Raw genomic sequence first — 68827 nt, forward strand, 5'->3', positions numbered from 1 at the left:
GGAATGACAAACAAAACACCTGGGTGAAAATTACAATTACTGCTTGAAATAAAATTGCATGTTTTTGTCTAGGTACCAAGTAACTCTTTCACTTTTTCACTTTGCTGGTCCGACCTACTTTGTTTATTAAACAAAGACTGGAGCTTTGTTAATGCTGAATCAGATGCTAGCTTGAAAGCAGGAGTTTCTAAAGCCTTTTCTGCGTCTTTGCGAGCAAGCAAGTTCAAAAAATGGGCAACACATTTACAATGCCACGTTAATTTGTACCGATCGTCGGCATCATCGTAATCAAGTAACAAAAATTCGAGATCAGTTCCAACCTTGAAAATTAGAAAACATTAAAATTGATGCTCTTATTATATTTTCAAATAAAATACCACAGCGTCATCGTCCTCTTCTTCGTCCGTTTCCAATTGTTTCTCAGTCCCATGAGCACCAAAAAGTCTGAATGCCTTTAAAAAATTCGATCCAGAATCCGTGAGAGTTAGCACATCAGTAACATCGTCTATTCCAAACTCCATATTGATGGACTCTAAAGTTTTCCCCAGCAGAGCATATGTGTGCCGACCAAAGATTCTACGAATGGCTAAACAAACACTGATTCTCTTGAGCTTTTTGGGATCAATCCAATGGCATGTCACACCAACATAAGACTTCCCTCTTGCTGAAAGCAATCAGCTGTAGTGCAGACTGCCTTCAGTGTCATAAAAATGGCAAACAAGTTTTTCTTTAGCTTCAAGATTTGTCTTTATTATTTGCTACTCGTTCTGAACGAGTAGCATATATGCTTCAGAAGCATATTTCAACAAATTAAGACGCAATTCCGTTTCGGGATCAGAGATGTGATCGATCGATATCGTAATATCCTCAGTTATATCCCAATCTCCCTGACTAATGAGATGACTATCGCAAGGGCTGATTGAAATGAAGGATTCTGCAAAGGATGCATTTAAAAATTCATCCACCTCCGAAGCTATCAGCAAATCATCACTTGCAACAATTTCAGGATCATCCTCGAGACTGATCCACCGTTTAACTAGATGGGCCTCATTGCCGTCAATAAGATCGGAAAAACCAGCTGAAATATGGACATTTGAAATTGCTTCGGTCAATTCACGCACAATCGATTCAACCTGCTTATCTCCTGCGGCTGGTCAAGGTTCCGGTGTCGAAGACTGGGGCAAATGCGAAAGGCATTTAGAATGATGCCAACAATTTAAAATGGTAGATGCGGAAAGATTGTCCCATGATTGGCGAATAATCTGGCCTGCGTCTAAAATATTCGCTGGATAACTTAGATTGAGACCTTTTCTTCTTTTTTTGCTTGATTGGCTAACTGTTGCATGCGTTCAATGTCTTCATACGCATCGATGAACTTCGAAAGCATCAAATTTGTATAATTGATCTTAACAGCGGAGATGATTCCCTGATCTAGAGGCTGATGAACGGATGTCGAATTGGGTGGAAAGAAAAAGATGGAAACCTGAAAGAAGGGAAAATGTTTTAGAAATCAAAGAACAAAATGCAAAAAGAGAGAAAAATGTAACTTTACCTGCCCCGTAGAATCTACACAATTCACATCATGACCCGAGAAGTTATCCATAACAAGAGCAACGGGTTCGTCTGTCCAGGCACGAACGGCGGCCAAAAAAATATTTTACCACCAGTGTCGGTAGATAGCCGAATCAACCCAAGCATTTTTTTGTGAATGTAAGGGACTGGGCAAGGAGAATCCCGGAAACAGTGAGGTTTCGCTGCCTTACCGACAATCAGAGGTTCAATTTTGCAGCTCCCTTAAACATTTAAAGTTGAATGGTAACAATGTACATCCATCGAAATAGAATGCAATTTAACTTACCATCAACATTTCCGCACAACACTAGCGTAAAACGATATTTGGCCTTCAACGATTTGGTCCCCCTAACTGTTTTACGGCTCTCGTTGTAGGCCAGATAAGTTCGCGCAGGCATTGCACGTTAAAAAAGTCCTGTCTTGTCCGTGTTAAAAATGTTTTTCAAATGATAATTGACCAACTCAACACGCAAGTCACGCATAGCCGGTTCAATAGCACCAACGTTGTCATCGCCAGCCTCTCCGTAAAGGCAGATGCTCGCACTAATTTCATAGCGCCTTCTCCAGTTTCGGAACCAACCATCAGATGTGGAAAAACCGGAAATCCCAGGAATTTCAGCTTCACGTAACGCACGAGCTTGAATATGTGCACGTGAAATTGACAAAGGTTTTCACCGAAACTTTGGATTGCGCATCTCTAAAAACCAATCATAAACTGCATCGTCAAGTTCCTTATTTTCTGACATATTCTTCGTAACCTTGGCTGACAATTTTAAATCACCAATATCAACGCCTTTCAAAATTTCTTCTTGGTTCTTTTAAATATGTTGCACCTGGGACTTTGAAATGCCAAACTCGATCGCAATCTTACGTTGGGAATTACTAGGCTACTCTTTAACATAACAATCACCTTTAGTTTCTCCTTTAAAGTTAGCGGAGCTCTAACTCTTTTAATTTTAAACGCGTCAGTTGGTTTCACACTAAGAGTATTGTTTTTGGATCTACATTTTCTTGTGTTTTTCCCATTTTTGCGATCAAGAGATCTCTGGTGTTCAGCTTGAGACATCAGAAAAACGACTGAGGTAATTCATCTTTGTTCGAAAAAGTCCAGCCCTATTCCCATAATGAAGGTCAATGGTGGTTAAAAAAAGAAAAGACCTAAAAAATGGATTAAAATAATCCAAGTGGTGGCATTTTTAGCGGCAGAACAGTTTGAACTAGGGGAATCTCACGCCAGAAAGTGTTGCAAGCAAAAGGGAGGTCGTATAACTGGATTGGTCGTATGAGTAGGCGGTCTGATAAGTGGACCGGCACTGTATGTACTATAAAACAATAAAGTCTATATATACTATAAAGATACTTACTCCTTTCCACTAAACGCCATGATAACAAGCAACTCAAGCATATTAGAAATTCTAAGAAGAATCTTGTTAGACAGCGTTCTCTCTTTATTTCTTTCCATAAAAGATTGCCTAAGACTCCACTGATCATCGAGTTCGAACATTTTTCTGTTCAGATAAAAAGTTTACAATTTTTTTACTTTAAAATACCCGAGATTTGGGAAAGCATTGAATTCGGTGAGATTTTGAAAACATGGTCTGTTAAGCAAAGAAAATTACTGAGGGTTTTAAACATTAGAACATGGGACGATAAAAGAACATTAAATTATCGGGACAGTAACAGGAATCCAAGTTCAGAGTTGCATGGTTTTTTGGTATTTTTTGGAGGGGTGGGGTATTCTCAAACCTCTCGACCTCTTGAATTTCTTCCACGTAAACCCTAGTTTTCATTTAGCAACTCGATAGCTTTTCATTTTTAAATTACGCGTTGGATATCTGTTCCTTATACTATACTATCATCAATTTGTAACTCCCTGTAAATATATCAAACACATAAATTAGTTTTTTTTTACATATTAGAAAGCATTAAGTGAGTTCTGCTAAATGAGGTTTTCACTGTAGCTCACAATAAGAGGCAAAGACAATGACAAGGCAAGACAAGACAAAAGACATAAAGTTTTGCTCGGTAACAAACGATGTCCAAACTTTCAAATGGGTTAATTTTTGAAGATATTGATCGAGAATCATTTATGATGTTCGCAAATCTTCTAATGCCAAAGATTTGAGAAGCTGTAATGGAAACAAGAAAATAAAAAATCTAATGCAGTTTGATTCTGTGAAAATTCCAAAGTAGAACTGTTAACGATTCAGAAGACCAGGAACTGAATGATCATCATAAATAATAAAGTCTAATGAAGACTGGGGGTTTATAAGTAATTTCAAAATTTTCATTTAAATTTGTTTGATTTTTGTCTGGTATTTTTAATTAAAGATAATTTTATAGATCATGTTCACTGATAAATTGGTAAGATTTCCATGTTAGCTTTATGATAATGTTACAAATGTAAAAAATATTTACTAGTTTATAATTTTTAGTATTATTATTACAATATCTAAACTTGAACTTGAACGAATAGTGAGTGTGTCATCGTGTTGGGAAAGGATTATACCATTTATTCATTAGAAGTAGACAGTAAACAGTTAATAGCAAGAATCATACGTCAATTGTATTCCACAGGTGTTGAGATCAATGTCAATATCATATTTTGACCCTTCCATCTTTGAATTTCTCGTGATAAGGCAGGTGTTTCTAATTTCTGTATATTGTGATTAATTTTCCAAATGGGTATATCATTTAATGTTTTAAGAAATTTTTATTAATAATTTGTTGTGTATTTATTTAGATTATGCTTTACGTGTTCTCACATTGGGGCATTTCATTTGTATTCCACTGTTGTCGAAGTACTGGACTGTAACTCATCATGACAATGAAGATAACGATACCTTGGTTGATATAGATTTAGAAAGCGAAATGTGTGAGGTTACTAGTTAATGTCAACCAATTGTGATATATGAAATTGATCAGGAAATCCCGACGCCACTATCAATAAGTTTTGTGTATCCTTGTTTCTGTAATGGTGCAACGTATAATAGTGAATAAAAGATTACAGTTCTGCTGATATTATTAAAGTATTCTATATGTCTTGTGGAAAAGTTCCATTTCAAAAACAGAACTTGTGTAATGTGAAAGTTGCTTGAAAAGTGCTAAATGAAAACCAATTTCAATAAAGAATACCTAGCTCGATTTTGACATTTTTTGTATGGTCTGTTTTTTGTACACAATTGGGCACAAATTTTTTTAAACACAAACACAAACAATTTTATTGTACATATTGACAAATTGTAGTCATAGATCAACGTAAATCTCATAAAAATTGGACCATTCATTATCTTAAATCAAGAAAAACTTCATTTGCATGAACATTGTATACTGTGTTACCACATCCAACGCCGCACATGTCAGATTCGTCAACAATTTTTATTCCAGAACCAAAACAAATTTATTAAACTACTTATTTTAAAGAAATATGAATCCTTTCCCAGTCATTTTATTTTGTTGAATTTGTACAGCTGTCTTCTTAAAGATAGGAAAGATATCGATATTAATCGTGCTTTTAAAATAGCAGTCTACAATACTGAGCTCTTCAACGTATCTGCAGTCAATTATGAAGACTTTTTCAGCGATATAATTGAGTCTTGCCTTCGATGTCGTTCCGTTCCACAGCATGCGAGATTTACTCCAGTACCCCAGGCTCATTAAAAGTCTATCAACCTCAAGTGACAATGAAATCCAATTTAACCATCTGATATGATGTTTTTGTCGTTTTGTTTCAGTTACCAAATTATTAAGATCCACACCAGCTGCCCAAATTCGTCGACAAAATTAAAATGTCTTTTTACATCCCAGTCACCATTCTTATAATTTTGGAAATCATGATCTTCACTCCAACATCAATGAGAAGACTAACATCAAAGCCATGACTAAAGAGCCATTTTGCATGGTAAATTCGAACCTCGAACTGAAGAGAAAGAAAAACAATTCAAGTCTGTGGACAATAAGGGTATCCACAAATTACATTGGGACCAAAAAAAGACTTCAATATACGTCGACTATTGCTTAAAGCGGGATAGGATCCAAGCACCGAACGCTACTCTGGATACAACCTTCTAGAACCTGCTGCTGGCACAGGGCATGATGCGCTTGCATTGGAATGGGAACAAGGAGTACTTATTTATACCCCATGTACCGTCCTTTAATGCGATCGTCAGATTAGTAAAAAATGGCAGATATTATTACGAACTATTTTACAGCAGTGGAAAATTAGTAGCCTATCGGAGAGTTTCCTTAGCTAAGATTCAAGACGGCTCTTTCTCTTTCCAAAATGTCAGGAACCACTCCAAAAAGAAAGCCAACAATCGCTGAAAGAGCAATGATTTGTACAAAAAAAAACATAGCTCGTATTTTGCGAAAGAGAAAGGAAGCAGCGTTGGTGTGTGATTCTTGTGGTGGGTTAAAAGTTCAAGTAAGAAGTGAAGTTGCAATGGCCAGTTCATCTGTTATGGTAAGTTTCTAAGAAGTCAGTTGCCCCAAATTTTAAATTTGTTTAATATGAAATTTTTCTTTAGAATAAATTACCAACCAAGAAAATGCCAAATCCAATTCAGGAAGTACGCTTTGGGTTGTACAGTATCCTCCAAAAAAATCCGAATGCGATTTATTGTCAAAAAGCCCCCTATCCATATTGCAGGGAACTGTGATGGACTTTTAGCCCAAATTTGGGGGGCTAGAAAGAAAGCGAAAGGTGGGAAGAAAGGAAAAGAATGAATTAGCCACTGGCCATGTCTTCCCCCTCCCTTCACCCCTAAATATGAATGAAATCAGACAGACTGTCTGGAATTTTCATGGCGCGAAAAACTGATTGAACCGACTTAAGGCGGTTCCTTTGAGTTTTTCCAGTTTTCCCCGGTTTGTGATGGAAGATTTGGAAGCTTTTGGGGTTTCTCGTCACTTGTTCAAAAAATGGACAGTGGGCCTAAGGCTATTCCCTATTGGGGGAAAGGGTTCTTTCTTCCCACCTTTCGCTTTGTTCCTTACCCCCTCAATTTGGATTAAAAGCCCAACGCAGTTCCCCGCAATATGGATAGGGGGCTTTTTGAAAGAAAATCCATTCGGATTTTTTTGGAGGATACTGTACCTCATACAGTTCGCCCCAGATGACATTGCAATTGGCCAGTACACCTTTTACCTACGGAACAACGATTACTTGCCTTACACGTTGGTGTTCCAGCCGTGCCCCGAAGCCAACCAGGGCACTCCATTGCTGCTTTCGTTAATCAAGACCCAGTCAAAAAAATTGAAAACCTTGCCGGTAGGCAGCGATAATCTTGATTTTGCCGAAGCCAATAACCAGCAAGAGATAAACCAACCGCAGGACGATCAGCCCCGGTTTGTCTGGATCGTGCCAAACGGGGAGAAGCAGGAAAAGAGAAAGATAACCCATTTAAATCTCCACGATTCCAGCGAGGACCTGATGATGAGCCAAATGAAAAGAATCTGGGGGCCGGCCATTTGTCCACGTGACAATCTTTTCGACCTGTGGATCGATTTCGGGACGGAGACACTGGGAGAGAACAAGGTCCTGAACCAGTGGGCCAGCCAACTCATCAAGCAGGAAAACACTGACGTCGAATTCAACGTTCAGGGTGAGCTGATGGGCGCTCACAGTCCGATCGTCATGTCTGGCAGCCCTGTTTTCGCCTCGATGATCCAGCAGAGTCATCACCGAATTCCCGAAAAGTGATTCTGGTAGCCAAGAAGGTCTACGTTCCGATGTACGCGTCTGACGACACAGCCTCAGCAGTTGCCAACCGACTTCTGCCCATCTCTCCCGCTCTGACACCTTCTGATGGAACTGTGACGGATGGACGCCAACAGCCAATGGCCGTCGACTATTCCGCCATGTACCTTCAACCTCCTCCAGCTGCATCATGCACCATGTACGCCCCCGCTTCAGCTAACGTGGCTGCCGCTTTATACGCAGCTCCTGTTCAGGTCCCTGCTGTTGTTGCTTCGGTCGATCTACATCAATATTTCTACAATTGGATAGCTGTTTCTCGTTACGACTAGTTGTAACTTGTCATAGGCATTCATTGCGTGTAATCCGACTCGGGAGGGAGAAAGTTGAATGATCTAAACTGCATCCATTGCTGAGGAACCTATACTCCCCAGGACATTCTTAGCCGATTTATTATTAACTGTGCGCTTCGAGATGATGGCTGTGACGTCACTCCGCGTGCCAAGAATCGCTCGGAATATGTAAGATGGCGCTAATAATTAATGCATTAACCCCTCCGAGACGGACGGCGAATGGCTCGAATTTCCGGAACAAATCCGCCGCATCGCTTCTCTCATCAAAATGGGAATCTTATTTTTTATTATTATTCTTTTGTGTCATTGTTAACTGATGCGCTGCGCTGCTTATCGTTTTGAAATGAAATAAATGAAATCTTGGAGAAGAATCGAGCGGGATCCCGTACGAAAATGGTGGGTAGTCAATAGCTAGAAGCTAGCTAGTTAAGTTGAACCTACTAGCTAAAAATAACTAGGCTGAAAGCTAGGTTCTTTTGTCCATATTCAACCTAGAAAAATTCACCTAAATAGGGCGTTTATATTCAGCTAGTAGCCAGTTCGAATTACGCTAAATTTTTCTTATTGGTTTTACGTTGCTAATGGAAAGCTTACATTATATAGCTGTTTTGTAGTTAGAAAAAAGCTTTGAGCTCACTGTTTTCATGCTTATCATTAACACCTTAAATAAAGTTACCATTAATATTAGCCTATAATATAAATTTGAAGCTGCTGACGATTAAATGTCTGGGTTCAATCAATCTTTGTATTTTACATACACAAAACAGTTATGTTTCATTAACAACAATATGTTCAAATAATGGTAATGTTATTACTACATGACTGTTAGAATAATTTTCCAATATAATGACAGCATCGTCCCAAATTTACATGAACAAATGAAGTTGAAAAAAGAATGTTAAAATTGCATGAGCCTACTGTTTTTTTCCAAAAATCAGCTGCTTTTTCTGTTTCACTTGTTTCTCGGGTGTTGGTTTGGTGGATTTGTAGTTGGTTATCCAAACTTTTCCTCTCCTTCTGCGTCTCGCTCTGTTCTGTTCCCATCAATACTTTCTAGAAAATAAACAGAATATGTTAACAAAATGTGAAAGAGATTAGCTATAAACAAGCTATATGTAGTATAGCGTACCTGAATCACAATACCAGACTTAAAAAGCACTGATGCTAACCCTTGGCCTTCTCATTTCAATCTTGTGCTTCATAGTCGCACAAATTCCATCAAGCGTTATTGTAAATTCCATCTCCAGCCACCTGTATGTGAAGATACAGAGGACATGAAAACATTAACGTATGAACTATATGCTTCAACAGATAAAAACTTACCTTTCCAATACAGCTTTCTTTGAATCTATCAAGATTTTAGTTTCCAATTAGTGACAATAATGTGTTACCAAGTCCTCATTGACTGATTTTGGTGGCAAGTGCCGGCTATGCCAAGTAGCAACTTTGATGTTAAGAATGATTAGCCTGTCTAAATGTCAAAGGTACCACCGTTATGTTACGATAATATGCACGATAAGATCCAAATTGTTACCATTATAAGAGGTTTTGTCTATTCAAGTTTTCACACATTTAACTTTATAAGAATGATACTTCATCAGCAAAACGCAACTGACTGCGTAAAGGCGATGAGCGTCATGTGGAACTGACATGGAATGAGCGGGAAAAAAAACAGGGAACAATATAAACGTTGCCAATTCGGCGATTTTGCATTTTGTTGCCAATTTGGATGAATAACGTTTCAGTGATATTGAAAATAAAATAATAATGAATAATAACCATAATAATAAGCCATTTAATATATCTTTACGATTTATTCAAAAAAATTTATTTCGAATTTTTAAGTCCAGTTTTTAAAAGTAGAATGATGTACTGAGAAATGGGAGATAAACTATAACTGGTGCAACTGATGCATCTAATAAAAAAAAAATAAACAAGAAATGAGATAATGCTGTGTTGGTGAATAAATGTTATTAAAACTTACACCATCATTAACATGTAAGAGATTCAGCATCTGAATCAGCATCAGCAGCGTTATCCCACCACCACTCACACTCATTAGCTGTGGGAGCTGGAAATGATTCTAGATTTTGACGTAAGAGAAGAACTTTAGAAAATGATTCTTTTGAGCATGATTATGACTTATCGTTAACTAACCTCAGTGTTATTTGTTGACTCATGCTGGTCTGCATGTACAACAACTTCCGAAGGTGTAGTTTGACTACAACTTTTGAAGGTGTAGCTTGACTACAACTTCCATTAACTCATGTTGCAGAGTGAGTCCTTAGCTGAAAGCAACTAAAGTATAAAATTATTAATTTACTATGTAAAATGAAGCTGTAGGATTTGATTGAATACCTCATGAGGATGTATAACACTGAGGCCCAAATGTTCTGGACTTGTTTCTTCCACTGCATTGATGTCATCACTTTCTATAACTTTTCTTAAATTATTCAGTTTGAAATCTACATCAATAGCAATGGCCCTCGTTAGACGCCATTTAGTATAAAATGTTTAAGGGGAACTTCAACTCTTATTACAGAGATAACAAAATATAGCAGACGAGAGATAAATAAACTTGACGCGAGCTGTCAAACGCTATATATTTATTTATCGATTGACGCGAGATAATATTGCACTTTTATCGATAATTAAGTCTTTATGTATTTTAACTTTTAAGCAATAAAAATATAGCTACTGATGAGAAGCTAGTACTAGGAAAATAATCTAAGCTGATTACCACCTAAAATTAGGTAACACAAAACCAACTGAAATATCTCCGCTTAAATCTTGTTGAGAATGAGCAAGAATTTTTAACAAAAATATTTCTTGCTGAAAAATAACTTGCAAGTGGCTAGTTACGAACCCGCAAAGCTTAACTACGATATCTTAGCTTAACTCTAGGTAAAAATTAACTAGAATTTGTAACTTGAATATTTCTTGCTGGAATTTAGCTTGTGATTCGCTAGTAGCAAAACCGACTAGCTAAAACTTTCGTACGGGCGAGTCTAAATCTGTTCAGTTGAGACGATTATGAACGGACGTGAGGAAGGTCGAAAAAAACTTCTAAAAAAGGCCGTTGGTATTTGTTTGAGGACTATAAATAAACAAACAAGCAGCCAGCTCTATAATCTGATGTGCGTAATCTAACCTAACCTTTTTCCTACATATTACATTGAATATTGGACTTCAAAGTGACACATTGTCAAACCCTCGTAGCCTTGTGGGTAAAGCGTCTGAATGTTTGAGGGACTGGTACAGTGAGTGCAGATGTGTGTCCTGCCGCACAGCAGTTGATGGTATGTGTTCTACAGGCACGTGCTTGATACTGTGTAACGAGTGAAAGCTCGTTCGTGTGTTGGCTATCATGTTAAGTTATCGAAAGTAGCTATGAAAATTGCAGTTAAATACAATTTATTTGCAATGCAGGATATGGGACATACTGGATCTGAACTTGAACGACTTGGGATGGGGACGAATCAGAGATGTTCGTCCGGGTCAGTGGTTCAAAACCTTAGACAGGCAAAACTGTATAAAACTCGATTTAATCTCAGGTTTAATTTTTTATTGTTTAATAATAATAATAATTTAATATTAATAATAATTTTTTTTTTGTGCAATTCGTATTTTCCATAATGGTTTTACTCGCTTGTTTATTTGAAAAAAATATATTTTATTATTTGTTAAGGATTAACATAATTAGAGCGCGACATTGCTGGACCCCAATAGCATGCGCATAAAAATTATGAAAATCTTTCACGGCGAATTCATGGTGCCAAAATAAAAAGAGACATCTTAAACGCAAGAGAGATATTCACCTGATTAAAAAAAATGGGATCCCAACTTGAAATTTCTAAGTTCAGAGCTAAAAACGATCAGACAAAGCTGGATTATTCCCAACTCTAGATCCAAATTTAATATGGCCGAATTAAACCCCGGCTAACAACAGAATTTCGGTCACATAGAGCGAGGCTATAAATGCCGGTTTACAGATTAGTTTTAGAATATATATCTGTAACTGGCGGCGTTTATTAGTTTATTGCCATAATAAATTGTAAAGGCCCACCATTAGGTGATTATTTAAGCCAATGGAACTAAGCTACTGGACGTTTATGAAAACTAATGATAACGATCTGATATAAATTTGCCGTCAATATCAGCCAACGCACTACAGCAAGCGTGAAGCAAGCAACGTTTAGAAGGTCCGCGCTACTCATTGTTTTAAAGATGAGGTTTCTACTAATTTTCACAATTTTATCAGCTGGCTCTATTGCTTCAGGACAAGTAAATAACAAATTCGTTCTCACTTTTCTTTCTCTTGATAATGCCATAATGTACCGAAATTTTCTAATCGACAACAGGATATACCGACTTTGTTACCGGTTGATCCATTCGATCCAAATAATGACGCCGCTAGACTATTTGATGCTATAGACGGATTGGGAACGAAAGAAGATAAAATCATCAGTGTTCTTTGTTATCGAACTGCCTTCCAACGAGATATTATCACGACAACATACAACAATCAACACGGGGTAAAGATCCAGAGCGCTTTTCGAAACAAAATTTAAGAATCAGCATGTGTTAAAATGTACAATTATTTTTTGGTTAGAGCTTGGTCGCAGATTTAGAGGACGACTTGTCTGGAAACTTTTTAATTCTCTCCACTATGCTAACACACAGCATGACAAAATTCCTATCCATTGAACTCCATGAAACAATGGCTCGACCAGGGACAGAAGAAGATTCATTAACTGAAATATTAATGAGTAGAACCAATCAAGAACTGTCAGAAATTGACACCTTCTTCTCTGCTTGTAAGTATAACTTAATGTAGTTTTTTTTTGTCAAAAATGATTCGACGTAATACTTCATCCTATCCATTATCGATTTTAGATTATGGACACACACTAATATCTGAGATTGAGTCAGACACTGTTGCTCCTTACCAGACATTTTTGCTTGAGATGGCATTGGTATTTAATTTAACCCCTTCAACATCAACCAAATCTAACCTATAACATTGATAGGGACACAGAGACGAAAGCAATGTGGTCGATCAAACTTTAGTCCAAAGCGATGTTATCAGTTTGTACGAAGGAGGTAATGGCGATTCATAATTTTTTTTTTATGTGGACTCACTTTAAACTATTAATAAACAGGCCCAGCTATGGAAGGAACACTTGAGAGCACTTACATCATCATCTTTTCCAATCGCAATTTCGTTCACTTGAATGAAGTTGCAAACCTTTACGAGGCTACGTACGGAACACCGCTCAGTGATGTAGTCACCACAGAGTTTGCGAACGAAATGGGAAGTGCCCTTGCATCCATTCGTAAGAACTTTGTTTTAAAATATTTTAAATTTCATGATAGACGACGACTTACCTACGATTCACGTTGAACTAGTGCAATATAGTCGCGATAAAGCGGTTTACTTTTCTTCACGTTTTTACACGACTATCGCTGGAGCTGGCACTGCTGATCGCGACTTGATGCGCTTAACTATTAGTCGTTGCGAGACTGATCTTGGGAACATTAAGATTGCATATCAGTCACTCTACGGAATGTCACTGAGTACTGCTGTCACGGTATGTTGTTTGGCGCAAATACTCTGAGTTTACTGGAGAATCACAGCATAAAGAAATTCTAACGATAATTTTTTTTTTCAAGGACGATACTTCCGGATCCTATCAATTGGCTTTACTGGCCCTCATTGATTGAATATCATGAACTACCCGTTTCTGATCATTAGCCGTTGAGTAGAATTTGCATTGGATAATCCTATATTCTGGCTAGAAATATGTATAAACATACAAAATCAATAAATACTTCTGAAAAAAAATTTAAGCAATAAATTTCAATTGTGAAACCACCAATTTTATTACTAACGGAGATCGTTATGTGATCTACTATTAGTCTACTTTAATTCATTTTCAGGATCATGGCCCATGGGTTGGTTTTTCCTTTTTACATGTAGGTACCTAAAAGCAATAAGGAATACAATTAATAACAAAAAAATTAAAAGAAAAGTTATAAAGAAAAATTTATACTTTGGCTCTGTCTGCACTGCCGAAGTGCCTCATTAAATCCTTCACACAAAGTCAAATCACTCTGGTTTTGTGAGCATGCAAGAAACTGTTTAATTTCCCATGCACAAGGTCCAGTGGGCTCTTGAGGCTGAGCAGCTCCATATTGTTGAGGAGCAGCTGCTTGTTGCTGTACAGGCTGGGCAGCTTCAGAAGATGATCCTCCGCTGAACATGCCAGTGAGAGCATGTCCTGCAACATGTCCAATAGCTGAACCAACAGCAACACCTCCAGCGGTGGCTGCCATCTGGGCAAACATTGATGGTTGTTGGGGCATTTGCTGCATAGGTGCAGGGGGGTGGGCTTGGGGCGCATGAGCTGGAACACTCGGAGGAGGAGCAGCCCTGATTTAAACAAATTATGTAATTGCAACAATAATTTCTCTAAACCATTTGTGATTACCTGGCAGCAGGAGGAGGAGAAGCTCTAGCAGGTGCTGCCCTGGCAGGAGCAGCACGTGATCTTCCTTGACGAGGCATTGTTTAGGCAGTAGAATTTAAAACTATTTAATGGAAAGAAAATTAAGAAAACTAATTATTTCAATTCAATAAAAACGTCCTTGAAAATGTGAAGGGTTGACGATAAGAATGACGCAATGGCTAACAGAGAGTTATTACTATCGAGACTCGTCACTTTATATCAGAATTGTAATGGTTTAAAAGTTCTCAATCTTTGTTGAATTTACCAGATGCACATGCACTGAAGAACACTGGACGCTTAGCAAAAATCGAATGATCTAATTCGCAGTTTCTGGCGTGAGTAAATATTAGAAAGAGAATTACGCAACCTACCAACGTGATCAGGGATGTGCAATCTGCTGAAATTTCCGAAACTTCTAGAGAATTCCCGTTCTGCTATCGGCCAGCCTGGGTTGCCAAACAATTATTGATAAATTTAATTGAAACTGAAATCAAAATATATATGCGTTTTAATCATTAAATCTAATAAAAAAAATAACAGAATTTATAACAATCATCAAATAATATCAATAATATTTACTGAATTTGTGATTTGGGCGCCATCTATGAATAATTTGAACACAAAGCCCGAGGGCAATCAAAACAGCGCCTGCGCGCTCACGATATCGATCGACGAATAAAGCTTACTTACTTAAATGTTTTTTTTTCTCTCCCCTGCCCTCGCGGCTATGCGTGCGTGGATTTAAAGGGGGATAGACATTCGGTTTCGAATGAAAATCGAGAAAAAAAAGGGTAGTGCTTTCATACGGTAGTCAATGCAGTAGCTGAGACTCGCTAGATTATTTCTATACATGTTGATTTTCCGTCGGACGTTTTCTTTAGGGGCGTCATCTGTCAAACTCGTTAGCTCAGTTGAAAAGTGCTGGTAATCGGAAACTCAACGCTAGATATCAAGTTCGTTTGAATTTTTTGTCTGTGTTTTTTCACCCATATTCATGGGGGCAGCATTCGGTTCCCGCGAACACTGCACCATCTCCGATCCCGCCCATCTCTAACTGCATAGGCACCGCCTCCGTCCACTCGGGTTCTCAACTCACGATTCAGCACGGTGAAAAACGAAAAAAAAAAAAAAAAACGAGAATGTGTAACCGTGTCGATTGTTTGGTTTTCCTGTAGAAGAGCTCAGTAGACCATACGGCACTTGTTCACACAACCGCATGCAGACTTGGGAGAAGGCTGCTTGATCGACGACCCTCTCCAGCACTTCTCATAATCTCATCAGGTATGTAGAATTCACTTTAAAGCGATCTATTGTGTGTCAAAGACACTTTTCGAGTACGAAAAAGTTTAAATCGTCATACTTTGTCGCTTCTCCGTTGTTTTCCACAGCCCTTGTGAAACGAACGTGAATGTTTCAGCCAACAATTTTCAAAACCCGTCGTCAATTGTCTTATTGTCGTAGTGTATATAACGTCATTGTTTTGTTTACACTCGGCAACATTCGTTTCCTGTGGGTAAAAAAGAAGAGAAACATAAGGAAGAAAAACGAGAACCCAAAATAGTACAATCGGAATTTTTGGACTTTACAACAAAATCACTTAGTGGAACGGTGTGCCTCGTTTTTTTTTTCGTTTTTTTTCCCACAGCTGCCGAACGCGCATATTTTCTACGCCTGCAGTAGTTCTCGGACGAGTACGAGACCAAGACACTTGAAAACTTTTATCTCTTCGTTTTATATTTAAAGGGCTGATGTGAAGAAGAGAAAAAGCAAAAATGGACCGCGAGTACATTGGATTCGCCAGTTTGCCGGATCAGATTCACCGGAAAACGATTAAAAAAGGTTTTGAATTCACGCTGATGGTGGCTGGAGAATCGGGACTGGGAAAATCTACTCTCGTCAACACACTTTTCCTGGCAGACCTCTACCAAGATCGTGTGATTCCTCCTGTTGAAGGTACGTACCGTGTGTCATTTTCCCCGTCAGCCAGACGTGACCAACGTGAAATAACTGCAATCATAAAGATGATGATGATTATCGTGATGGTTTCAGAACGACTGACAAAGACGACTGCCATTCAAGTGCGGACGGCTGACATTGAGGAAATGGGAATTAAATTGAGGCTCACAATTGTCGACACTCCTGGTAATACTTGCTTCTTCCTGATATGTTTTTCCTTTATTTCTTTCTTGGTAGTTAAACAAGATGAATGACGTTTCCTATTGGCTTCGAAATAATTGACTCTAGGTTTCGGAGATGCCCTTAACTCTGAAGAAACTTGCCAGGCGCTTTCCGACTACATCGACGTCCAATTCAAGAAATATTTTCAAGACGAAAGCGGACTCCACCGCAAATCAATTGTCGACAACCGTGTTCATTGTTGCCTCTACTTTATTCCTCCGTACGGTCGTGGGTAATAACAATCATGATCGGTTTAAAGTTCAAACCAAACAAGTCTTTGCAACCTGTTTTTTCTTATGTTTCCATGGCCTTAATAATCTCTGCTGCCAGATTACGAATGTTGGATGTCGCAGCCATGAGAAAGCTACACAAAAAGGTCAACTTAGTCCCCGTAATAGGAAAAGCAGATAGTCTCACGACAGCAGAACTCGGTCGCTTCAAATCACAAGTTCTCCAGGAACTGAAACAATACGAAATTCAGGTTTGTCTGTTTTCTCAATTAAAAACAAAAAAGAACTGAAAAATGAGGTCTTCTTTTTTTGTTTGTTTTTGTTTTTTTTTAGATTTACCAGTTCCCCGAGTGCGATCCCGACGAGGACGAAGCTTTCAAGAAGCAGGACAAGGAATTAAAGGACGCTGTCCCTTTTGCTGTCTCGGGCTCGTGTCAAATTCTAGAGGTCAACGGTCGCAGGTTCCGGGGAAGGATATACCCGTGGGGCGTCGTCGAAGGTATTCATATTATGTACACCTAGCTTGTTTCAGTGTGTGCGTGTGTACATAAAACAGGATTATAATTTATAACGAATGCCAGCCACGTGAATGTCTAATCATTTTGAATTGGAAATGTTGTTGAACAGTGGAGAGCCCCTTGCACAGCGACCTACAAAAACTTCGATCCATGCTGATAGAAACTCATTTAGCGTAAGTTTAAATTAGTAAATATATGCCGAGACGAAACTAATAATCCAATTTTTTAATAGCGATCTCCGGGATCAAACCCACGAAATCCATTATGAAGCCTTCCGTTCGGCATGCATAACCAGACTCACTCATAATCTGACCATTCAACAACCTCACAGAGAACGAAGGTATGTAATATACCTTCGTTTTCCTTTGCTTATTTCAACCAAATTGAACTTGGAACCTGAAATATTTTTTTCTCTTTTATTTCTTCAGTAAGCTCAAACGGGATTCAATGTTGGTCGAATTGCCGGACGACGACAACGCTGCGGATTTGATCCTGCAACAAAAAGAGGACGAAATTCGAAAGATGCAGGATTTGTTGTCGAAAATGCAGCATCAACTGCAAGTCCAACAACGATCCAGATCATTGGGAGAAGCTCAGTTAAAACACGAATTTAGTTTGATGAACATAGACAAATCCCAGGAAGTTCGTTTGTAAATGAATTGAAATTCTGAATAATGTGTTGTTGGTATAAAATGCAAAAGTTCACAGCTCATCCAAAGAAAAATGCGTAAGCCCTACATGTGTGTGTGTGTACTTCTTCTCTGGCCAGCTAATATTGATTTATACATTATGCACGCGTTTATTCTGCCCGTCTTTACTTCCGTTGTCCGTTTTCCAAACAAAATATGAAGATGCACGCACACAGTATTGTTTCAATTATCTCCACGTCGGTCGTGTTCAACTCTGGAATATTTCTCACTACGTACGTCAGAACAGATTTACTTGTCTTTTGATCTTCGTCGTCATCAACTCGTGAAATATTATTATACATGTTTGATTGTTTGTATAACATGAAACGAATAGCTACATTTCTTTCAAACATCTTAGACCAGCAATAAAAATTTAAACTATTTCATTATGGAGATGGATTTAGGGCACTGCCAATTAAGAAAAAAAACGAAGAATCAGGGCTGTTACACCCCACACTAACCCCAATGGGAAAGGAAACAGGCAACTTAAATTTTGTTGGTGTAATAAGAAGCAATTTATAAAACGCGCTAGAGACATTCGTTCTATGCCTCTGGCACGTTTGGTTTTTCTCTCTAGAAAAACGGTTAAGCGGTCAATTGACACGACGATTTTCTACTTCCTTTAGAACCTAGCGCTCAAGAATTAATATTGCATGTGTTTTTCCCATGGCACGTTGTAATAAACGGTTTATGTTGGCTAGAGGATTGCAGCAGTCTGAAAATAGATATTCCAATCGTGCTCGAAATTTATTTTTTTATCATAGGCGATATCAATCCTAAATGCAATAACAGTTTTAAAAGTCAAAGCAGAGTCATAGAACCCTATAACCACTGAGGATTGAGGAGGCATTGACTTTTTTTTAGATATGGCAGGATATGGAAGCCTTGTAAAATTTCAATTCATGGTGTTAGAGCAGCCACCGAGTCGTAGTGAAATTATTGCCGATAGAGGGCAGAGTGGACTACCATTTTGCATGGTGATTTTTTGGCCGGCTTTTATAATCTATCAGTATCTCCTTCACATGTGTGGGATTTTTTGTATCATTTTAGAAAGCTATTTATTAGAAAATTATACTTCCATCAAGGTTATCTCTTCTTTCGTCTGTTGGATCGTAAACAAGCAATGACGAAATCAGCCAAGTCGCGTAACGGACAGACGAAAACAGTCTCCTCGAATGCTCCAACTTCTACCAAGAAAAAAGCCGATAAAAAGGGCAAAGGTGATAGTACCAGCAACGACAGATCATTGAGCAACACTTCAAACGGAAAAGTCAAACACAGGACTAGTGCTTCAGTTCAGAGTGGAGGAGAGAACGAGGTAAGCCATCCTCTTCATAAGCAGCACCTTAGCTAGTTCGCTTGCTAACCCAAGTGAACACCAACTTAGTCAAGTAGTGTACATTTTCATCCTATATCTAATGCAGGCCCAAGGAGGACTTCGTAAAATTCCCAAATCTGGTAACGAAAGAAATGGTGTGGCATCCCTCAGTCCTGAGTTGATGCAGTTAAAGAAAATGAGAGATGAAGAGCGCCAAGAGAGGGAAGGAATCGTGGTTTGGAAGAAACCACTCACAACTCTTCACTATTTTTCTGTGGAGCTGTGCCTGAATATTCAAGAATATGCCCAAAAGTAAATGAAGACCTTTTGTGATATGTTCCATTTGAATTAAAATGTTAATCCTCTGTTCTAATAGGTTGTGGGGTTATAAAATCACAGTATTATTCAGCATAGTCTTTTTGATGCTGAGTATTGTAGCATATCATACTCCTGGACCTCATCAAGAACTTATTGTCTCGGTTGAGAAGCAAGTCATATGGTGCCTTTATTGGCTGGGACTTGGTGTTCTCAGCTCTGTTGGCCTTGGTACAGGGTTACACACATTCTTGTTGTATTTAGGTCCTCATATTGCGGCAGTTACGCTTGCCGCGTATGAGTGTGGTACATTAAACTTTCCCTCTCCGCCGTATCCAGACAGGTAACCGCATACATTTCTTGCGTTAAAATTCCTCTATCTTAATTACGAATCAATTTGTTTGCAGCATTGTTTGTCCGGAAGATGATGCACTGAGTTCATCACAGCTACCTGTGACCCTTTGGTCCATAATGGCGAAAGTCCGACTAGAAGCAATGATGTGGGGTGCTGGAACAGCTCTGGGCGAGCTTCCACCTTATTTCATGGCCAGGGCTGCGCGGCTGTCCACATTGGGCACTAAAGGTAAACGCGGCCGGAGGAGATCCAGTCTCGAATTGGGTGACGACATCGAAAAATTAATCGAGTTTGAAGCCCTGCAACTCAAACAACAACATCCAGAACAGATGGTATAGTTTCACTTTCTCTATTTGTTGATAATTAACTAATTTGTATGGTTTGTTTTTCTTACAGACTTTTCTTGATCGCCTTAAATTAGGCGTGGAGCGCCTGGTAGAAAAAGTTGGCTTTTTTGGGATTTTGGCTTGTGCATCGGTGAGAAAGCAAATAATTGACCAACTGGTTGCGTACTAAATTTTGGTTTTCTCAATTTGTCTTACCAGATTCCCAATCCTCTCTTTGATCTTGCTGGAATTACTTGTGGTCACTTTTTAGTGCCGTTTTGGACATTTTTTGGAGCCACGCTTATCGGCAAGGCCATCGTCAAAACGCATTTGCAACAACTGACTGTAATCGTAGCATTCAACGAGAGCCTGGTGAACAAACTGCTCACTTCTTTGGCAAATGTGAGTACTAACTTTTAATTCTTTGACAATACAAATTTTTTAAAAGATGAATTTCGGGTATTTTGTTTAGGTTCCTTTAATAGGATCGCGCTTACAGGAGCCCTTGGAGCAATTGTTCAAGAGCCAAAAAGCCAAATTACATGTTAAGGAAGGTGTGGTACCTTCTGAAGGAGGAAGCCTGCTGGCTTCACTTTTCGAAAAGCTCGTGATGGTTATGGTGATATATTTCGTCATTTCAATCGTCAATTCACTAGCTCAAAGTTATCATCAACGATTGCAATCACGCAAGCAACATTTGGCTTCTGCGACTCCTCGCCAAGCCATCAAGAACCGCATTAAAAGTCAGGCGACAATTGCAAAACAAGCTTAAATTGACGTTTTGCCAACCATTTTGCTATCTTTTAAAGTGTATTGATTTAAGTAGATAATAGTGTTTCTGACAATGATTTACTCAGATGACCGACCTTCATGCGAGGGGTGGAAAACTCGAAGAATCTCGGTACACTTGCCCAAGAATCATAAACTTGAATAAAATCCCAAGAATCCCCCGTCTATTAAATTAAATTTTCTAGAATCGAGTGATTCATCATCCCGCTAGATTCTCGTACTCTTGTTCCAAGAGTTTGCTACCCCTGGCCTTCCTGTTTCTAATCTTATGAAAAAGGGAAGATTTAGTGAGTATTTTTTTCCCCTCAGCATTTTTGGGCCTAGTTAGAAAAACAAACAAACGTCTTTTGTTCTCCCGCCAATTTTTGTTTGCTTCCTTTACATTCCCCTCGTCAACAAGGTGCCCGGCATGTGTGCTGTTTTGTTTTTTTCTGATTTAGTCTAATTTAAGGTTCCAGGAGCCGTATATTCCCTTTTATACATAGTGTATCAACACCGTGCCAGCCCCTGTGTCCCTCCCACTATTCACTTTTTCTTGTGTGTGTGTGAGTGTGCGTATCATTGTAATCAGACTTGATCGTGTGTATCAGAATGGGTGGCAATACAAGTGGAGTTGTGTCAATTTAACAGACGATCAAAGTTCAGTCCGACTCTTAACGTCAACGGGGCTACGCTTCCGTCGAGATAATATAATCTCGGTTATTCTTGATAGCGCGCGCTCACATTAATCAAACGACGTTCCACCATGGCGGTGGATTCGAGTCTGCTCCGAATACTGAATTCTCTGCCGATAGAGGACAAAGAAGCCATGAGAATTGGCAGTGCTTCGACAGTAACATCTACAAATGAATTCGATGTGATTGGATCTCTTTCGACGAATGGCACAACAGTTATTCGCCGTCTCCCATTCAATTCCGATTTGAATAAGTTGGACGACTGGAAGGAAACAGCCGGTGTTGTTTTTCATCGATTCCTTCAGGACAAACCGTTCTTCTTTTCCTTTGCCGGTATAATTCTCACTTATTTCCAATTTACGATGCACACTAAAAAACTTTCTTTTTAAACTTTATGAACGATAGATGTTGAAGGGAGCTCATCAATCTTAGATTCAGACGAAAAAATTGAAACTGTTTTAAAATTACACAAACAGAAATGTTCAATTGAACCGGTAAGTTCGTTGCCTTTACAACTGAAACTTGAGATCATAGAGAATTCTTCGTCTTCTTCGCTACCGGAAGCCACGGAACCGTTTGTAAAAGAGGAATGCGCAACTAATAAAGATCTAGTCACTTGTGAATGTGATGGTTGCGGACAGATGGTGACGATGGGACTTGGCTACAAGTGTCTTGATTGTAACAATGTTCATATTTGCGAGAATTGCGAAACAATGAATGAAAAGCATAATACGCATCTATTAATCCCGTGCCTAGTTTTAATACTCGGCGCTGAGCATAACTACATCGTCAAACAGGCTGATGGTCTCATCCAACTTGTAAGTGGAAATGAAAACGAAGACCAAATTGACGGTATATAGAAAAAATCACCCAGTTGTTTGCTTAACGTTACATAGATTTATAATATGGGCGTATGTAGAACTATAGTAACTTCATGTGTCGCCAGTCAGACTTATATCAATTATAATCAAAGATAAAAGTAAGCAGGCTAATTGAAACAAATTTGTCTTCCAAAATCATGAAATAACTGTGTTTTCCCCAAATAATCTGGAATTAATTGAACTTATGTAATTTTGTAAACCTACACTATCTTGTTATGTATCTCTATGTTATTAAAATTACACCGTTTACATCCACCAATAACACTGTTCCCTTACTTCCCTATTACTTTTTTTTTTTAAAGTAGGCCATAAAATTTTAATAGAAGACCATCAGGTTGAATGTTTTAATGGGAAGAAATCACTTACTTATAATAAGGATTATATAGGTAGGACTTACATATATAAGTCCTACATCATATACAAGTTGTAGGATTTACATTTATCCATACATAATTTTTACTGCTGATGCCTCATGGGATATTTCCATAAAATTCCTAGACAGTAGACACATAGTTAGGGACAGGATAATTCTCATGTTGTTTAGATCCCTACTAATATAAGATGTAAAAGGACAAAGAACTGAATTACTTCCACTATACAATTTATTTCTTCAAATTCCTCTAAGACATCATACTGATAATTCAAGAGTGATTTGTCTAATCAGGGATAGATTCCAAACCCTAGGATATAAATATTTTAGATATATTTTTGTAAAACATGTAAATGTTGTTTGCAATGTTACCTTCAAGACATATGGGTTACCAGTCAATCGAGTGTCTCTTCTGTAAAGAAATCTTTGATGTGTCGAGTTTTGCAGCCTCGAGAAAGCCTTTAAAAGAGAAAATTCTTTAATATCTAAAATTGTGTATTCCATTTATGAATAACTAGATTTGCAAATTACATTCCCGTTGTTCGCCAGCTTATGAACTAACGGAATAATTCCGTACGGAAGGCCAACAAAAACTGTCGTCAACAGCAAACTAGTCATTGCTTCGTACCACATTCTTCACCCTAATATTGAATACATACAATTAATCAAACAATTTTAAAAATTAATGGAAAATATTGTTTTACACCTGAACCTGAAAAGAAACAGTCGAAATAATAAACAGCTGTGATTACTGATTATCCCTTCCCTCAACAATCTTAACGCAATGTTGCAGAGGTGCCGGATGAAATAGCGGATACTTATTTAAAACAATGATTTTGTCCTTTTGTTATTGGAAAATATATTTCAAGTTTTTTTATATATTTTTTTTCCAAATGAAGAATAATAATAATGAGTTAAATATCGGTTTACGCAATAAACAGTAAATAAGATTTTTGAATCGATGAAATGAACGTTGCCATTTTCCACGCTTGTTATGATTTTTTTCAGCTTTTCTAGCTAGGGACCTAATTGTTTAGTTTCAGATTGATGATTGGAAGTTTTATCAGGTATTAAGATTTGAGTTAGCTTTTAGGTTGCAACAATAATATAAGAGAACCACAGTTAACCCACGCACACACACTCCTAGCGATATATATCCAGTTTGTTTTGAACTCTTGATGTCTTCATCTAGCAAGAAAAATCGTGATGGTGGTAAAAAGCCCAGTGTTTTCGAAAGATTGGGATCAAAACCGTCATCGGTGACGGAGGACTATTGTAAGCAATGGGCTCACAAAGGTACTTGCTCCTATTCAAATAAGTGTAAATTTCTCGATACACACAATAGTAAGAACTTTAAACCAGTAACCTCATCTGGGAAAGAAGGCAGGAAGAAAAGTCGAAGCCGGAGCCCACCTAACCGGAAAGATTTGGCCAGCAATAAATTCAAAGCTGGCACAAAACCGAGCTCTAAATCAGCTGACAGTGGAGAGTGGGAGAAATCACTTGAGCATGAAGATGAGATGGCCTTAGAACGAAAACTACAAATGCTGCAGAGAGAACTGGCAAAGCAGGAAGAACAGGAACATAAAGGAAAAGCAAAGAAACCAGTAGCTAAGAAAAGAGAAAGAAGCTCAAGTTCTTCATCAACTTCTAGTAGCTCCTCTTCAGAAACTTCTTCAGAATCATCAGATTCATCATCAACATCTAGTGTCACTTCCTCAAGCAGTTCTTCCTCCTCTTCAGATTCTGATGGCGAAGTAATTTTAAGTATATTCACAAATGAACTTGAATCTGAACTAGAATTGTTTATTTTTTAGGTGAAGGAGAAGAAAACCAAAAAGAAAGTGAATCAGGTTACCAAAAGAAGTCAAAGTTCTTCTAGCAGGAATCAGGGAGCCAAAGAAAAGGCCAAAGCCAAGGCCAGGAAAATTGCTAAACTCTCCCCTGTTGGTCAAGTCACCAGAAAGAAGGATCCTTCTTCTGCCAATAAGAAACAAATCAGAAATAATGTCTCGCCCAAACGTCAGCATGGTAATTCATTAAACTAATTTTTTTCTGGTAAAGTTTTAATTTTTCTCCTCGTTTTCTCTATAGTTCCGAGCACCAGCGCAAAACATTCACGAGATTCTCCCACATATTCAACAATGATCCGCAGCCGTTCTCCGCGTGTCAAAGATCCAGAACCTCCTAGCAGGGATCGCAGGCAGCGACGATCTCCCGAGTCTTCTCCTACCGAAGCAAAACGAAAATTAACTACCCCAGTAGTTCGACGCAGAACTGATGATCATTCGCCTCTGCGAGGTAGATCACGTGAACGCAAGCCCGCAACAAGTAGCAGCACTTACGACGTGCGAGGGAAAGGCGATAAGCCTCGCGACAGATTGTTGGAACCCGGATATCTTGTCCGTCCCCGATCACCAGTTCCGGTCTATCGTGAACCTTATCCAGTTCGTGATCTCTCTCCAACCGGCTCGTCCTACAGGGAACGAGCACGAGCTGAGCCATACGAGCCTCCAAGACGTGTTTATAGTCCCCAACCTATCTTGTCCAAACTTGAAAGAAAAGAGGATTTGTATGATAGTAGGCTTCGGCGACCGGCTTCTCCGGAACCAGTTAGACGGCCAATTAGTGGCCGTGCAAAAGATTACCCTGATTACGAACATGATTGGCCAGCCTCTGATCAAACCAAAATCCCCGACTGGGATCATCCTGAATTTCGACGACGCAATCGACCTATTGACGGTTTGTTTACTTTAATCATTTTTATGCTTGAAGCTTTTATGTAAAAGTTCCTTTATTCTGTTATAAAATGTAGATATCAGTTGGAACAGAACCTTGAGCTCTACAGAAATGTCATGGAAGAAGTCATACTCACCACCGCCTCTAGGCAACCATTCTTATCCTGAGCAGATCCATTCAAACCGAAATACGACGTGGGATCCTTTATCAAAATCATCTTCTAGAACGGATGATAACAAAAGAGATCGGGAAAGGCGTATCGGCGGAGATGGCCGACGTTCGCGTGACTCAAACCGCCGAGTTGCTGATCCCGTTGTCAAGCCTCCAACACCGGCAACTCGCACGGAGGAATTGCGTTCACCGGTTGCGAGTGAACCACCTACTGCTATTGTCGCACCGAAGGTAGAAGAAATAGAAGAAACTCGGCCGTCTTCGTCTGCTGTAGAAGTAGAAGCCGAAGAAAATTTCAGCGATTTCAGTGATGATGTTGACGAAATTCTCAATCGTGATCTTCAGGTTAGTGAAATTTGACCGTTTATTTAAAAAAACTTTAGCTTAGTCAATATATTTAATATTTGCATGGTTGAATAAAATTGACAGGATACTGAAAGTGTGAAAACGGAAGAAGCCGTGCCGGTGGAGCCGGAGTCCGAACCAGTAAAAACCCCAACCGAAATAGAATTGAATGTAAACGTAGAACCAGTTGTTCAAGTACTCGACATTCAGCCTTCGCCAAAAATGGTGTCTCCTGTTGTCTCGGCCATTGAGAGTCGTAGTACGGACGAAGATTTGCTAGGCGGGATGGATATCGAACAAATCTCTGACGAAGAACTCGAGGATGAGGCTAGAAGCGGTATTTGATTTTAGTTGACCATTTTGACAAATAAGTTTATAATTTGTGTCGAATCGATTTACAGCCCCTATAGATGCCCTTGAAGTCGACTGGACAAGTTTGGCGTGCAAACGGGAGAAGAAAGTAGAATCTGGAGCTGCCAGAGCACGCCAGCGTTGGGAGGGTAAAGCTGTCTTAGCTCGTCTAGGAATTACTTCTAGAGAGGCTCAGTCGCCGACGTCGACAAATGTTGTGGTAGACAGGAAACCCTTGTTCGACTGCTCAACACTTTTTCGACGTGCCCTTTCTGCTCGAATGGATCTCTCTTTCAGGTTAGATATATACCCAATCAATGATTACTCAGAATACTGGTTAACTTTTTTGTTATTTCTTCAGGAGGAGTCTGTGCAATTTACCTGTCCGCGAGTTAGTGATCGAATATTGCGATGACGATTTGAGCTTATACAAATCATCTGTTGATTTGTTGTTGAAGGATCGCGTATTAGCTAATTAGGATCGTCTAAAAATACAAGCCAAATGTTGGAACCTGCTCCCTTATTAGATAACGATTGACCTTTTTTTCTGCCATAGGCCTAAGAACGCGGACTTGTAAATATCCATTCTTTTTTTTTCAATCATCTTTTCACGTTTGTGATGTTTAAATGTCCTGTCTTTAAGAAAAAATAAATGTGACGGATAATGTGGTCAGTCTCCATCTTAATCTTATTGATCATGGGCAATTGAATTACTAAGAAATGTATTAACACGTAATAGAAGTTGTTTAATTTAGTCTATGTATATGGGTGGGCAGCAATTGTGTTCATTTTGTTTTATGATATGACGCAAACGCTGCTTCTGTGTTCTTTTTGTTGATTCGTTACGCTCCAGTCCACCCATTCGTCACCATCTGGGGACCAAATAAAACTAAAATAATTAACTAAATTCCGGCAATAAAAGAAAATGTATGAATTAAGATGTGGTACCTTCTCCGGTTTCTAGTTGTTGAACGATGCGTCGAGCCTGTTCCGATCCGTTGGCGTTAAGCATCGCATCCAGCAACGCCGTTGGAATGCTTTCCTGCCCGGTGAGAAGACAACGGTCGGTCATCTGGCGGATGAAATCCAATCGCTGTTGAAGTCTCACGTGTGTGCGTTTCACTAGTTGCAGTTCGGCTAGCAATTCCTGTTTTCTTCCGTCCACTGATTTGAATGCACTTAATTCGAAATTGTTTATGGAGGGCTTCTGTGCCATTATTTCGCCCGTCCTGAGTAGCGTTCAATAATTAGTTAGTCGAAATGACATTTAACAAATACTGCATCGTAATAATGATACTATCACCTTGACAAGACTCCTTGATCTTCTTCGTGGAGGAATTCTCTACTATCCACGAGGTGAGGTGTAGGATAGGAATTATTAAAAGAATGATTCTGCTCAATGATGTGTCTCCCAAGGACTTCTACTACTACCGACCCGTGATTCAGGTAATCTACGAACTAGGAAAATTAGCAATTAATATAGGCGATAAGCAGGTGCCATCGTTAGAATAATGACAGATATCAATATTAAACAGTTACTGGTGACAATTTAATGGGAAACTAACCTCTCTCGTTACTGGTTCGTAGCTCAAGATCCGACTGTGGTTGAATTGTAAATTAGACGAGTAAGGATACATCTTTGTCTTACTGTCATCTTTGTCGCCGTAAAATCTGTACTTGCAGTGAAGATCCTGTTGTTTTTTTTAATAAACCATTCGAAGATTAACACATATCTTAATGAGCCTCAGTAATTTCAAATACAACTCTAAATTTAGGAGGTAGGTTGCGACAACCAATAATGTGGAATTTAAAGAAAAGATTTTTTCCGATCAATTGGTCTGATGAATCGACCAAATCGTCCTCTTGAAGTTGATGACCCAAACTATCGGCGCAAGGAACCAGCGCAATTTTCATTACTCCGATCTTAATGCCGCGTAAATCAGTGATGGGAACGTGATCCTGCATCTCCACCTTATCCCAGGAAGAACATAAACTCGAATTTAAAATATGTTTCTCAATGTAGCCTATGTTACATGGAATTATTTTTGAAATTTTTAATGAATAATAAAAAAAAAAACTGGTCTCTAGTAATTCTTTTTATTACCAAATAGGCAAGCGATCGCAGAACTATTCTTGTCATCCCTATTATTACGACAGCATCAGATGATTCAGAAAATGGATCACGATCCTACACGAATGAAAAGTTTAAATTGATTTATTTTTAATGAGGATTTTTTTGTTACGTCTGTTATCCTGATTTCTCTGCCGTCTTCTTCTTCTCCATTGATTTCCATTTGGTGATGCCTGTAGAGTTCTCGCATGAAATCAAAACGCGTGAAAAATTTCTCTTTGGACCAAATGTATTCAGTTCCGTGGTCCAAGTTCTTCATCTTGACGTACACCTGAGTGAATAAAAATCGCAAATTTATTTTATGCGTTTGAAATGCCTGATTGAAAACGACTTACTTGACTAGGAACCATTTTTTCGGCTGGATTATTGTAGATTTGTGGTGCGACAAGAACAATCTCAAACTTGACTGGCTTGTTCAGTTCAGCGCTGATCTCATTAGCCTCTTCAACCGACGGCAATACGGCCACGAGCTCTTCCTGTAGTGAGTCTGAAACCCAAGAAAATTAGGTGCTATAACATTTGTTTTTTATTATTATTTAGTATGGAAAAACGAAAGCTCACCTTTACCGTCCGAGGAACTGGAAAGGATATCCAGCCCTGATTTGGTTGCCATTTCATGTAAAATGAAATCATAATTTATCATTGGACTGTCAGAGACACCCGCTTGGTCCACCAGTGCTGGATTCCGGAATAGCCACATTTGCGTGGCACCGAAAACCAGCCGATCGTTGGGCTGCAGAACCGTTTCGACCCGCGGTTTGATTGGTACACCGTTAACCAAAACTCGTCCATTTTCCGTCAACGAGCGAAGAGTCACGTCATTGTTCTCGTGGAATGATATTTCTGCGTGATTCTGCTGCATCCTAAGTGCGTGCATAGTTCCATGGGAAAATCACGCATTGTTGGCTATTAAACACTAATGAATCGATTGAAAAATAATTAATACCCCGGGCCGATCATTTCGATACCCGATATGCTGGGCTGCGCTTTTCCGATTAAAGTAGTGCCTCGTTTGAGATAATGTATCCATCGTCCGTCCAATAAAGGATCCATGTTGACATTTTGTAAATATGGTCCGCCACCTTCGTGATTTCGTTTACTTTCGAACAACTAAAAATATTGAATTAACACGTCATGAATCTATATAAATAAACATTTATAAATATATAAAAAAAAATAGCATCATGCAGCAGTATACCATATCAGTCACGACTTCATCTGCTTTTGGTAATTCCTTTGGTTTCGGTGATCGAATACGTTGTATTTCACGTTCATTCTCCGTTACTTGAGCTCGAAGTTCGTCTTCCCACTTCTTTTTCGTATCTTTCAGAGCTATATTGAAAATAATTCAAACATTTATTTTTTGTTTATTAATGGAAATGTAAACATAAATGGAGATGTGTGCAGATGATTTCACATACTTTTGGGATTGCTCTGTCGACCATTTACCACAGTTTTTACCCACTGAGGATCAATATTACCGCGTGTCAATGCAGCTTTTATGCGCTGGTTTTCTCCTTTCAGCTCACGAACTATTTTTTCGATTGGTTTCTCATTGACAGTAGCCCGCGTTCGAATTTGCTTGGCTCGATCAGCTTATATCGTTGAATTAAAAAAAAAAAGTATACAATAAATAATAAATAGAAATTATAAATCAATAAACATCGTACCGTAGCGTAACGTTGACAACGTCTCCTCATAATGAATATCAGCGGGACTAATCGATGCCACCTAAATAATAATTAATAATGAAATAGTTTTTTCAAATAATTATTTTGAGATAAATATTTTTTAAAAATACAATTTTAGAATTTAATTTTATTACCATGATAGTTTTGCTGTTACCTCCCAAAGCGTTCATCAGCAACTTTGTGAGCACAGAATCGCGAAAAGGGATTCGTTGGTTCTTGCTGTGGCTATTCATTGGAAAATTAGATGATGACGCCGACGACGATTCCGCTAGAGCGTGAATGCAATGGCCAAGACATTGAAGTGACTGGTTAATGGCCACACCCTCTCTGAAACGTTCCCCGCTCGTGTTTCCAGTCCCAGCTTTGCTAACCCTCTCGCTACAAATAACAACCATTATTTTTGTTAACATAATTTTACATTATCAAGTCAACTTTTCTCAAAACATTTTACTGATGGCGTTTAAATACTGTCTTTTTCAATACATGCTGTTCCAGTGAATCCTCCGTTTTTTTAACGAGCGAGTAACTATAAAATTAGACTCGGTATAAAAATGTAATATTTGTACTAAACATTAGGTATCATTATTACTTAAAATTAATGAAGCCAAAAATTCTCCGCATTGGTTATCTGTTGCTAAGTGCGGGGAAAAAGACAATCTATTTTCCGCTATTCCAAACACGTCACACCCAGACATAACCACGCAATAGCACACAAGCTAGGTGTTATAAATGTTCCCCGTTAGATAAGGTAATAATAGTTGTGCAACACACTACAGTTGAGAATGGTTGAGAAGAATAGACTGTTTGTAAATAGCTGGTACAAAATAGATCCTATTTGCATAAGAAAGCATAAAAACGAAAATAAGCTTGGTGTGAATAAAGCTTTAAATGATAAGGGAACAATATATCTTAAATTAAAGGAGGCGCATACGTTCCAGTTTCAAGCAGAACTATCCTACCACATCATTTGTGCATGCTTATTTTACCGGTTAGTTACTACTAGTTATCACTAAGTTGGTTACAAGTAAACTAATATTCGATTTTGTCATTTGATTTTCAGAACGTGGAAGTGAGTTTTTGGAATAGTGACGTACCTTCCGGCTAAATCAACAATGTTGACGACGGATGTAATAGTAACCTCGCCAATTTGAGTCGTTCTTTTCTGGTCGAGGCCAATGGAAACGATGGTGTGCGATCGGCTGCTGGTAGCATTCATGTTTGTCGCTACCACAGTACTATTTAACAGAAAATTTAATTTTTCAAATTCACTTTTATCAGATTTTCTACAGCAATAGTTTCCAAAAGCTCACAATATTTTCTTAACCGTAAATTAGACTTCATTCGGTTTACAGTTATATCCTTAAACATAAATTTACGCAATTTTGGACTAACCGGTTGAGCGTGCCGTGTTTTATTAGCCGTTCTATGTCTGCATAACTGGTCACCACGAAATTCGAGAGCCCATCAGCTTGACATAAAAATTTAAGAATTCTAAGGAACATACATAAAAAAAAAAAAAATAAATACGAAAAGATAAATACCATAAAATCCTTTTTTGGGATGTTCACGCACTTTCAGTCCCCTATCGGTTTTCGATGGTGTGAGTAAGTCGTACACATTTTCATTGTAAATTTCCTTAAGAGATGGAAAATTCGCGTCAAACGAAGAGAAATAAAATATTAAAAGTGTTTTCCTACCAGCATAGAGAGATGGACTTCAAATTGAATAGGATCAACAGGCGAAGTATACGAGTTTTCATCGATGGCACGGAAAATCTCGTGGCAGAACTGTGGAATAATACCTAAATTTGTGTTTCACAGTAGGTACCCCCATAAAATACTAGTATATTCCGGAACTATCAAACTTGAAAAAGAAATGGGGAATTTTTTAAAGACATTAAATCACCTTCATTGGAGCCGTACCCAATAACCGAGTAGGATTTCCCAGATCCCGTCTGCCCATACGAAAACAAAGTGGTGTTGTAACCTTCAAAAGTGTCGGCCAGCATTACCCGTCCCAAATCGCCAAACAAACGCTCCTTTATCAGAAAGTAAATACCCGACAACAAAAGAAATATCCTTCACTGCGTTCACGTGGATAATCTTTGCATAAACAAAAACACATATGTATAAAGCCTAGCAAACAAAAGAAATAAACTAGCCTACGTATATCTAAAATTAGAGTATATATTATTTACCTGGTCGCAGTACTGATGGCCTCTAGGATGACTAGGATCGGCAACGTTCCTGCCGCTAGTCCGGTCTTCACTGAATCCGTCGAACGACCAATAGGAATGATCGAATGAGAAATTCTTACGGTCGGCCAGGTCTGTCGGATGAGTCAGAGACGTTGTCACGCCATCCATGTCGACGATTCTCTTACATCCCCTAGCAACTTCTCGTTGACTGTGCACAGAAATTAAGTTAAGGCCAAAAACTATTTAATTCAATACATGCAAACAATTAGAATTAGTTTAGAAAAGGATATGAAAGGTCGGACGCGAACAGCGACCCGGAGACGATCCTTTGACTCGGACATGTTTCCCGCTACTGCAGTCAGTGCCTGTAACAGAATAACCAAATACAAATTATACGAATAGTAATTTTGTAAAAATATCCGCAACGTCCCACGCATACGAACTTCCGGCTTTTGCTGAACAACGTCGTGTCATTTCTTTTCAGCAGAGTTCTCATTTGTCTAAGTGTGTCTTGTTTTCTTTTCGTAGCTATGGCAATCGACTGACGGAAGCTTCTCACTAAAAAAAAACCATTTCCGAATAACAAAAGAATGCAAAGGTGTTGACCATTATACGATCGATCGGCTGATTGCGACACCCTTTCTTTGTCGGAATGCGGTAAATTATTCAGCCCTACATGGCTACATGGTCGAGCATCATAATAAAGGATGTTGACACGTGCCGTCCCTCGGTCTAAGTTCAATCGGCTTAAATGCATAGGGTCCAATAAATATCGAAATAAAAGAAATAAACGGAGAAGCAACAAGGCGGCTGAATCTCTCTATTGTGTCGACCGTTGTTCTAGCTAATAAAAAGTTTGTTTATGGACACTAGACTATTGTGACATGAGAATTCCATGTTTCAACCATGACAATTGCACATAGTTTAATTATTACGAGCCCAAAAGTAAGTTATAGCTGCCATTAATCAACAGATTTCCCACACAGTTTCACCGAGTTTTACGACATCTGCGATAACGTCTACCTCTGTATCATTGTGCCATTAATTCTGTCTGTATTCTCGAGGAGAAAGGTCACTAGACAAAGAACCTAATTAAAGGAGCTTATGAGCCGAGCGTTGATTGGCCTCTTCATAAAATAAATTCTCGTTTCGGCGCCTGAACAAAGTGAATATCCGACTGTGGATTAGAGTATATGGTGTATACAATAGATATACTATTGCACATTTACCACACACAAGCGAAAAAAAAAAGAATAAATTATATAAAAGCCAAGACCATGGTGCGGACACGGTTCACTTGTTACCAAGTGTGTTTCACCAAACCACTGTTGCCTTGACTGTTGCTAACAGAAGTTGGCGAGTCCCATTTTTTTAAATTCTGAACCGAGACCTGAACTACACTAACCGAAAACACAATGCCACACAATTGCTCGTATTTTATGCAGAGCAATATCGATGGGCCAGTCTCGGTGTCAGATCATCTCGCAGGTATCCTTCACATATGTTCTGACTACCAAATTAGCAAATTGTTTAACTGATCGAAATTTATTCGCAGCGTTGGGAGCATTCGGTACCGCTTTTAGTGTTTTTGGAATCGTCTCAACGCTAATGGTATCGGCCATTTTCGTGTTAAGCATCTTTCATGTGGTTAAAAAAAGTACACCGCAGTGGAGGTAACGTTCAGATGATTATTTAGCTAGCTCTCTTATTAGCGTTGTAACTAAAAACCGGTACAAATAATTATTAGGCGACTCCTTACCTGGATTGTTTCGATGCCCATGATTGTCTCCATCTTGTCTTTGATAACATTCATTGTACCTGGAGCAGCTATATTGTGTGAAACAGTCAAACAATCGTAAGATTTTTATGCGCTCTGTATTGCTAATTTTTTCTATGAGGCTTTTTAAGCTAATTTCTATTTATTTTTCGAATTACATTTGTATTTTTTTTTTATTTTCAAAAGATATTTGCCATTTGTGTTGATGCATTTCATCGACCTGTCACTGCTAATGGAAGGAGGACACAGGGATACCATTCAGGATTTAACCAATAAAGATATTCCAATAAATTTTTGTAGACCACCATGGTGCTGCATAGGCCTGTGCTATAAGAACATTACCTATAACAAGTATAAACATGTCGTTTTCTTTATTAAAAAAAAATAACCCTTTAAATTTTTTTAAAGAAAAAATCTGCGCATTATGAAGGGCTTGGTGTACCAGACACCACTATTTCAATTGGTTATTAATTTGATTATGGCTATTCTAGAGTCAGCTGGTGTTCTCGAGAGAGTAGTGAGTATTTTATAATAGATTTAGCCTAGGCCTATTTGGATTACTTTTAAGGTTTTAATTATTTGTAAGATTTATAAGAATGGCTTTTGAAATTTTCTCAATTAGATTCGAAATGTAGCTTTTGCCGTCCTCGGAGTAACCAATATTATTTTTTTTACTATCGGAATGTATGGCTACAATGTTCTGACTACTGGTTAGTTTTATTTTTAACAGATTCAACAAGAAATGAAATATTTTTATTTGAAAAAAATGTAGGCTTTGCTCAGCTGTCGGAATGGAAAAACTATCCGGTAAATGAGTGTTAGAATGTTTACTGAAACAAATTAATAGAGTTGGCTAACGTCCGAAGTTGCCAGTTCAGTGGACGTTAACGATTGGACGGTTGACGTCCAATTTTTGGATTTTGGACGTCAACCGTCCAATCGTCAACGTCCATTCGTCCAAGTCGAACTGGCAACTTCGGACGTTAGCCAATTCTATAGTCTTAACATTAATGTTATAAAATTTTTTATTCGTCAGTTGAAAGCCAGAGTGTTGTTCCTTTGTGTGGTCCTCTTGAAGGTGCAAACACTTATTTTGCTGCTCCTGGGAGTCGGTGGATCTATTCCCTGTATTGAACCTTATATTTCTCCGGTCGTCATGAGAAAATGTATGCACTCTCTTAAAAAAAACCAAACAAAAAAAAAAACAAAAAAAAACATTAAGTTAGACGTTATAAGCTGATGTTAATGGTTATTTTTTTTACAGCTATTGAGGCAGCACTTTGTTTGGTCGAGGCTCTAATATTTGCTGTCATTTTCTTTCCTGTATTCCGTGTCGTGGATAACGGCGTCGACAGACTAAATGTACCAACAGCACCGACTACACCAATTTCTGCAGTTTCTTCGGAAAATCTACAAGTTTAATTTTTTTTGAAATATATTATATAGTTGCGTTGCGTATGGATGTATAAAAGCGTTTTAAAGTAAATGTTCGTTATGTTTGTACATAATAAAACTCTACTTATCGATAGTGGACGGTGCTGTCTTCGCTGGGAGCGAGGGCAAATTTATTATTTTAAATTTAAAGCTACCTAATTTTAATTAGCTTGCAAAATATTGAAAGGAAACCAATTAAGACAGTAAATCAAACCTATAAAGACTAAGTAGTAAAGCAATAGTTTCCCAAAACGTATCAGCGTTGTTAGAACTTAGAAATTTCAAATGGTAGTTCAAATGGTTGCAGTGGCACCTGGCACGTAGTGTTTGTGTAAGACACCCACCAGGTGGCAGTGATTGTCGTCAGAAATTTTATGGAAGCCTTTAACGTTGAGTCGGGTAACCATAGTTAATGGCTCTGCATATAGGGCTCTTCGGGGTCTGTTTTATCTAGCCGTTTTATCTGGCAACGCAGCGTGGCGAAGCAGATGCGGCATGTGTTAGCCGTTAGGCCTTAGCCGTTAGGCCAAGGGCATATAAGGGATATAAGGGAGCAAGAGTACTCCTTTCTTTATGGAATAAAGAAGCAAGAGAACTTCTTTATTTATACTTCATGCCCTTGGTATCCCTAACACATGCCGTATCTGCTTCGCTAAATAAAACACACCACGAAGAGCCCTTATGCCTTTTCTTTTGCGAATACTTGGCAACGCGGTAGCCAATGTCACAACGCGAGACAAAGAGAGAAGTGCGCGAAGTCACTTGAAGCTTAACCTAACACTTCCTCCCTAACGGGTGGATTTTGCCACCATAGCTGACCCCCCTTTCGCGCTCTTTTCATTGGCTAGCAGCTTTCGCGCTGTGACATTGGCAGCTGCGTTGCCAAGTACTCGGTAAGTGAAAAGGCAACCCCGAAGTAGGGCTGTGGCCCGGGATGTTTTTAGCGGTTTTTTTTATGGGTTTTTTAGATGGGTTTTTCTTCTTCCGCGGGTCGGAGCGGGTTGGGCCAACTGAGTGAACGGGTTTGGCCTGGGCCAACCCATGGGTCAAAAAATTTTTACCGGCCGGGTAACGGCCCGGGTAAAAAATCGGGTCAAACACACTTTTTTTTACAAACTTTAAAAAATTCTCTAAATTTCTTAATTATCTTCTTCTTCCAACCGTGACACGTCTTTGAATACAGACATTTCTTCTGAATACCCCTGAACGCCCTTTTCTACCACTTATCCTACTTTTCATGCTACGAAATTCTCGTAGAGCATTTGGTGGCAATATTTTTAGGTCTTTCTTGAGGCCGCAGGCATAGAGAATAACGAGCTTCTCTATGTGACTACTAGATGGCGCCACCACTGGGTTGGCCCGCGGATCCGGGGGTTCAACCCGTCGCCCGCCCCGTTAAAAAAAATGCCTCGGTGGGTCGAGTCGGGCTGGTTTTTTTTTCGTTCAGCCCGGGCGGTGGCCCGGGTTTTCATCGCCCGGGCCACAGCCCTACCCCGAAGAGCTCTATTCTTCTGTTGAAGCTAGGCTCCTGCCTATCTTCTGAAGCCTGCCTTCAACTGCCTGCCTTCAATTGTTTCGTGTTGACCGAAGCAGTTGGAGCATCTTTTTCTGATTGGTAATGATTGCCTTCTACTCTTTTAGCTTCATTGGGAAATTTGTTGTCCAATGCATTTCTTTGCAGAACACACGGGGCAGCGCTGGCTTTCTTGGAGATGATACTGCTTCTCTCCTCGGAGGTGAGCTGTCTTTTCTTCTGGTTTTGCTAAGAGATTTATATTGAGGAGTGGGCTTGTTGCTGACCGGAATTGTTGATCTATGGACAGTGGCGTTGTACCCTTCCCAGAAGGACGTCCGTTCAAGTACATCTCCTTTAAATGGAGCTTGATTTGTCGTTTTGGCAACTTTGTAGAGGAAGCTGGGACTGGAGCGTCGTCATTGATTTGGTTGACCCATCATGTGACGTGTGCTTTGACACCTCTTCAAGAGGCTTCGTTTGTTGGGAGAACCATCTTGAGTGTTTGGGAGAAAAAAAGTTAGATTGATTTGTTTAGTTTAAATTTTTGAATAGACAAAGTTTGTTTTTCGGATTGTTGATTGCTTGATAGTTAGTTGGTTGATAGTTCCGGAAGCTTTACCTTACTTGGCGGTAGGGGCGGTCCTGAAGGGGGAGAACTACTGGGAAATGCTTCCGGAGCTCGCCGAAAGGAGCAGGGCAGTCGAATTCGTCAGCTAGGGAGGAGAAGGGGGGAAAAGAACTTTACACAGAGTGACCCCATCTCCTTATCTCTGGGATGGACATTCAAACTCATATTACCGAGGCCCTATAATTTTTGGAAATCCTTGACGAATAAGTAAATAATTTAGTGGGGGGATATTTAACTCATAAAGGATAACAGATTTCTGATTTAGTAGGTAAATGGAGGTACTGAATAAAAAAAAATTATTGTAAAACGGTTCTGGAAGAAATCATTTGAAAATAGATTGTCGACAGCAGTTCATTTCTCCATTCTGAGAACTTCTAACTTGGACGTAGACTTAGGCTGGTAGGTAATCGGGACACATTTAAAGACGGAAATACATTAGACAATTTATTGTTAATATCTTTTATTGATAATACCATGTACCACGGTTCATCACAATTTTTGGAATCGAACCAAAGTGATGTCAGTTGCTTCATAACCCCAAGGTCTAGACAATGCATAGAATCAAAAAGTATTCTAAGTATTATGTCAAACTGAGATAGAAGAAGACTCAAAACAGAATTTACATTTACCCCTTTTACTGGGTATTAACATTCATTTGCTCTTCTTGCACACTCTTCAACATAATTTTTATCCCTTAATACTAAAATTTCTTCTTAATTGTAAATTGTTTTATTTTCTACCCTCGTCCCACTATTTTCACAACGACTGCATCCAAAAAAGCCACTAAATTTCACAGAGTTTTGAACTGAGGCACGAACAATCACAGCAAAAGCCTAACAGTTAAACTGTTGAAGACTTGAAGTCATAATTTGATTATTGCTTTTCCATGGAAAACGGCAATGGAGATTTTTTATTTCTTCGCAAAATCCTCTTAAAAGCGCATTGCAATTAGGTTAACCTTTGGCAAACCACTACTCAAACAGGGATTTTTTTTCTTTTTGAGGGAGGAAGTAAGAGAATGATGAATTGAACCGGCCAAATTGCCGTATTAGTTGTCTTAAAACTGACAACCCCATCGGTGGATCAGTGGATCCCAAGTTCTGTACTGCCCCTTTGTCTTTCAGAATACTGGGCATACATTATCAAGCCATCATAGACGTCAGATATTACGTTCGCAGGATTATTTTTTCCTGCAATACTTTTTATATGCTTCCCAAGTCCAAAAAATTCCTATTCAGTTGATCAGCCACAGACATGAAGAAATATAAACATCTGTTGAGGGCCAAGTAAGATTTTGTATGTTCCTTCACCCCAATGAATGGCCACTTAAACATTTTATTTTCTTCCATAATTTGTTCATGACAATGAATCAATGATTCCGATGGGCAAAAGAACTTTTTTCAATATAGCATTTTGGAATTTTGTTTTAACAATTAGGTTGTAGGCGCGAAAGTTGTGAATCCTTGGGAAAAATTTATCCTAATATATTTAATAAATTTTGCAAAGCATTATTTGTGAAAGAGTATCAAGCGACACATGTTGCAATCATAATAACACCATGGAAAGATAACCCGCTATAAAATTGTATAACAGGTGATTTCCATTTATCGTTGTTTATGTAACCATTAAATTAAAACTAGGATGTTTCATTATAATTTTCCTCTTCAGTTTTATTCTCTGTACTCTAATTACGGGATGCCCTATTACCACGCATCATTGAAAACAATTCATCCTCCTTCAAATGAAATTGATTATCTTGCATTTCGTTATCGTTATCTGAATTAATATCTCCTTCATGAATTTATAAATCTTCCGATTATGTTGATTGGTTAGATGCCACATTTCTTGCTTTAATCCAATCTGAAATAACCAAAATGACATTGATTTCGGATTTCATCAAATCATCAAATTCAAACTTAAATTCAACATTATGACTTGGAGAATATCTTGATAATTTTTAAATATTGTACTATAAATAAACTTACTTTTTATTAAGTAAATTTACCATTATACCTGTCTAAGTATTAAAAATAAATGTTTCAAATCCCGTTACATGTAAATGTGCCATAAGAGCTCTTGAAACCGGGAGAAACGACGGTAGCACCGTAGTGGCCTGCCTCAGCATACGCTTCAGTTCTGTTGTATGGCGTGACTTCACCATTCTTCTCATCACCCATGGTGGAAGCTTTCCACATAGAGTTCCAATTGAAAACTATTTTTCTTCACACTTTTTTCACTCTCTCTTTAAGATCTTCCGGAGTTTCAGAGCAGTTCTTTTAAACAAGGTCTTTTAGGGATTCGATCCACGCATAGTTTCTCGACCAAATTGATGTCACCCGGGTATAAGAATCGGACATAAATTACTCCACAGACGACCTTGAGGCAAAAACGGTCAAACACTCGCTTCCCGCAAGCTGATAAGAAGGCCTCGACAATTCGTTAATTCCATCAACGCGACACTTGAAAGCAAGGGGCGGGTGTTCAATAAACTTCAGCGGTACTGTTCGCAGGCCATTCGTGTTGACTGTGTAATGATTAGCATAATCGAAATAGTGGACTTGGGCTGTGGAACCACTGAAGGTGACGATTCTGGCATGGTATCATTTGCCGTCCGTGAATGGTGCCAGACAAGGTTTCTTTTAGGACGCTCTTAACTCGCAATTGACCAAATCAATAGGAACAAATTTACGAATTTTTACATTTTAAAAAAATTCTATGAAAAAATTGAATACAATCATTTTTACTTAGTCTATTAGACGTAGAATTAAATTCTATACAAAATTTATGTATTTTTTATATTTGATTTTAAATATCTAGAATAGTGTGTTTAACGCTTTCTAATTTGGTAGGCAGTCCATGGTGGGTCCGGTCTCCCCTACACATTCATTAGTTATCCTGGAATTTGAAATTACTTCCAAATACCGAAGATATAGGAAAGCATTGAATTTGGCGAGATTTTCAAAAGCATGGTCTCAAAAGCAAAGACAATAGACATCATTAGAGCAGGGGACGAGGAGAAATTCAGTTGTAGATAGACTCCACACAGCCTGGCTGAATCTTGAATATTTGTTTTTATAGAGATCATGTTCCAAACCAAGACCAGATTCAATATTATCGCAATCTTTTTGAAAAATTAGGAGAACAAGGTTATCTAGTCCACTGTTGACCAAGTATTCTAGTACGATAAAGATAACATTTTGATAATACTTGATATTCAATTGCTTAATTTTTCTTTTTACCTCCGTTGCTTCGCATTAGTCTTTTCTCGTCTCTGAACTGCACCAATAAGTTTACAGATAACTTAGTGATTTTTTGGAGATCTTCGATAAAAGGTATCTAAAGTTTAATTGTTATAAGAACCTTTAGTAGTCAGATGCAATAGTCTATACTATAAAGATACTTACTACTGTCCCATAAATGCCATGTTAACAAGCTTATCTGAAATTCTAAGAAGACTCTTGTTAGACAGCATTCTCTCTCTATTTCTTTCCATAAAAGATTGTCTTAGACTCCACTGATCATCTGGTTGGAATATTTTTCTGTTGAGATAAAAAGTTTACAATTTTTTTACTTCAAAATACCCAAGATTTGGGAAAGCATTGAATTTGGTGAGATTTTGAAAAACATGGTCTGTTAAGCAAAGAAAGTTACTGAGGTTTTTAGACATTAGAGCAGGGGACGATAAAAGCAACTATAAATTGGGACAATAACAGGAATACAAGTTCAAAGTTGCAAGGTTTTTTGGTATTTTTGGAGGGGTGGGGTATTCTCAAACCTCTCGAACTCTTGAAGATCTTCTACGTCAGGCTTCTCCTCTTCAACGATGGATTGTGCCGAAGTTTCCTCAACGCAGGCAGGTTGTTTAATCGGGGCGATGAGACCCCCACGTTTTTTAGTCAACCCTAGTTTTAGTTACATTTAGCAACTCGATAGCCTTGCATTTTTTTTCAATTACGCATTGGATATCTATATCTAATACTATACTATCATTAATTTGTAACTCTCTGTAAATATATCAAACACATAAATTATTTTTTTTTACATATTAGAAAGCATTAAGTGTGTTGTGCTACCTGAGGTCTTCACAGTATCTCACAACAAGAGGCAAAAGAAAATGACAAGGTAAGACAAAATCAAAGGCCGGTCAGTAAGCAACAATGTCTATACTTTCAAATGGGTTCATTTAGGAAAATATTGATCGAGACTCATTTACAAAGTTTGTAAATCTTCCAATGCTTAAGATTTGAAAAGCTGTAATGAAAACCAGTAAATAAAAAATGTAATGCAGTTTGATTCTGTAAAAATCCAAAGATTAATAACATGGCACTTCTGAACAGTAAGACTCAGAAGACCAGGAAATGAATCATCATAAACACTAACGGATAAGTCTATAAGGAATAAAGACTGGGGGATATGAGTAAGCTAATTTCAAAATGTTCATTTAAATTTGTTTATTTTTGTCTGGTATCTTAAATTGAAGATAATTTTATAGATCATGTTTCTGATAAATTGGTAAGATTTCCATGTAGCTATATGATAATGTTACAAATGTAAAACATATTTGTTATAGTTCATATTTTTTATATTACCGATTTATTCCAATATCTAAACTTGAAGTCCTGAAAAGGAAACTGGGTTACTCTAACTAGTGAGTGTGTCATCGTGTAGGGAAAGGAATACCATTATTTCATTAGGGTATGTCTATATCATTTTGACCCTTTCATATTTGAATTTCTCGTGATAAGGCACAGGTGGTGTAATTTTTGCATACCGTAATTTTCAAATGGGTTTATCATTTAATGTTTTAAGAAATGTTTATTAATAATTTGCTGTGCTTTTATTTAGATTATGATTTACGTGTTCTCATGTTTTTCCGTTTTCCGGGAAACATATTGAAAACAGATCTGTAACGACTCTGAATTAGGTGTGATTTTCAATGTCTGTAATCTGCATGTAAAACTTGCCTGTACGCGCGTTCACTGGTTATTCATTGTAATACATTGAACATATTTTCTTTGTATTACCGACTTAAAACAGACAAGTAACACCTCTGTTTTTACTTATATTTCTATACTTTGGCTTACAGACTTCATTCAGGGTATTGAAAATATTCTGTTTTACACCTGTTTCACAAAGTAAGTTTCACAGCACTGGATCAGGGCTGTAACATTTTTTGATAACATACTCGGTGACACAGACTTTAAAATGAGTATTTAAAAAAAGTCTGGATTGCTTTTGGTTCACAGAATAAGTTTCCCAGCACTTGATCAGGGACGCAACAACTTTGGGTAACGTACTCCGAGTACCAGGTACAGGTTTTTTTTTTAATAGTCTGTACTACCCTTGGTTTACAGAGTACGTTTCACAGCAATGAAACAGGTCTGTAACAGCCGGGCTCAGATACTATGATCTTAGCTTCCAGTGGTTATTCCAAATTAGATGGTTAAATTAGATAATGGTTCAAACCGCCCGGAAGAGTGTTTTGAAGTTAATAGTTTTGTTTTCTGTATAATTTATGAATGATTTTCACTGTTATAAGAAATGTGTGATCAGTGATTGATAATTATGTATGAATGAATTTGATAATTGATCGAAATCCCGAAGAGAACTGGGCTAGCCGAGAACTGGAATGAAAACCATTTAACTGATAAGTAAAGTAACAGCATGTTTATTTTGGTTCACATGAGAAAGCTCTTTGTCAATAATACCATCAATTGCATTAGTTTTTGATCATGGAAAACCACGTCAATACTTTAGTCAGTGGAATGTACGTATGTTGTGTATGTTACGGGCTGCAAAATTGTTCGGCGCTTTAGATTCGACAATTGAAGAGGATGAAATTCCACTTCTAACACAACCACCTGAAGACAACTACAGAAACAGCAAAGAAATGTCATCAAGTAATATTTCAAGTAGTGACCAATCAGCCTTTTCTGACGGACGATTTGGAGCTATTGTTACTGAACACAGACTTATACGGCCGGCTTTTAAAGACTTTACTAATCTTTTTGTTGGTCGTGGCCATAACCGGTCATAACATCCATACTGATGCACGCACAATTTGTAAAAACCCCTAGGAAAAAAATAAATTCCGATTCTTTTCAACATTTTGGACTTATCAAAGGGCTTCTCTTCAAACTGAAATGTGGTATTACTGATGGTGGGAACGGATTTACATTACAATTCAGTATTGACGGGTCTAATCTTTATAAAAAAGGAACAAAAGCTTTCTGGCCAATTCTTTATCGAGTCTAGAATGCGAATGATTCGTCCATTCCCTGTGTCAATTTTTTGTGCAGACGGGGAGAAACCATCAGATCTAAATCTTTATCTTGAACCCTTTTGAAATAAACTTTTAGAAGAAAATGAAGTTGATGTCAACGACAGATATCGTTGATTTCATTGATTGTGGTAAAATCAATTGCTTTTATTTGTGATGCACTAGCTAGAGGTTTTGTAAAAGGAATTACAGTGAACAGTGTTCAAGCTGCAATACTCCTATCTCTAAAGGAAAAGAAAAGACTCACTCAACCTGGATGCCACTAAAATCGGCCAGGGTACAGATGTACGTGTTCACGTAAAGTGGATGCAATGTCCCGCTAAACTTATGGATCTGATGTACGGGGTGATTTAAGAACAAGGCGACCATGTCACTTTTCAAGAAGCAAAGAAGCCTTGTTTAATCCTAACAGTTGTTAGTTTCTGTCTTCCGTGTACTGTGGAGAATTCGGAAGGTGATTATCTTTGTGTTCCAAGGTTTGTCGTCACGAAGTGGTATGGCAACAGCACCCTATTATTTGGCCTGGATTGCAGATCTTGAAAAGTGCTAAATGAAAACCACTTTCAATAAAGAATACCTAGCTCGATTTTGACATTTTTTTGTATAGTCTGTTTTTTGTATACAATTGGGCACACATTTTTTAAAACACAAACACAAACAATTTTGTTGTACATATTGACAAATTGTAGTCATAGATCAACAAAAATTTTATAAAAATTGGACCATTCATTATCTTAAATCAAGTTAGAAAAACCTCCATTTGCATGAACATTGTATGCTGTGTTCCCACATCCAACACCGCACATGTCAGATTCGTCAACAATTTTTATTCCAGAACAAAAACAAATTAATTAAACTACATATTTTAAAGAAATATGAATCCTTTCCCAATCATTTTATTTTGCTGAATTTGTACAGCTGTCTTAATAAAGATAGGAAAGATATCGATATTAATCGCGCTTTTAAAATAGCAGTCTACAATATTGAGCTCTTCAACGTATCTGCAGCCAATTATGAAGACTTTTTCAGCGATATTATTGAGTCTTGCCTTCGATGTCGTTGCGTTCCACAGCATGCGAGATGTACTCCAGTACCCCGGGCTCATTTAAAATCTATTAACCTCAAGTGACAATGAAATCCAATTTAACCATCTGATATGATGTTTTTGTCGTTTTGTTTCAGTTACCAAATTATTAAGGTCCACATTAGCTGCCCAAATTCGTCGACAAAATTAATAATGTCTTTTTCCATCCCAGTCACTATTCTTATAATTTTGGAAATAATGATCTTCACTCCAACATCAATGAGACAAAGCCATTTTGCATGGTAAATTCGAACCTCGAACTGAAGAGAAAGAAAAACAATTCAAGTCTGTGGACAATAAGTGTAACCACAAATTACATTGGGACCAAAAAAGACTTCAATATACGTCGACTATTGCTTAAGACAGGATAGGATCCAACCACCGAACGCTACTCTGGATACAACCTTCTAGAACTAGCTGCTGGCACAGGGCATGATGCGCTTGCATTGGAATGGGAACAAGGAGTACTTATTTATACCCCATTTACCTTCCTTTAATGCGATCGTCAGATTAGTAACAAATGGATGATATTATTACGAACTATTTTACAGCAGTGGAAAATTAGTAGCCTATCGGAGTGTTTCCTTAGCTAAGATTCAAACTTTTGGTAGCCTGATCCCAACTTCTGCAAGCTTTTAAACATCGTCTTGAAATGCGCTCGCCCACTAACTTGAATTTCTGCCAAAAACAAAAGTTCTGTCAAAAGAAAGCATGGACTACTCTGCAGAAGTTTACACCTGTGGCACTTGAAACTCGGATTTTGCAGAAATAGATCGTCCCGTTTAGCGTTTCTATACTTTAATTAATTTTGAACACAATTACTTTAGTCTGTGGGGGGTTTCTCACTCCCGTGACATTTTTCTTATTGTATAATATATGGTCTAAAATTTGCTAGTACTCATATCCATTCCTTGCGCCAATGTAATTGTTGTAAAAGAAGCCGTTCTTTCTTTCTTTGATCATTAGATCCAGCTTTCATATAAACGTTAAAAAAAGAATAAAGATATTTCTGGTATCCATTAACAGAATTGGATTTTGCATAATGTGTGTAATAAGTAATGGGGTAATTGCCTGGGGCTTTCTTACCTATCGAGAAATTGCTGGATGTGTGCTATCTTAAGGAATATGAAAAAAGAAAGACATCAAATAATTCTACAATATTCAAATAACATATGGCTTATGAATAACTTAAAGGTAATGGCTTACTCTCTCTTTTATAAATGTAAAAGTGAACTCTTTTGCACGCACTGTATTCAAAGTGAAAGTCTGGCTGCGGACTTTGCTCGTTCTGCACAAAAGAAAAGCGAACGAAAAAGAAATATCACTGCCATTGCAGTCAGTTTATAATGAAACAAATGTAATGGCAATGTAATCATTTTGAGGAGAAATCTGCGAAATTTCAGGGAAGGAGAACACTCCAAAATGTCAGTCAGAGCGCTTTGAAGAAGGTATTTTTAGACGACGGCGACTTTCCATCCAATACTCGTTCATCCAGTCGCCGCAATCGTTTTTTTTTGTCTCAGTTATATGATTTGGCTGTGAATGCGGCGTTTTGGCAGGCGAGTTCCGTCGGTTAGAAGGTGCAAAATTTGCCGTTGCATTCCGACCCTACGTTTCGATCCGTCTTCGCAATCGTAATCGTGGGACATGTTCTGTTGCGCTGGATGCAGTGGCCGTTGCCGCATTCATCTGCCTCCCGTTCTTAATATGTTTCTTTACAGTTGCAATAGAAGGAGCCGGGCGAGAACGTCCTCACTTCTTTTAAGATGATTGGGCTATAAAGCGGGAGAGTGAATTTTGCATAGGGTTATGTTTTCGACCGCTAGGTGGCTTTCCATTTAATTATTGTCAGTTGAAATAATTTACTTCAAAAGTGGGCAATGCAAAAAACATGAAAGAATAATTCTAAGTGTTAGTTGATTTATTTTTTAATTTAATGGTAGCATTTTATATTGAATAAAAAGGATCGTCACAAAAAGCTAACATGGCAATGATGCGAAGCAGTCGACGATAGCAGACAACGGTTGGTGATGACGAAAAAAGTGTCTGTTTTTCGTTACGTTCGCTACAAACAGTGCAGTGGGCGCACCATACTAATAACACCCCATTTTCTTGTCACTTTTCGAAAAATTGACAGTGAGCCTAATGCTATTCCTGACAGCCTGTTTGGTTTCATCCATCTTTTTTATTTCGAAGAGGTGGGGGGTCTTTCTTCCAACATTTTTCTTCGTTCCTTACCCAAAATTTAGGCTAGAAGCCGAACACAGTTCCCCGCAATATGGATAGGTGTCTGTTTTTTTTTATTTTGACTGTTTTTTTTTAAGGATACTGTACGTATATGAAAATGATGCTTTCATTTTAGAGAATATGCAATGGACGTCAGATGCAAAGCTTTGATGCGTCCTTCCGGCGTCAGCCATTGTTTCTGTCAAGCACAAAAAATATGTGACACAAAATTGTGAATGACACTTATAATGCAAACACACACAAGAAGGAAACAAGAAGATTAGGAGAACCAATTTGACGTTGTTACGATGGAAATTGCTCTTAACAGTGGCTAGCGAGACTTGTGGTCACCACATTTCGAAACTGTTCGAAAAATAATAGGGTGCTGTTGCCATACCACTTCGTGACGACAAACCTTGGAACACAAAGATAATCACCTTCCGAATTCTCCACAGTACACGGAAGACAGAAACTAACAACTGTTAGGATTAAACAAGGCTTCTTTGCTCATTGAAAAGTGACATGGTCGCCTTGTTCTTAAATCACCCCGTACATCAGATCCATAAGTTTAGCGGGACATTGCATCCACTTTACGTGAACACGTACATCTGTACCCTGGCCGATTTTAGTGGCATTCAGGTTGAGTGAGTCTTTTCTTTTCCTTTAGAGATGGGAGTATTGCAGCTTGAACACTGTTCACTGTAAGAGCGGGTGTTAAAAGGAAAACTGTTCGGGGTTAATAATGAGTCTAAAAGGGGATACCAGCTTACTTAAGAATTCAAATGACAAATTGAAGTTAGTGATATAATCAGTTTAGCAATTCCCAGGATGAAACCAAGGGGCTTCTCTGAAGATAATGTGGTCGTCTTCTTGTTCAATAGTTTCATACATTATAGATCGAACAGTTCCAAAAGTTTTGCGGGACATCGCATCTGCTTTACGTTAACACAAATATCTTGCCCCTTGCCGATGTTAGATGCATACAAATTATGTGAATAAGCCAGCCTAAAATTAAAAAGTAAAAAATTAAAAATAAATTTCTACAATAAATATTTTACATTTACTTGTAAACGATGTTTTTTTTATTCCCAGATAGATCCTTAGAGAAAACGAGCAGGTCAGTTGAACTTTGAGAAATAAAATTCTCCAAAAAGTTTTTCACTTGGAGTGTAAAAGAAACCGGCAGATTAAACAAACTTTGCATCTCCAAATCCAATTTTTTTTAAATACAACATAGCCTGAAGGAGGAAAAAAAAACGTATCAAAATTTGATGTAATAATCAAAAATAGCATTATATTAGAATTACTCAGTGAAGTGGTGGTCAACGATACAGCTGGTGGTGTGTTTCAACACAAATTCCTCAGAAAAATAGGATTCTTTAATGAGAATGATCAGGTATTGAGACCTTAGCAAATTGTAAAATGCGAGTTCGCAAGCCCGTTCTCTGGACAATTTCCGAAAATTATTCTGGGCATACTTAATAAGTGTGCAATCCAAAATAACATCGGTTGTCCTAAATTTTATAATTATCTGATGTTGTTAAACCATTTGTATTTAAAATCTTACCATTTCGTCAGAGAAAATGTGGAATTAACTTCCAGGTAGACTCCACACATCCTTGCTGAATCTTGGATAATTTTTTAATTGCGACTTGGCTCTAAACCAAGACCAGATTCAATATCTTCATGGTGTTTTGCATCATCAGGAGAACAAAGTTTCCTAATCCAATAATGACCAATATTCTAGAACGATAAAGATGACATTTTGAGAATACCTGATCTTTAATTGCTTAATTTTTCTTTTTACTATACCTCGATTAGTTTGCATTGCAATACTTTTCTCCTTTCTGAATTGGGTCAATAAGCTTCCAGCTGACTTTTTGACTTTTTGTAGAGCTTGCATACGGTATCTTAAGTTTAATTGTTATCAGAAAGTTAAGTCACGAGTCGGATACAATAGCCTATACTATAGAGATACTTACTCCTTTCCTACGAATTCCATGTTAACTAGATTGTCAGCCATTCTCAGAAGACTTTTGTTTGAAAGCATTTTTCCTCTCATACTTTCCATAAAAGACTGTCGCAGACTCCACTGGTCATCAGGTTCAAAGATTTTTCTGTTGAGATAAAAATTGAAAAAAATTATCAGTCACAATAATGAATCAGTTTTTCCTGAATTTTCCGATTGGCAGCTGCCGCTGATTTCTATTCATTTCAGAATCTGACACAAAAGTAATCCAGCACAGATCTGAGAAAGTAAACACGTCACACGCTTTTCTCAGGCTTTATTTTTATTTATTTTTGTTTGTTTATTTATTGTTTGCTCGTTGTATCGTTTAATTGTGTTTTTATTGTCGATCTGCTTTTCCTTCTTCTTTTCTGTCCATCAAAATATTATTATTTAAAAAATAAAGTCACACTCCTGAACAGCACACAAGACACTCAACTTTTCTGAAGTCCAGCTGGTTTAAGAGGTAGTAAACTGCTTTTACTTGGTCCAGGTTCTGATTTTTTAGCAATTTCTATACAAAAATTTAAAATATATATTGCTATTACCAGTTTTCTATAATGCTTACATTCAAACGGTTTATTACAAACCTTTTCCTTTACTCGCTGTTGTGTTGGTCTTAAGTAATGACTTGGAGGTAGTAGGTCCTGCCGAAAACGTACAAAACATTTTTGGGTGGCTACTCCTGGAAAGGTTGATTTTATTGCTGTAAGCCCTGGTTGGTATCATTGTTTTAGCATTGAAGATGCTATTGTCGCTTCTCTTAATTCAGTAAATGCAAAATTTATATCTCAACGCTGTGAACTCGGCTTATTAGTAGGTTGTGATGTTACAAATGTGGGTAGGAGTTCTAACAGTCAATTTTGGCCTATCATTGGGAAACTTCGTCTTGATGGAACAGAACCCTTTGACATAGAATTGATCAAGGTAACGCAAAGCTTCATAATGTCAACATTTATCTCACACATTTCTGTGACAGAATGTTAAAAGACTTGATCAATGACGGGTTTCACTATAATGGCTGCCATATTAAGATGAAGATCTAAGCTTTTTCTTGGTGATGTACCGGCATGCAGTTTTCTAAATAATTTCAAACCTTGTTACATATATGGATGTAGAAAATTTGAAACAAAGGGTGACTATGTTGTCAACATACCCGGGAAAAGGGGAAGAGTCACACATCCAAGGATTGATGCTATGATGAGAACTGATGATTCGTTTCACGATCAGAAATCAAGTCCAATATCATGCCGGATCATCTCTTTTGGAAACATTACCTATAGATATGATCGAAACATTCTGTATTGATCCTATGCATCTAGTTTACATGAGAGCAATGCTGAAATTGCTTTTTATTTTGGTTCAAGCCAGAAGAATTATGAAAGTAAAACTGTCGTGGAAAATGATGAAGGAAGTTTCAGACATTTTTGTGCAAATCAAAAAATTCATAAGTGTGGAGTTTCAAAGGAAAACATGAAAACTTGATAAACTTTCACGGTTTAAAGCGACTGAATTTTGTTTGCCTATTTTCGAAAACGACACCTGCTAACCTCGACACTGGCTACCTCGACACTGGCTACCCCGAAACTGGCTACCTCCTGATTTACTACCTCTAAAAATGTACCCAATTTCTAGGCAAAATTTCTTAGCTTGAATTTTAGGTGCATGGATCCTGATTAACACGAAATATGGATTTGTGCGATGTATATCAATCATTTATCTCTGAAAATTGAAGAAGGAGAATAAAAGGCATGCGATCATTGGCCCCCCAGTAACCATTCTCATGGCCACACTTCACACCAGCACCCATGATACCAGCTCATGATACGTGCTGGTCCACACCAGCACCCATGATACCAGCCTGTGATATTGTACCTAACCTAGTATAGCCTAGCCTTCGGTGAGTGTGGCCATGGGGCAGGTGGTTTTGGGGCAAAAGTCGCATTGCCGAAATAAGAAAGATTTTACAGACAAGACATTTTTTGCAGTTTTTTTACGATTAGATCATGCGAAGCAACGTAGTTTTTCTATTTTATTTACAAGGGAGGTGAATCCATAAAACTCCTACATTGAAATATGCTATGGTTTTGTAAGCTTTAATATATTTGGAAAAACTACGTTGCATTACATGATCTTATCAATGATTGGTCTATTGCGTGTTGAGCTGGATCCATGCACGTAAAACTCCACCTATTGCCTGGATATTGGGTAAATTTCAAGAGTTAAAAATTTGTCGATTGTATAATTGTCGGCGGGATGGGTAGCCAGTGTCGGGTACCCAGTTCCAAGGTAACCAGTGTCGAGAGTAGCAGGAGTCCCCATGCCACTTCTTTTATACATTTTGCCAATCATTTTAAAGAATGGACTTCCAGATGAACTTTATCAGCACTTCCTTTTGCTTCACGTGAAAATTAGAATTTTGTATGCGAAGTAAGTTTCAAAGATGAAGCAAATGCAGTTTATGCAGTAGTCTGTTAGTCTTATTTTTTTTCAAAAAGTCCTTACGGAGACCAATTTGTAACTTATAATATTCATAATTTTCAACATTTAGGAGAGGAATGCAAACGATTTGGTTCACTTGAAATGTATAGCTGCTGTTTTACGTTTGAAAATCACATTGGAAAGTTAAAAAACCTGGTTCGCAAGAGTGAAATACCTTTTCAACAGCTATTCAATCGATCAATCGAGATCTGGGTAACGAAAAATCCAAGCATCATTAAACTCCTTTGTGAACATGACCATGGTCCAATGATGGGCGGCAGTTTTCAAAAGTTTGCTTTAAGGAACTCAGGTTAAGCATCAAAATTCCAAACAAAACGTGTTTCTATTATTCTGGCTTAGACATGGTTCTGTAATATTTAAAGCCAATGCTTGACATTCCATGAGTTGGAATATGAGCAGTCCATGCAGAATTGAAGATTCAACTGTTACGGCAGGACATTGCACACTGAGTCATACGTACTGTTGGATAACTTTTCCTTTTCCAATTTCACAATTGAGCAAAATATTTTATTATGATCAACAACAAAATTTGTATTTAAAGAAATTTCACATATGTGGAGTGTGTACTCGTAGTAGTTGTCTCCTTTACATTATCATTCACTTGTTAGCCACCGCTTGCACATCGAAAGAAAATTTTTAAATCTGCTCTACAAAACCTTACCAGTGGTACTTCAATTATATTATTATGATCATTCAAAATTATATACATTGTTTAATAAATGAAAGAAGAATGAATAGAACCATTGAATAAAATATGATATGAATAAATATGATATCTTGCATGTTCCTTGATTCCTCGGTGAAAAATCCAATTTGACACACAATAACATCATCAGTATCTTCAATGACCTAATAGCTATATTGTGAAATAATGAACAAATTTGACTTGCAAATAATTTAAACCTGAATATTTACTTATAGAAAACAATTTTTTTTTTACTAACTCTAACATTAATTCTTGTAGTTTTCATTTAATGAAAAACTGAGACAAGTTTGACGAGACGATGAAATACACTAAAACGAAATTCTTCTGCAACAAGAGACGAGCCAAAACAGCAACTCGTCAACAATAATTAAATTTAAAAAAAAACTAGATTGAGTTGCGGCTAGAAACAAGTTAGGCAATACTGAAATGAACTAGCATCTACTGTTAGGGAGGAAAGGGGGAACTCAATCTTTTTGATAAGAAAACACATTTATAACGTGAAGAAATACATTTTTTTCTAAGACGCCTGTCAGATTCATGTGACATGTCACATGAGTTTGAAAGGGTTGCATATATGAGTGTGTGACATGTGTGACAACCAGAGTGCAATCTGTTTGGTTTATAACACTATATCCATCATCAACGCAACAGACGCATTGACATTCATTATCATTTAATCCAATAGCAATAAGACATTGATGACATTGCCATTGCTTATGTTACCACCACTCATCAAATCGCAAATATTTTTACTTTTCCATTGCCAGCTCAATTCATTTTATTGGCATATATTAGATCACACTTGTGATTCGCTGACTAAAGAGTAGAATCTGATTTCTTCTTGGATTCATATACATTTTCGTTTGGCGAGGAGGGGGGTGTTGAGTTTTTTTCCATTGAACGGTCCAACTACAATATCAGATACGAAGTCCAAATTAGTTTTTCTGTCTCCGTTCCCGTTCAAAACATCCGCTATTGAACTTGTTGTTTCTTAAAAGGAAACGTTCTCTGTTCGAATTGCTTGTCTTCTCTTTGTCTTTTCTCACTTGCTTCCCTACTGTGTATTCGAATTGATTCACGTGTGTTATTCTACATCTCAATAAAAATATATAACTAATTAGGTTCCTTTCATTACACGATCGTATTGAGTGTCACAAATTAACACTTCGTGATGAGTAAGGCGTGTTAAAGATATTTGTCTAAAAGAGCTATAAACGAGCAAAAGCTTTGATTTGTTCAAGGCACGACGTGTTACCAGATTGATGGTTGCCAATACAGTTCATGCACGTCAAATATTAAGCATCCGCGAGGAATTCATACGTGCGGTGGCTATCATGCTACGTGTTAAATATTTCGCTTTACAAACGTTTATGGGTTTTTTAGATGGGTTTTTCTTCTTCCGCGGGTCGGAGCGGGTTGGGCCAACTGAGTGAACGGGTTTGGCCTGGGCCAACCCATGGGTCAAAAAATTTTTACCGGCCGGGTAACGGCCCGGGTAAAAAATCGGGTCAAACACACTTTTTTTTTACAAACTTTAAAAAATTCTCTAAATTTCTTAATTATCTTCTTCTTCCAACCGTGACACGTCAATTCTGCCTTCTGAACACCCCTGAACGCCCTTTTCTACCACTTATTCTACTTTTCATGCTACGAAATTCTCGTAGAGCATTTGGTGGCAATATTTTTAGGTCTTTCTTGAGGCCGCAGGCATAGAGAATAACGAGCTTCTCTATGTGACTACTAGATGGCGCCACCGCTGGGTTGGCCCGCGGATCCGTGGGTTCAACCCGTCGCCCGCCCCGTTAAAAAAAATGCCTCGGTGGGTCGAGTCGGGCTGGTTTTTTTTTTCGTTCAGCCCGGGCGGTGGCCCGGGTTTTCATCGCCCGGGCCACAGCCCTACCCCGAAGAGCTCTATTCTTCTGTTGAAGCTAGGCTCCTGCCTATCTTCTGAAGCCTGCCTTCAACTGCCTGCCTTCAATTGTTTCGTGTTGACCGAAGCAGTTGGAGCATCTTTTTCTGATTGGTAATGATTGCCTTCTACTCTTTTAGCTTCATTGGGAAATTTGTTGTCCAATGCATTTCTTTGCAGAACACACGGGGCAGCGCTGGCTTTCTTGGAGATGATACTGCTTCTCTCCTCGGAGGTGAGCTGTCTTTTCTTCTGGTTTTGCTAAGAGATTTATATTGAGGAGTGGGCTTGTTGCTGACCGGAATTGTTGATCTATGGACAGTGGCGTTGTACCCTTCCCAGAAGGACGTCCGTTCAAGTACATCTCCTTTAAATGGAGCTTGATTTGTCGTTTTGGCAACTTTGTAGAGGAAGCTGGGACTGGAGCGTCGTCATTGATTTGGTTGACCCATCATGTGACGTGTGCTTTGACACCTCTTCAAGAGGCTTCGTTTGTTGGGAGAACCATCTTGAGTGTTTGGGAGAAAAAAAGTTAGATTGATTTGGTTAGTTTAAATTTTTGAATAGACAAAGTTTGTTTTTCGGATTGTTGATTGCTTGATAGTTAGTTGGTTGATAGTTCCGGAAGCTTTACCTTACTTGGCGGTCCTGAAGGGGGAGAACTACTGGGAAATGCTTCCGGAGCTCGCCGAAAGGAGCAGGGCAGTCGAATTCGTCGGCTAGGGAGGAGAAGGGGGGAAAAGAACTTTACACAGAGTGACCCCATCTCCTTATCTCTGGGATGGACATTCAAACTCATATTACCGAGGCCCTATAATTTTTGGAAATCCTTGACGAATAAGTAAATAATTTAGTGGGGGGATATTTAACTCATAAAGGATAACAGATTTCTTATTTAGTAGGTAAATGGAGGTACTGAATAAAAAAAAATATTGTAAAACGGTTCTGGAAGAAATCATTTGAAAATAAATTGTCGACAGCAGTTCATTTCTCCATTCTGAGAACTTCTAACTTGGACGTAGACTTAGGCTGGTAGGTAATCGGGACACATTTAAAGACGGAAATACATTAGACAATTTATTGTTAATATCTTTTATTGATAATACCATGTACCACGGTTCATCACAATTTTTGGAATCGAACCAAAGTGATGTCAGTTGCTTCATAACCCCAAGGTCTAGACAATGCATAGAATCAAAAAGTATTCTAAGTATTATGTCAAACTGAGCTAGAAGAAGACTCAAAACAGAATTTACATTTACCCCTTTTACTGGGTATTAACATTCATTTGCTCTTCTTGCACACTCTTCAACATAATTTTTATCCCTTAATACTAAAATTTCTTCTTAATTGTAAATTGTTTTATTTTCTACCCTCGTCCCACTATTTTCACAACGACTGCATCCAAAAAAGCCACTAAATTTCACAGAGTTTTGAACTGAGGCACGAACAATCACAGCAAAAGCCTAACAGTTAAACTGTTGAAGACTTGAAGTCATAATTTGATTATTGCTTTTCCATGGAAAACGGCAATGGAGATTTTTTATTTCTTCGCAAAATCCTCTTAAAAGCGCATTGCAATTAGGTTAACCTTTGGCAAACCACTACTCAAACAGGGATTTTTTTTCTTTTTGAGGGAGGAAGTAAGAGAATGATGAATTGAACCGGCCAAATTGCCGTATTAGTTGTCTTAAAACTGACAACCCCATCGGTGGATCAGTGGATCCCAAGTTCTGTACTGCCCCTTTGCCTTTCAGAATACTGGGCATACATTATCAAGCCATCATAGACGTCAGATATTACGTTCGCAGGATTATTTTTTCCTGCAATACTTTTTATATGCTTCCCAAGTCCAAAAAATTCCTATTCAGTTGATCAGCCACAGACATGAAGAAATATAAACATCTGTTGAGGGCCAAGTAAGATTTTGTATGTTCCTTCACCCCAATGAATGGCCACTTAAACATTTTATTTTCTTCCATAATTTGTTCATGACAATGAATCAATGATTCCGATGGGCAAAAGAACTTTTTTCAATATAGCATTTTGGAATTTTGTTTTAACAATTAGGTTGTAGGCGCGAAAGTTGTGAATCCTTGGGAAAAATTTATCCTAATATATTTAATAAATTTTGCAAAGCATTATTTGTGAAAGAGTATCAAGCGACACATGTTGCAATCATAATAACACCATGGAAAGATAACCCGCTATAAAATTGTATAACAGGTGATTTCCATTTATCGTTGTTTATGTAACCATTAAATTAAAACTAGGATGTTTCATTATAATTTTCCTCTTCAGTTTTATTCTCTGTACTCTAATTACGGGATGCCCTATTACCACGCATCATTGAAAACAATTCATCCTCCTTCAAATGAAATTGATTATCTTGCATTTCGTTATCGTTATCTGAATTAATATCTCCTTCATGAATTTATAAATCTTCCGATTATGTTGATTGGTTAGATGCCACATTTCTTGCTTTAATCCAATCTGAAATAACCAAAATGACATTGATTTCGGATTTCATCAAATCATCAAATTCAAACTTAAATTCAACATTATGACTTGGAGAATATCTTGATAATTTTTAAATATTGTACTATAAATAAACTTACTTTTTATTAAGTAAATTTACCATTATACCTGTCTAAGTATTAAAAATAAATGTTTCAAATCCCGTTACATGTAAATGTGCCATAAGAGCTCTTGAAACCGGGAGAAACGACGGTAGCACCGTAGTGGCCTGCCTCAGCATACGCTTCAGTTCTGTTGTATGGCGTGACTTCACCATTCTTCTCATCACCCATGGTGGAAGCTTTCCACATAGAGTTCCAATTGAAAACTATTTTTCTTCACACTTTTTTCACTCTCTCTTTAAGATCTTCCGGAGGTTCAGAGCAGTTCTTTTAAACAAGGTCTTTTAGGGATTCGATCCACGCATAGTTTCTCGACCAAATTGACGTCACCCGGGTATAAGAATCGGACATAAATTACTCCACAGACGACCTTGAGGCAAAAACGGTCAAACACTCGCTTCCCGCAAGCTGATAACAAGGCCTCGACAATTCGTTAATTCCATCAACGCGACACTTGAATGCAAGGGGCGGGTGTTCAATAAACTTCAGCGGTAGTGTTCGCAGGCCATTCGTGTTGACTGTGTAATGATTAGCATAATCGAAATAGTGGACTTGGGCTGTGGAACCACTGAAGGTGACGATTCTGGCATGGTATCATTTGCCGTCCGTGAATGGTGCCAGACAAGGTTTCTTTTAGGACGCTCTTAACTCGCAATTGACCAAATCAATAGGAACAAATTTACGAATTTTTACATTTTAAAAAAATTCTATGAAAAAATTGAATACAATCATTTTTACTTAGTCTATTAGACGTAGAATTAAATTCTATACAAAATTTATGTATTTTTTATATTTGATTTTAAATATCTAGAATAGTGTGTTTAACGCTTTCTAATTTGGTAGGCAGTCCATGGTGGGTCCGGTCTCCCCTACACATTCATTAGTTATCCTGGAATTTGAAATTACTTCCAAATACCGAAGATATAGGAAAGCATTGAATTTGGCGAGATTTTCAAAAGCATGGTCTCAAAAGCAAAGACAATAGACATCATTAGAGCAGGGGACGAGGAGAAATTCAGTTGTAGATAGACTCCACACAGCCTGGCTGAATCTTGAATATTTGTTTTTATAGAGATCATGTTCCAAACCAAGACCAGATTCAATATTATCGCAATCTTTTTGAAAAATTAGGAGAACAAGGTTATCTAGTCCACTGTTGACCAAGTATTCTAGTACGATAAAGATAACATTTTGATAATACTTGATATTCAATTGCTTAATTTTTCTTTTTACCTCCGTTGCTTCGCATTAGTCTTTTCTCGTCTCTGAACTGCACCAATAAGTTTACAGATAACTTAGTGATTTTTTGGAGATCTTCGATAAAAGGTATCTAAAGTTTAATTGTTATAAGAACCTTTAGAAGTCAGATGCAATAGTCTATACTATAAAGATACTTACTACTGTCCCATAAATGCCATGTTAACAAGCTTATCTGAAATTCTAAGAAGACTCTTGTTAGACAGCATTCTCTCTCTATTTCTTTCCATAAAAGATTGTCTTAGACTCCACTGATCATCTGGTTGGAATATTTTTCTGTTGAGATAAAAAGTTTACAATTTTTTTACTTCAAAATACCCAAGATTTGGGAAAGCATTGAATTTGGTGAGATTTTGAAAAACATGGTCTGTTAAGCAAAGAAAGTTACTGAGGTTTTTAGACATTAGAGCAGGGGACGATAAAAGCAACTATAAATTGGGACAATAACAGGAATACAAGTTCAAAGTTGCAAGGTTTTTTGGTATTTTTGGAGGGGTGGGGTATTCTCAAACCTCTCGAACTCTTGAAGATCTTCTACGTCAGGCTTCTCCTCTTCAACGATGGATTGTGCCGAAGTTTCCTCAACGCAGGCAGGTTGTTTAATCGGGGCGATGAGACCCCCACGTTTTTTAGTCAACCCTAGTTTTAGTTACATTTAGCAACTCGATAGCCTTGCATTTTTTTTCAATTACGCATTGGATATCTATATCTAATACTATACTATCATTAATTTGTAACTCTCTGTAAATATATCAAACACATAAATTATTTTTTTTTTACATATTAGAAAGCATTAAGTGTGTTGTGCTACCTGAGGTCTTCACAGTATCTCACAACAAGAGGCAAAAGAAAATGACAAGGTAAGACAAAATCAAAGGCCGGTCAGTAAGCAACAATGTCTAAACTTTCAAATGGGTTCATTTAGGAAAATATTGATCGAGACTCATTTACAAAGTTTGTAAATCTTCCAATGCTTAAGATTTGAAAAGCTGTAATGAAAACCAGTAAATAAAAAATGTAATGCAGTTTGATTCTGTAAAAATCCAAAGATTAATAACATGGCACTTCTGAACAGTAAGACTCAGAAGACCAGGAAATGAATCATCATAAACACTAACGGATAAGTCTATAAGGAATAAAGACTGGGGGATATGAGTAAGCTAATTTCAAAATGTTCATTTAAATTTGTTTATTTTTGTCTGGTATCTTAAATTGAAGATAATTTTATAAATCATGTTTCTGATAAATTGGTAAGATTTCCATGTAGCTATATGATAATGTTACAAATGTAAAACATATTTGCTATAGTTCATATTTTTTATATTACCGATTTATTCCAATATCTAAACTTGAAGTCCTGAAAAGGAAACTGGGTTACTCTAACTAGTGAGTGTGTCATCGTGTAGGGAAAGGAATACCATTATTTCATTAGGGTATGTCTATATCATTTTGACCCTTTCATATTTGAATTTCTCGTGATAAGGCACAGGTGGTGTAATTTTTGCATACCGTAATTTTCAAATGGGTTTATCATTTAATGTTTTAAGAAATGTTTATTAATAATTTGCTGTGCTTTTATTTAGATTATGATTTACGTGTTCTCACATTGGGCATTTCATTTGCATTCCACTGTTGTCTAAGTACTGCATGGACTGTAACTCGTCATCACAATCAAGATATTAATTACTTTGTTGAGATAGATTTAGAAAGTGAAATGTGTGAGGTTACTAGTCATGTCAACCAATTGTGAAATATGAAATTGATAAGGAAAACCCAACGCCACTATCCCAGGTTGCATACATCCCTGTAGCAGACTGTGTTTCAGCTATGTTTTTCCGTTTTCCGGGAAACATATTGAAAACAGATCTGTAACGACTCTGAATTAGGTATGATTTTCAATGTCTGTAATCTGCATGTAAAACTTGCCTGTACGCGCGTTCACTGGTTATTCATTGTAATACATTGAACATATTTTCTTTGTATTACCGACTTAAAACAGACAAGTAACACCTCTGTTTTTACTAATATTTCTATACTTTGGCTTACAGACTTCATTCAGGGTATTGAAAATATTCTGTTTTACACCTGTTTCACAAAGTAAGTTTCACAGCACTGGATCAGGGCTGTAACATTTTTTGATAACATACTCGGTGACACAGACTTTAAAATGAGTATTTAAAAAAAGTCTGGATTGCTTTTGGTTCACAGAATAAGTTTCCCAGCACTTGATCAGGGACGCAACAACTTTGGGTAACGTACTCCGAGTACCAGGTACAGGTTTTTTTTTAAATAGTCTGTACTACCCTTGGTTTACAATGTACGTTTCACAGCAATGAAACAGGTCTGTAACAGCCGGGCTCAGATACTATGATCTTAGCTTCCAGTGGTTATTCCAAATTAGATGGTTAAATTAGATAATGGTTCAAACCGCCCGGAAGAGTATTTTGAAGTTAATAGTTTTGTTTTCTGTATAATTTATGAATGATTTTCACTGTTATAAGAAATGTGTGATCAGTGATTGATAATTATGTATGAATGAATTTGATAATTGATCGAAATCCCGAAGAGAACTGGGCTAGCCGAGAACTGGAATGAAAACCATTTAACTGATAAGTAAAGTAACAGCATGTTTATTTTGGTTCACATGAGAAAGCTCTTTGTCAATAATACCATCAATTGCATTAGTTTTTGATCATGGAAAACCACGTCAATACTTTAGTCAGTGGAATGTACGTATGTTGTGTATGTTACGGGCTGCAAAATTGTTCGGCGCTTTAGATTCAACAATTGAAGAGGATGAAATTCCACTTCTAACACAACCACCTGAAGACAACTACAGAAACAGCAAAGAAATGTCATCAAGTAATATTTCAAGTAGTGACCAATCAGCCTTTTCTGACGGACGATTTGGAGCTATTGTTACTGAACACAGACTTATACGGCCGGCTTTTAAAGACTTTACTAATCTTTTTGTTGGTTGTGGCCATAACCGGTCATAACATCCATACTGATGCACGCACAATTTGTAAAAACCCCTAGGAAAAAAATAAATTCCGATTCTTTTCAACATTTTGGACTTATCAAAGGGCTTCTTTTCAAACTGAAATGTGGTATTACTGATGGTGGGAACGGATTTACATTACAATTCAGTATTGACGGGTCTAATCTTTATAAAAAAGGAACAAAAGCTTTCTGGCCAATTCTTTATCGAGTCTAGAATGCGAATGATTCGTCCATTCCCTGTGTCAATTTTTTGTGCAGACGGGGAGAAACCATCAGATCTAAATCTTTATCTTGAACCCTTTTGAAATAAACTTTTAGAAGAAAATGAAGTTGATGTCAACGACAGATATCGTTGATTTCATTGATTGTGGTAAAATCAATTGCTTTTATTTGTGATGCACTAGCTAGAGGTTTTGTAAAAGGAATTACAGTGAACAGTGTTCAAGCTGCAATACTCCTATCTCTAAAGGAAAAGAAAAGACTCACTCAACCTGGATGCCACTAAAATCGGCCAGGGTACAGATGTACGTGTTCACGTAAAGTGGATGCAATGTCCCGCTAAACTTATGGATCTGATGTACGGGGTGATTTAAGAACAAGGCGACCATGTCACTTTTCAAGAAGCAAAGAAGCCTTGTTTAATCCTAACAGTTGTTAGTTTCTGTCTTCCGTGTACTGTGGAGAATTCGGAAGGTGATTATCTTTGTGTTCCAAGGTTTGTCGTCACGAAGTGGTATGGCAACAGCACCCTATTATTTGGCCTGGATTGCAGATCTTGAAAAGTGCTAAATGAAAACCACTTTCAATAAAGAATACCTAGCTCGATTTTGACATTTTTTGTATAGTCTGTTTTTTGTATACAATTGGGCACACATTTTTTAAAACACAAACACAAACAATTTTGTTGTACATATTGACAAATTGTAGTCATAGATCAACAAAAATTTCATAAAAATTGGACCATTCATTATCTTAAATCAAGTTAGAAAAACCTCCATTTGCATGAACATTGTATGCTGTGTTCCCACATCCAACACCGCACATGTCAGATTCGTCAACAATTTTTATTCCAGAACCAAAACAAATTAATTAAACTACATATTTTAAAGAAATATGAATCCTTTACCAATCATTTTATTTTGCTGAATTTGTACAGCTGTCTTAATAAAGATAGGAAAGATATCGATATTAATCGCGCTTTTAAAATAGCAGTCTACAATATTAAGCTCTTCAACGTATCTGCAGCCAATTATGAAGACTTTTTCAGCGATATTATTGAGTCTTGCCTTCGATGTCGTTGCGTTCCACAGCATGCGAGATGTACTCCAGTACCCCGGGCTCATTTAAAATCTATTAACCTCAAGTGACAATGAAATCCAATTTAACCATCTGATATGATGTTTTTGTCGTTTTGTTTCAGTTACCAAATTATTAAGGTCCACATTAGCTGCCCAAATTCGTCGACAAAATTAATAATGTCTTTTTCCATCCCAGTCACTATTCTTATAATTTTGGAAATAATGATCTTCACTCCAACATCAATGAGACAAAGCCATTTTGCATGGTAAATTCGAACCTCGAACTGAAGAGAAAGAAAAACAATTCAAGTCTGTGGACAATAAGTGTAACCACAAATTACATTGGGACCAAAAAAGACTTCAATATACGTCGACTATTGCTTAAGACAGGATAGGATCCAACCACCGAACGCTACTCTGGATACAACCTTCTAGAACCAGCTGCTGGCACAGGGCATGATGCGCTTGCATTGGAATGGGAACAAGGAGTACTTATTTATACCCCATTTACCTTCCTTTAATGCGATCGTCAGATTAGTAACAAATGGATGATATTATTACGAACTATTTTACAGCAGTGGAAAATTAGTAGCCTATCGGAGTGTTTCCTTAGCTAAGATTCAAACTTTTGGTAGCCTGATCCCAACTTCTGCAAGCTTTTAAACATCGTCTTGAAAAGCGCTCGCCCACTAACTTGAATTTCTGCCAAAAACAAAAGTTCTGTCAAAAGAAAGCATGGACTACTCTGCAGAAGTTTACACCTGTGGCACTTGAAACTCGGATTTTGCAGAAATAGATCGTCCCGTTTAGCGTTTCTATACTTTAATTAATTTTGAACACAATTATTTTACGAATTCAACTGAGTCTGTGGGGGGTTTCTCACTCCCGTGACATTTTTCTTATTGTATAATATATGGTCTAAAATTTGCTCATATCCATTCCTTGCGCCAATGTAATTGTTGTAAAAGAAGCCGTTCTTTCTTTCTTTGATCATTAGATCCAGCTTTCATATAAACGTTAAAACAAGAATAAAGATTTTTCTGGTATCCTTTAACAGAATGAGATTTTTCATAATGTGTGTAATAAGTATTGTGGACAAAATGTGTTCTTTTATTCTGTGTTAGTTATTCGTTTCTATTCAAGACGGCTCTTTCTCTTTCCAAAATGTCAGGAACCACTCCAAAAAGAAAGCCAACAATCGCTGAAAGAGCAATGATTTGTACAAAAAAAAAACATAGCTCGTAATTTGCGAAAGAGAAAGGAAGCAGCGTTGGTGTGTGATTCTTGTGGTGGATTAAAAGTTCAAGTAAGAAGTGAAGTTGCAATGGCCAGTTCATCTGTTATGGTAAGTTTCTAAGAAGTCAGTTGCCCCAAATTTTAAATTTGTTTAATATGAAATTTTTCTTTAGAATAAATTACCAACCAAGGAAATGCCAAATCCAATTCAGGAAGTACGCTTTGGGTTGTACAGTATCCGACCGATCCGACCGATTACGAACTCAACTGAGTCTGTGGGGGGTTTCTCACTCCCGTGACTTTTTTCTTATTGTATAATATATGGTCTAAAATTTGCTAGTGCTCATATCCATTCCTTGCGCCAATGTAATTGTTGTAAAAGAAGCCTTTCTTTCTTTCTTTGATCATTAGATCCAGCTTTCATATAAACGTTAAAAAAAGAATAAAGATTTTTCTGGTATCCTTTAACAGAATGAGATTTTTCATAATGTGTGTAATAAGTAATGTGGACAAAATGTGTTCTTTTATTCTGTGTTAGTTATTCGTTTCTATTCAAGACGGCTCTTTCTCTTTCCAAAATGTCAGGAACCACTCCAAAAAGAAAGCCAACAATCGCTGAAAGAGCAATGATTTGTACAAAAAAAAACATAGCTCGTAATTTGCGAAAGAGAAAGGAAGCAGCGTTGGTGTGTGATTCTTGTGGTGGATTAAAAGTTCAAGTAAGAAGTGAAGTTGCAATGGCCAGTTCATCTGTTATGGTAAGTTTCTAAGAAGTCAGTTGCCCCAAATTTTAAATTTGTTTAATATGAAATTTTTCTTTAGAATAAATTACCAACCAAGGAAATGCCAAATCCAATTCAGGAAGTACGCTTTGGGTTGTACAGTATCCGACCGATCCGACCGATTACGAACTCAACTGAGTCTGTGGGGGGTTTCTCACTCCCGTGACTTTTTTCTTATTGTATAATATATGGTCTAAAATTTGCTAGTGCTCATATCCATTCCTTGCGCCAATGTAATTGTTGTAAAAGAAGCCTTTCTTTCTTTCTTTGATCATTAGATCCAGCTTTCATATAAACGTTAAAAAAAGAATAAAGATTTTTCTGGTATCCTTTAACAGAATGAGATTTTTCATAATGTGTGTAATAAGTAATGTGGACAAAATGTGTTCTTTTATTCTGTGTTAGTTATTCGTTTCTATTCAAGACGGCTCTTTCTCTTTCCAAAATGTCAGGAACCACTCCAAAAAGAAAGCCAACAATCGCTGAAAGAGCAATGATTTGTACAAAAAAAAACATAGCTCGTAATTTGCGAAAGAGAAAGGAAGCAGCGTTGGTGTGTGATTCTTGTGGTGGATTAAAAGTTCAAGTAAGAAGTGAAGTTGCAATGGCCAGTTCATCTGTTATGGTAAGTTTCTAAGAAGTCAGTTGCCCCAAATTTTAAATTTGTTTAATATGAAATTTTTCTTTAGAATAAATTACCAACCAAGAAAATGCCAAATCCAATTCAGGAAGTACGCTTTGGGTTGTACAGTATCCGACCGATCCGACCGATTACGAACTCAACTGAGTCTGTGGGGGGTTTCTCACTCCCGTGACATTTTTCTTATTGTATAATATATGGTCTAAAATTTGCTAGTACTCATATCCATTCCTTGCGCCAATGTAATTGTTGTAAAAGAAGCCGTTCTTTCTTTCTTTGATCATTAGATCCAGCTTTCATATAAACGTTAAAAAAAGAATAAAGATTTTTCTGGTATGTGTGTAATAAGTAATGTGGACAAAATTTGTTCTTTTATTCTGTGTTAGTTATTCGTTTCCATTCAAGACGGCTCTTTCTCTTTCCAAAATGTCAGGAACCACTCCAAAAAGAAAGCCAACAATCGCTGAAAGAGCAATGATTTGTACAAAAAAAAAACATAGCTCGTATTTTTCGAAAGAGAAAGGAAGCAGCGTTGGTGTGTGATTCTTGTGGTGGGTTAAAAGTTCAAGTAAGAAGTGAAGTTGCAATGGCCAGTTCATCTGTTATTGTAAGTTTCTAAGAAGTCAGTTGCCCCAAATTTTAAATTTGTTTAATATGAAATTTTCTTTAGAATAAATTACCAACCAAGAAAATGCCAAATCCAATTCAGGAAGTACGCTTTGGGTTGTACAGTATCCGACCGATCTGACCGATTACGAACTCAACTGAGTCTGTGGGGGGTTTCTCACTCCCGTGACATTTTTCTTATTGTATAATATATGGTCTAAAATTTGCTAGTACTCATATCCATTCCTTGCGCCAATGTAATTGTTGTAAAAGAAGCCGTTCTTTCTTTCTTTGATCATTAGATCCAGCTTTCATATAAACGTTAAAAAAAGAATAAAGATATTTCTGGTATCCATTAACAGAATTGGATTTTGCATAATGTGTGTAATAAGTAATGGGGTAATTGCCTGGGGCTTTCTTACCTATCGAGAAATTGCTGGATGTGTGCTATCTTAAGGAATATGAAAAAAGAAAGACATCAAATAATTCTACAATATTCAAATAACATATGGCTTATGAATAACTTAAAGGTAATGGCTTACTCTCTCTTTTATAAATGTAAAAGTGAACTCTTTTGCACGCACTGTATTCAAAGTGAAAGTCTGGCTGCGGACTTTGCTCGTTCTGCACAAAAGAAAAGCGAACGAAAAAGAAATATCACTGCCATTGCAGTCAGTTTATAATGAAACAAATGTAATGGCAATGTAATCATTTTGAGGAGAAATCTGCGAAATTTCAGGGAAGGAGAATACTCCAAAATGTCAGTCAGAGCGCTTTGAAGAAGGTATTTTTAGACGACGGCGACTTTCCATCCAATACTCGTTCATCCAGTCGCCGCAATCGTTTTTTTTGTCTCAGTTATATGATTTGGCTGTGAATGCGGCGTTTTGGCAGGCGAGTTCCGTCGGTTAGAAGGTGCAAAATTTGCCGTTGCATTCCGACCCTACGTTTCGATCCGTCTTCGCAATCGTAATCGTGGGACATGTTCTGTTGCGCTGGATGCAGTGGCCGTTGCCGCATTCATCTGCCTCCCGTTCTTAATATTTTTCTTTACAGTTGCAATAGAAGGAGCCGGGCGAGAACGTCCTCACTTCTTTTAAGATGATTGGGCTATAAAGCGGGAGAGTGAATTTTGCATAGGGTTATGTTTTCGACCGCTAGGTGGCTTTCCATTTAATTATTGTCAGTTGAAATAATTTACTTCAAAAGTGGGCAATGCAAAAAACATGAAAGAATAATTCTAAGTGTTAGTTGATTTATTTTTTAATTTAATGGTAGCATTTTATATTGAATAAAAAGGATCGTCACAAAAAGCTAACATGGCAATGATGCGAAGCAGTCGACGATAGCAGACAACGGTTGGTGATGACGAAAAAAGTGTCTGTTTTTCGTTACGTTCGCTACAAACAGTGCAGTGGGCGCACCATACTAATAACACCCCATTTTCTTGTCACTTTTCGAAAAATTGACAGTGAGCCTAATGCTATTCCTGACAGCCTGTTTGGTTTCATCCATCTTTTTTATTTCGAAGAGGTGGGGGGTCTTTCTTCCAACATTTTTCTTCGTTCCTTACCCAAAATTTAGGCTAGAAGCCGAACACAGTTCCCCGCAATATGGATAGGTGTCTGTTTTTTTTTATTTTGACTGTTTTTTTTAAGGATACTGTACGTATATGAAAATGATGCTTTCATTTTAGAGAATATGCAATGGACGTCAGATGCAAAGCTTTGATGCGTCCTTCCGGCGTCAGCCATTGTTTCTGTCAAGCACAAAAAATATGTGACACAAAATTGTGAATGACACTTATAATGCAAACACACACAAGAAGGAAACAAGAAGATTAGGAGAACCAATTTGACGTTGTTACGATGGAAATTGCTCTTAACAGTGGCTAGCGAGACTTGTGGTCACCACATTTCGAAACTGTTCGAAAAATAATAGGGTGCTGTTGCCATACCACTTCGTGACGACAAACCTTGGAACACAAAGATAATCACCTTCCGAATTCTCCACAGTACACGGAAGACAGAAACTAACAACTGTTAGGATTAAACAAGGCTTCTTTGCTCATTGAAAAGTGACATGGTCGCCTTGTTCTTAAATCACCCCGTACATCAGATCCATAAGTTTAGCGGGACATTGCATCCACTTTACGTGAACACGTACATCTGTACCCTGGCCGATTTTAGTGGCATTCAGGTTGAGTGAGTCTTTTCTTTTCCTTTAGAGATGGGAGTATTGCAGCTTGAACACTGTTCACTGTAAGAGCGGGTGTTAAAAGGAAAACTGTTCGGGGTTAATAATGAGTCTAAAAGGGGATACCAGCTTACTTAAGAATTCAAATGACAAATTGAAGTTAGTGATATAATCAGTTTAGCAATTCCCAGGATGAAACCAAGGGGCTTCTCTGAAGATAATGTGGTCGTCTTCTTGTTCAATAGTTTCATACATTATAGATCGAACAGTTCCAAAAGTTTTGCGGGACATCGCATCTGCTTTACGTTAACACAAATATCTTGCCCCTTGCCGATGTTAGATGCATACAAATTATGTGAATAAGCCAGCCTAAAATTAAAAAGTAAAAAATTAAAAATAAATTTCTACAATAAATATTTTACATTTACTTGTAAACGATGTTTTTTTTATTCCCAGATAGATCCTTAGAGAAAACGAGCAGGTCAGTTGAACTTTGAGAAATAAAATTCTCCAAAAAGTTTTTCACTTGGAGTGTAAAAGAAACCGGCAGATTAAACAAACTTTGCATCTCCAAATCCAATTTTTTTTAAATACAACATAGCCTGAAGGAGGAAACAAAACGTATCAAAATTTGATGTAATAATCAAAAATAGCATTATATTAGAATTACTCAGTGAAGTGGTGGTCAACGATACAGCTGGTG

The 68827-nt window shown here is 37.6% G+C and overlaps 8 protein-coding genes and 2 long non-coding RNA genes across 17 annotated transcripts; 6 read left to right on the forward strand and 4 right to left on the reverse strand.

The window, feature by feature from the left end:
* Nucleotides 1-8776: 8776 nt before the first annotated feature.
* On the reverse strand, nt 8777-10617 carry LOC124327609. Its single transcript, XR_006916188.1, has 6 exons — nt 9979-10617; nt 9778-9918; nt 9605-9703; nt 9155-9535; nt 8944-9091; nt 8777-8871 (listed from the first exon to the last, which is right to left on the reverse strand). It is a non-coding gene; the product is annotated as an uncharacterized LOC124327609 (long non-coding RNA).
* A 1157-nt stretch (nt 10618-11774) lies between these two features.
* Nucleotides 11775-13470, forward strand: LOC124327595 (annexin A4-like). The gene is made up of 8 exons (XM_046786575.1): nt 11775-11904; nt 11982-12155; nt 12233-12437; nt 12517-12596; nt 12651-12723; nt 12783-12956; nt 13030-13211; nt 13294-13470. The coding sequence occupies exons 1-8, from the start codon at nt 11848-11850 to the stop codon at nt 13342-13344; spliced, it is 996 nt and encodes a 331-aa protein (XP_046642531.1). The 5' UTR covers nt 11775-11847; the 3' UTR covers nt 13345-13470.
* Nucleotides 13471-13478: 8 nt separating this feature from the next.
* On the reverse strand, nt 13479-14604 carry LOC124327605 (coiled-coil-helix-coiled-coil-helix domain-containing protein 10, mitochondrial-like). 3 transcript variants are annotated; one of them, XM_046786586.1, is made up of 4 exons: nt 14501-14604; nt 14112-14211; nt 13674-14053; nt 13479-13604 (listed from the first exon to the last, which is right to left on the reverse strand). In XM_046786586.1, the coding sequence occupies exons 2-4, from the start codon at nt 14186-14188 to the stop codon at nt 13591-13593; spliced, it is 471 nt and encodes a 156-aa protein (XP_046642542.1). In that variant the 5' UTR covers nt 14189-14211; nt 14501-14604; the 3' UTR covers nt 13479-13590. The 3 variants fall into 3 exon arrangements, with proteins under 3 accessions (XP_046642542.1, XP_046642543.1, XP_046642541.1); XM_046786587.1 differs by having other exon boundaries at nt 14112-14221; nt 14497-14564; XM_046786585.1 differs by having other exon boundaries at nt 14395-14538.
* Nucleotides 14605-14852: 248 nt separating this feature from the next.
* LOC124327591 (septin-5-like) lies at nt 14853-18130 on the forward strand. Of its 2 annotated transcripts, XM_046786570.1 has the most exons (10): nt 14853-15236; nt 15305-15410; nt 15873-16082; nt 16179-16271; nt 16374-16539; nt 16638-16788; nt 16871-17036; nt 17165-17228; nt 17288-17395; nt 17484-18130. In XM_046786570.1, the coding sequence occupies exons 3-10, from the start codon at nt 15902-15904 to the stop codon at nt 17707-17709; spliced, it is 1155 nt and encodes a 384-aa protein (XP_046642526.1). In that variant the 5' UTR covers nt 14853-15236; nt 15305-15410; nt 15873-15901; the 3' UTR covers nt 17710-18130. The 2 variants fall into 2 exon arrangements, with proteins under 2 accessions (XP_046642526.1, XP_046642525.1); XM_046786569.1 differs by having other exon boundaries at nt 14853-15410.
* A 567-nt stretch (nt 18131-18697) lies between these two features.
* LOC124327581 (vacuole membrane protein 1-like) lies at nt 18698-21474 on the forward strand. Its single transcript, XM_046786555.1, has 7 exons — nt 18698-19062; nt 19169-19374; nt 19439-19720; nt 19785-20064; nt 20129-20209; nt 20278-20460; nt 20531-21474. Exons 1-7 carry the CDS (start codon nt 18868-18870, stop codon nt 20828-20830), a joined length of 1527 nt encoding a protein of 508 aa, XP_046642511.1. The 5' UTR covers nt 18698-18867; the 3' UTR covers nt 20831-21474.
* A 22-nt stretch (nt 21475-21496) lies between these two features.
* On the forward strand, nt 21497-22496 carry LOC124327601. Its single transcript, XM_046786583.1, has 2 exons — nt 21497-21854; nt 21927-22496. The coding sequence occupies exons 1-2, from the start codon at nt 21593-21595 to the stop codon at nt 22379-22381; spliced, it is 717 nt and encodes a 238-aa protein (XP_046642539.1). The 5' UTR covers nt 21497-21592; the 3' UTR covers nt 22382-22496.
* A 61-nt stretch (nt 22497-22557) lies between these two features.
* On the reverse strand, nt 22558-23586 carry LOC124327608. Of its 2 annotated transcripts, none has more exons than XR_006916187.1 (5): nt 23479-23586; nt 23304-23413; nt 23145-23231; nt 22991-23082; nt 22558-22896 (listed from the first exon to the last, which is right to left on the reverse strand). It is a non-coding gene; the product is annotated as an uncharacterized LOC124327608 (long non-coding RNA). The 2 variants fall into 2 exon arrangements; XR_006916186.1 differs by having other exon boundaries at nt 22955-23082.
* Nucleotides 23587-23739: 153 nt separating this feature from the next.
* Nucleotides 23740-27047, forward strand: LOC124327577 (zinc finger CCCH domain-containing protein 13-like). 3 transcript variants are annotated; one of them, XM_046786545.1, is made up of 8 exons: nt 23740-24068; nt 24135-24529; nt 24590-24803; nt 24867-25514; nt 25588-26027; nt 26112-26364; nt 26429-26675; nt 26740-27047. In XM_046786545.1, the coding sequence occupies exons 1-8, from the start codon at nt 23951-23953 to the stop codon at nt 26855-26857; spliced, it is 2433 nt and encodes an 810-aa protein (XP_046642501.1). In that variant the 5' UTR covers nt 23740-23950; the 3' UTR covers nt 26858-27047. The 3 variants fall into 3 exon arrangements, with proteins under 3 accessions (XP_046642501.1, XP_046642502.1, XP_046642499.1); XM_046786546.1 differs by having other exon boundaries at nt 24156-24529; XM_046786543.1 differs by having other exon boundaries at nt 23740-24529.
* An 83-nt stretch (nt 27048-27130) lies between these two features.
* LOC124327574 (kinesin-like protein KIF28P) lies at nt 27131-32610 on the reverse strand. Of its 2 annotated transcripts, none has more exons than XM_046786539.1 (20): nt 32398-32610; nt 32106-32238; nt 31898-32001; nt 31742-31835; nt 31593-31668; nt 31295-31435; nt 30335-30578; nt 30180-30240; nt 29931-30104; nt 29708-29832; nt 29456-29619; nt 29071-29372; nt 28845-28996; nt 28622-28780; nt 28483-28566; nt 28143-28349; nt 27944-28069; nt 27682-27836; nt 27327-27607; nt 27131-27250 (listed from the first exon to the last, which is right to left on the reverse strand). In XM_046786539.1, the coding sequence occupies exons 1-20, from the start codon at nt 32563-32565 to the stop codon at nt 27174-27176; spliced, it is 3027 nt and encodes a 1008-aa protein (XP_046642495.1). In that variant the 5' UTR covers nt 32566-32610; the 3' UTR covers nt 27131-27173. The 2 variants fall into 2 exon arrangements, with proteins under 2 accessions (XP_046642495.1, XP_046642494.1); XM_046786538.1 differs by having other exon boundaries at nt 29708-29841.
* A 1066-nt stretch (nt 32611-33676) lies between these two features.
* On the forward strand, nt 33677-35702 carry LOC124327597. The gene is made up of 9 exons (XM_046786579.1): nt 33677-33885; nt 33953-34070; nt 34145-34252; nt 34361-34525; nt 34583-34691; nt 34797-34884; nt 34947-34981; nt 35211-35340; nt 35439-35702. Exons 1-9 carry the CDS (start codon nt 33813-33815, stop codon nt 35594-35596), a joined length of 984 nt encoding a protein of 327 aa, XP_046642535.1. The 5' UTR covers nt 33677-33812; the 3' UTR covers nt 35597-35702.
* The last annotated feature ends 33125 nt before the right edge of the window (nt 35703-68827 follow it).

Source organism: Daphnia pulicaria, chromosome 2, assembly GCF_021234035.1.
Source record: "Daphnia pulicaria isolate SC F1-1A chromosome 2, SC_F0-13Bv2, whole genome shotgun sequence".
Lineage (NCBI taxonomy): Eukaryota > Metazoa > Arthropoda > Branchiopoda > Diplostraca > Daphniidae > Daphnia > Daphnia pulicaria.

Coding starts and splice junctions, on each gene's coding strand:
- LOC124327595 (XM_046786575.1), top strand. CDS start 11,848: ATGAGGTTTCTACTAATTTTCACAATTTTATCAGCTGGCTCTATTGCT. Junction 11,905..11,981: donor GCTCTATTGCTTCAGGACAA/GTAAATAACAAA, acceptor AATCGACAACAG/GATATACCGACTTTGTTACC. Junction 12,156..12,232: donor CATACAACAATCAACACGGG/GTAAAGATCCAG, acceptor TTTTTTGGTTAG/AGCTTGGTCGCAGATTTAGA.
- LOC124327605 (XM_046786586.1), bottom strand. CDS start 14,188: ATGCCTCGTCAAGGAAGATCACGTGCTGCTCCTGCCAGGGCAGCACCT. Junction 14,054..14,111: donor TCTCCTCCTCCTGCTGCCAG/GTAATCACAAAT, acceptor TGTTTAAATCAG/GGCTGCTCCTCCTCCGAGTG.
- LOC124327591 (XM_046786569.1), top strand. CDS start 15,902: ATGGACCGCGAGTACATTGGATTCGCCAGTTTGCCGGATCAGATTCAC. Junction 16,540..16,637: donor ATTCCTCCGTACGGTCGTGG/GTAATAACAATC, acceptor CTCTGCTGCCAG/ATTACGAATGTTGGATGTCG. Junction 17,037..17,164: donor CCCGTGGGGCGTCGTCGAAG/GTATTCATATTA, acceptor GTTGTTGAACAG/TGGAGAGCCCCTTGCACAGC.
- LOC124327581 (XM_046786555.1), top strand. CDS start 18,868: ATGACGAAATCAGCCAAGTCGCGTAACGGACAGACGAAAACAGTCTCC. Junction 19,063..19,168: donor AGAGTGGAGGAGAGAACGAG/GTAAGCCATCCT, acceptor TATCTAATGCAG/GCCCAAGGAGGACTTCGTAA. Junction 20,210..20,277: donor GGATTTTGGCTTGTGCATCG/GTGAGAAAGCAA, acceptor TTGTCTTACCAG/ATTCCCAATCCTCTCTTTGA.
- LOC124327601 (XM_046786583.1), top strand. CDS start 21,593: ATGGCGGTGGATTCGAGTCTGCTCCGAATACTGAATTCTCTGCCGATA. Junction 21,855..21,926: donor GTTCTTCTTTTCCTTTGCCG/GTATAATTCTCA, acceptor TATGAACGATAG/ATGTTGAAGGGAGCTCATCA.
- LOC124327577 (XM_046786543.1), top strand. CDS start 23,951: ATGTCTTCATCTAGCAAGAAAAATCGTGATGGTGGTAAAAAGCCCAGT. Junction 26,365..26,428: donor CGAGGATGAGGCTAGAAGCG/GTATTTGATTTT, acceptor ATCGATTTACAG/CCCCTATAGATGCCCTTGAA. Junction 26,676..26,739: donor CGAATGGATCTCTCTTTCAG/GTTAGATATATA, acceptor TTATTTCTTCAG/GAGGAGTCTGTGCAATTTAC.
- LOC124327574 (XM_046786538.1), bottom strand. CDS start 32,565: ATGGATGGCGTGACAACGTCTCTGACTCATCCGACAGACCTGGCCGAC. Junction 28,997..29,070: donor CAGTTCCTCGGACGGTAAAG/GTGAGCTTTCGT, acceptor CTTGGGTTTCAG/ACTCACTACAGGAAGAGCTC. Junction 28,070..28,142: donor ACCTACCTCCTAAATTTAGA/GTTGTATTTGAA, acceptor AAAAAACAACAG/GATCTTCACTGCAAGTACAG.
- LOC124327597 (XM_046786579.1), top strand. CDS start 33,813: ATGCCACACAATTGCTCGTATTTTATGCAGAGCAATATCGATGGGCCA. Junction 34,253..34,360: donor TGTGAAACAGTCAAACAATC/GTAAGATTTTTA, acceptor TATTTTCAAAAG/ATATTTGCCATTTGTGTTGA. Junction 34,526..34,582: donor AAGAACATTACCTATAACAA/GTATAAACATGT, acceptor ATTTTTTTAAAG/AAAAAATCTGCGCATTATGA.